Here is a 72089-nt window from a genome sequence, read left to right as displayed (position 1 = left end):
ATGTTTAAGTGATGAGAGTACTTTTTATGTGCAAAAAAACCCAAAAAAAACCAAAAAGAAAAACAATGACTTTATTCAACAATTTAATTTCTTCCCTGTCCCCTATTCGCTGATTGTTGTAGACACAGTGCAACGTTTCCAAGACTGTCAAAAGAGTTCACTGCAGCCACTGATTATATATTGTTCATCCAAAGCATCACTGAAATTGTTAAATTTTCTATTTAAATTAAAAGTTATGTCCTGATCTATAATTCTTTCATACTGTTATATTTTTCAATGATTCAATGACATTATATAGCGGTATGATTAGAGCTGAACTGTGCCGAGATGGACGCGCTCATCATAACTGTTCACTGTTTTCAGTCACATAATGTTTAGGCTATTTAATGTTTCAGACATTTAAATACACATACGTAAATGTAAACAATTTATAATAATAATAAAAAAAACCACAATGTCTATGGAAGATGCAATAATAAATCTTTCAAACTTAATTTGAAGACTTTTTATCCACATCAAATGCACATTGTATAGTTAATCATAAAGTTTACTCTATTCTTCTCACTGTTCACCAGCCACACAACTTCATGTCTTTAAGAAGAAAAATTAATGTTGTAAATCTGACAACATTAGCTCTGACAGCGCATAACCCTTAAACTTAGCGAACAAATGTGATCATTATAAACTTTTTTAAAACACATTTACTTACATATATTTGAGAATCTGAATATCAGATATTTTACGATCTAGTTAAGTTTATGAATACTTTGAACATGTAAAAAAAAATCAAAAATGTTCAATTTTGTGAGGCATCTGAAACCCCAAAGGCAAAGGTAAGTTGAAACTGATTTGGTTCAGTATTTAAAGGCACTATATGTAAGTTTTTGGATTAAAATACCAAAAAACACTAGAACAGTGTTATATATTTTGTTGACTTATGTACTTACATTATCCCAGATGCTTCCATGAATGTTTAAATCCAGAGAAATAAGAAATTTTAACCAGGACAAGGACCATGTCCGTGCATTTCCTATCAACGAAATTGTGATGGAATTTTCAATTAATTAATTATAACTAACATTTCTTTTTCTTGCAGGAATAACATTTATAAGCTTTTGAAACCTAAATGTCCCCAAACCTTGGAGCTAAGTCAGTGTGTGCCTGAATCATGTCCAACTATAAGAAAGGGGGAAATGAAACTAGGCAACTATCTAAATATAATAGCCCCATGACATACTGAGTACCCAACAAACTAATAAACCCATGATTTGGGCAGATCTTGCTTTACCTAATAATAGAAGGGTTTGACATATGAAGAACCAACCATATTGTAGAATACTTTGCCATGTTCCAATCCTATATAAACGTCTCCGGTTACTAACGTAACCTCGGTTCCCTGAGATGAGGGAACAAGACATTGTGTCTTCTGACGCTTTTGGGGTAACACCTTTCACTGAGAAATACTGAATCCTCATTGAACAACGCCGTTATTCTACAACGGCCAATGGCATTCAAGCATGAGCTCGCGACAAACCCTGAGTAATAGTGCTCATGGCATAATAATAATAATAATAATAATAATACATTTTATTTATAATGCGCTTTTCTGGAACCCAAAGCGTTACAAATAAATCAAATACAAAAACTACAATAAATGTAATACAAAGTAAAAACTGTAAATCCTAAAATAATCATTACAGTACAACACAATATAATATTACTGACAGTCCATAAAAGCAATTTTAAAAAGATGAGTCTTTAACAGCTTCTTAAAACTGGCTAGTGTGTGAGCATCTCTAACTGCATCGGGAAGCGCATTCCATAACCTGGGTGCAGCAACAGAGAAAGCTCTCTCCCCCATAGATTTTAATCTAGAGGGAGGCTGCTGAAGAGTAAGAGAGTCAGCAGACCGAAGGGAAAGAGAAGGCGTGTAGCGGGTCACTAGGTCACAAATATAAGAAGGGGCTGTTCCATGTTTGTATGTTAATGTGAGAGTTTTAAAAGCAATACGTGACTGGACTGGAAGCCAATGCAAACTATAAAGCACGCCTGTGATATGCTGACGTGTTGGAGTATATGTGAGAAGACGAGCTGCTGAATTCTGGATATACTGCAGACGTTTGATTGATTTAGCAGGTAAACCAAAGAATAGTGCATTACAGTAGTCAATCCTGGATGTAACAAATGCATGAATAAGCCTTTCAGCGTCAGGTGGAGTGAGGAAAGGCCTAATTCTAGCAATGTTTCTGAGGTGATGGAAAGCAGATTTTGTGATACTCTTAATGTGAGAGTCTAGTGTCAGATGAGTGTCAAAAATCACTCCAAGGTTACGAGCCTGAGCAGATGGAAGTACAACACTGTCATCCATAATCAAGTTAAGATTGCTATCCTTGTGAATAGCCGCTGGTGTGCCAATGAGTAGAACCTCTGTTTTAGAACAATTCAGTTTTAAAAAGTTATGGTGCATCCATGCTTTTATTTCCTGCACACACTCTGAAAGAATTGTTGAGGTGAGAGTAGAATCAGACTTGGAGCTGAGACCTTGGATGAGATGCAAGGTCTCATTCCCTCATCTCAGGGAACCGAGGTTACGTTAGTAACCAGAGACGTTCCCTTTCAATTCCGTCACTTCAACACTGCATCTTCTGACGCTTCTGGGGAACGTATAAAATCTCGCCATGACACATCGAAGGGTTGCTTAGCGTAAACCAAGCTAATGGCCCATATGAAGTGCTTTACAAACAGGAAAACACTGTTTGGTTTAAGTTGCACAAGCAGAACATACAGTATTTTGAACAATAGTCACTTCCCACTAATACAAAAGACCCAAACTGATGGGCCCTACCGGACCTAGTTGAACAGTTGATACTAGTTGATAGGGCTTCAAAACAGGTGCCTCATATTCAGGGAAACAACACGTTTAGCTGAAATAAGTCGTATGGACAGAACCCATGCAATAACAACAGTCGTGATGATATAAGGACTCATGCAGTATCATGCAGTAAGGGCCTAATGTTGGTGCTTTATAAACAGGAAGACACCATGTTAGGTTAGAAACGAGTCGCATATACAAAGCGCATTCCCAGGCGACAATAGTGTAAGCAGCAAGGCCTATCGATTTAGCAGATGATTTAACAGTGCATAATAACTGCGAAGGGAGCGAATCTCCTGCAGCTGCCTCGCTTGGAGTGTAGTTATAACCTGGACTCTGAACGGAGTTGAGAGCACTTTAGGTACAGAACCCTTTTTGATTTGAGTGATTGTATATATCGCTGTGGAAGAGAAAAAAAACAGTGGGCAGGGATGGTTCACTGTTGAAGCAAACAGATCCACTTCCACTGGCCCGAAAATGTTCCAAACCATTTTCACTAGCTGTGTTTCCATTACCCTTCAAATTGCGCAAATTGTAATTGCGTCTTGAAATTATGCTCAATGGAAACACGTGAATTTCGCAAAAACTCCTAAATATTGCAAAAACATTTTTACAATATTTTACAACATGAGGTGGCTTTTCAGGCAATTCGAAAAAGGAATATTTCACAAAATTGCAATGGTTTTTTCACATTTACAGGTCACCTGATGTATAGTCACATCATCATTCTTTAAAGATAGTGTGGTATGTTTGTACAAGAAGACGGGACAGGGTGTGCTTTTCTTCTCTTATTTATGCATCTCTTTCCTCAGCTTCACAGTCAAAGACGCTTAATAGCGCCCCCTACCGTATAACAGCGAAAACATGTTAGGTGAAGAGTAAAGTAGATTTGAAGTAAATTCCTATGTACACTACCAGTGGACTAGCCTACACAAAAATTCAGACAATTAGGAACATCTGTTTTCTTTATAAATCAATATTTTCAAACAATGTTTGTTTATAAGACTGTGTAAAAAAGAAAAGTATATTTAATAGGTTACTCAATCAGAAGATTAAACACAACTACAAGCAATTGAAGCCAAGTATACATGGAATAGCCTACTTAATTATAGTTTTAAGTATCTCGATCAAAAGACTGAGTACAAGTATAGGCCAAATATACATTTCTGTCAGTATAATTTAAGTAGGCTATACTTGAGTGCAATTTTAAGTATATTTCTGAGAAGTACATAAAGTATGCATATATTTCTGAGAAGTATATAAAAAGTAGACTGAAGGTATACTTTCTTATTTTTTAGTTTAAAATAAGTATAGCTACTAATAGCACACTTGAATAAACTTATTTTTCGCAAGGGCATGAACGATTGTCTATATTACGCTATTTTTGTAATAGGTTACCAATTATAGGTTGGGGTTCTTTGAGACCATGTCCCGGGACACATCGATCGCATAATCCGTCCCTATGTATTACATGCAGTGCATTCACTCCTTCCTTTTTTAATACAAATACTGGATCGTTTTCCCAAACTTGCCAGCTTTCGTTTTCGCTTCAAACACCAGTCGATAAGGTTGAAGATTTGCAGCTCAGTTTCACACAGATCACGGTTTTCGGTAGGTACAAGATTAAAAATCAATTCTGTTCTTGTAATCCTGTAATAATGGTGTCAGCACTATTGTAGACAGTACCAGAGTATTATTATCTCGAACTAATATTTTCGAACTGCGCTGTTAATGTAGCCAAATAACAACATAACCTTCACTTCGAACATCAACAAGCATCTGACATCTGCAGTCTAAAGAATATAAAGCGATGCATAATGAGTGAAGACAGAAATCACGACGCTTCAGATTTAAATTAAATGTTGAACGTGTGTTTTTTTTTTTTTTTTTCACAGCTCTGTAGACATTATACGAAACGAAAATGAAAGTAGGCCTAAATGCGATTCACTGTTATTGATATTGACAGAAATATGAGGTATGCAATTTATCATTTTAGTGTTAATTTTAGGGCATCTGTCTGAAGTTCATAACTTTCTCTTTGGCGTTAACTAAGATGTCAATATTTCCTACATTGTCCTGTACGTATTAGCAATATCAGCAAGTTAGTCTTTGAAGCATATTCATTTGTTTACTCGTTTCCTGTTATTTTTTTTTTCTGACTGGAGAATCTCTCACTCTGATGTCATTACAGGAACAGACAGTCGAACTGATGGAGATTTACGAATATGTGAGTCATTTTAGCATTTATTTATGAATCATGTTTCCATGTTTTATGGGGACATTCAATACACATAATGATTTTTATACTGTACTGCACAAACTGTATATTCGATCCCCTAACCCTATCCATCACAGAACACTTTCTGCATTTTTAAATGATAAAAAAACAACATTCAATATGATTTAAAAAATAAAGATAAATGTGTTTATTTGAACCTGGGAAAATTATACAAACTTTACAAATTGGGGTCTAAAAGTTGGAGATTATATTGAAAAATATGATAACCTAAAATGAATGAGAAATACTGCATTTATGCATAATACAAAAGGTCAGATTTCCTTGCTACCACTGATGCTCAAAAGATGCTCCAGAAGATTCTCAAATCATGCTGAATAATGTAGCGAAAATTAACTCAAAGGGGAAATATTAATAATTATTCATAACTCATTATGATTATTAATTATGATTAATTATGAATATGCAAATCCGTTAATCAGATTAACTGGACGTAGCTACATTAAAATTAACATTACAATCAGTTAACCTGTTCGTCCAGTGAACGCTCAGTGTTGATTGTTTATTAATTCTAAGAAATGTCAATTTCCAAGTTATGGAAAAATAATATTTCTTATTGTACTGTACTACTCACGTAGTCCGGATCTATCACTTAAGAGGCAATTCATTAGCAGACGGAGTCAGAACCAAACGTGTATTGTGCACAATCTTTATTAACTAACTCACAAACACATAACTAAACTAACAAACACATAACATAACATACATAAAGGGTCACACACACACACACACACACACACGCAAGTCAGAATGAGTAATGATAGTGTTGAACCGGAAGAGATGCTGTTACTAGAGCTACATGAAATGTCAAAGGCAATCTGGAAAGGAATCATCAGTTTCTTCAGCAATAGCAACGTAAGTCTTACAAATTAATACTAACTCGCTGTTTAGTGTTAAAATGTACGATACTTGCAAGATGCCCTTAGGCTGAGGAGCATCGGCTCTGCCATCTGAGGAGAGATCTTGGGTGATTCAGTCCGAAGTTATTGCCAGTTTTTCCATGTTGGATGAGGAGCACATGGCTCGTTTGTAGGCCGAGGCCTACAGGCCTTGCAGGCCTGGCCTAGGCCGGCCGCAAGGAGATCGATTCGGTCGTTCAGAAGAAAGGAGAAAAAAAAAGGGAGTGGCACTGTTCGCTGGTTTTGAACCTCTGGTCAAAGTCACACCTCTCAGTTGTTGACCAGACCAATGAAGATGTTGTAATTCTGGGTGGCAACACCCCTCCTGTCAGGGCTTTTACAACCCAGAAAGATTAACAAGCTGAGTTCTTGAATCAGAACTATTAAATATTCTTTTAATACCGATGTGTTGCACAGGTATGGATGTACCGCATACACAAACATTTAAATCTTCCCGCTACGAACGTATAGACACTAAACATGGCATGATTGAAGTTACCGTGCAGGTCATAACATTTAACAATCATCAAACATGTAAATACAATGAGTACAATACAACATCAGTAATAATGGATACCATTTCCTGAGAAGGAATCATTTATAGCACAGTCTGTCTATAAATTAATGCCATAGAGTCTGTGTTCTGTGTGGAAAATGCAGGGAAGATGCAGATTTTCTGTGTCTCTACTCTGTTCTCCATGCGGCAACCACATTCCTCAGCGCAATAAACTTGTAACTGAAAACTTCCCGGGGGATGGGGACAGACTCCAGAGTGAGCTTAAAACTATTGGTTAACTAACCAATAATTGTGTCTGATTTGCCTCAGTCATTACAATAACATGGATCAACAATAGTGACTCCATAGTTTGCTTTGTGTTGTTATTTTAGTCACAAATGCTTGACAGCTACTGTTGTCAGGGTTAGTTCACCCAAAAATGAAATTTCTGTCATCAATTACCCTCATGTCGTTCCACACCTGTAAGACCTTCGTTCATCTTCAGAACACAAATTAAGATATTTTTGATAAAATCCGATGGCTCAGTGAGGCCTGCATTGACAGCAAGATAATTAACACTTTCAATGCCCAGAAAGCTACTAAAGACATATTTAAAACAGTTCATGTGATTACAGTGGTTCAACCTTAATGTTATGAAGCAATGAGAATACTTTTTGTGCGCCAAAAAAACTAAATAACGACTTTATTCAACAATATCTAGTGATGGGCGATTTCAAAACACTGCTTCATGAAGCTTCGAAGCTTTACAAATCTTTTGTTTCGAATCAGTGGTTCGGAACATTTATCAAACTGACAAAGCGTCTCAGGTTACGTATGTAACCATGGTTCCCTGAGAACAGGGAACGAGACTCTGCATTGAACAGAACGCATTGGGGAACCATCACGTGACCCAGGTGTCGAAAGCACTATCCAACAACTCCAATTGCTATTGGCCGGCGACAGCCTATGACGTCATACGGCGCGACCCGGATGTATAAAGGGAGCGCCTGGAGAGACAGTCACTATCTTATCGTCTTGAGGGACTGTTCTGAAGGCAGGCAACCTGAAGCATGGCAAAGGAACGCAGAGTCTCGTTCCCTGTTCTCAGGGAACCATGGTTACATACGTAACCTGAGACGTTCCCTTTCGAAAGGGAACTCCACTCTGCGTTGAACAGAACGCATTGGGGAACGATATACCCACGCCGCCATGCTGGAGGGGAGTGCCTGCCAAAAAGTATGGCTGAGGCAAAGGCCTCAAGGCAGTTCTCAAACTGCCCAGCAACTCCCCCTCGGGTCACACCAGGCTGTCAGTGACAGCATTCCCTTTGGCCAACAGCCCAAGCTGACCTTCCCACAGGCTTCTACCTTTCTCTTTTAACAAATAGAGCCTAGAGAAACACTAAGGCGTCTAGAACCCAATTTTCTTGTGAGAAAAGTGGTTCCTTTAAGGGAATGTGGCCAAGGAACCAAAGGGAACCTCGGCCAGTCACTCATGAGGGGAGCGAGGTCACCCTCATTGCCACCAGGGAGGCCGACCTGGTCTTATCAGGGAACAGACTCAGTTCAGGCCAACCCTGTCTCAATACAGAGCCTCTAAAACGCATTCTTCAGGAAGATAGTAGGTAAGAGTGACTGCAGAAAGGCAGACACCAGCTCAGACCCATGCGTAGAGACGGGCATCCTGGAGAGCAGAGCTCAGCTGAGTGCTATGAACCCTCATATCGAGTGGAGGTAATCCGCTCAACCTAGGATCTACCCAGTGCTTAATAAAGGCACTGAGGAGGCTGTGCGCTGAAAGCCCTGAAAAGGGGAGCACAAACCAGCCTGGGGCTGACCCTAAAGACGGAGCCTGATCAAGGCCAAACCATCATAATCAGCTTAGGGAGCTAAGCACTATTACAAACCCCAAAGGAAGCGCAGAGCTCACCTAACAGGTAGACTATACCCAACACAATCCGACGAGCAGTGTACTCAGTAAAAGCACCTTCTACTCTTTAAGCAAGAGGAGTACAACGTACACCAACACGTATTAAGGAAGGCCTGGAAGGCCTATAACCTCAACAAACACGTGGCATCAGCTCGTGGCAGTGTTTTAAGTCCCAAGCCTGGTAAACAACCCACAAAAGAGGGGTTGAATCTACCACTTGGGCCCTGGCCAACAAGGTGTAAAGAAATAGTTCTCAGAGAGAAATACACCTAAACAAACGCCAGTGTATCCAAAAGGTGGCCCGTAGGCTTAGCCTCCCTCAGGACACAAGGCGAAAGTCTCGTGGCCGTTTCCAGGAGCACAAGGTCCAACCTAATCTCTAGGTGGCTCTTAGCTCAACTAGAATCATCGACTCAAAGAAGCAACAATAGGTTAAACCAAACCTCAGTAAGGTTTCACTACTGACATCTCATCCTGAGCCGCACAGAAAACACAAACTGTGCCAACATGTAAACTAAAACGGAGGCCAGAAGAGGCCTACCGATTCAATGACACATGGCTTCAGCTCGTGAGTTTCCAGGGGACCAAGCTACAGGGAACCTGCTCTAACCCACTAGCTATGGGAAGCTAACTACAACCTGTGCTAGGCTACACTTTCCAAACAAAGTACCAAAAGTACCCTAAGTTCTGAGACTAAAAGGGAACCAAAACAATCAACATGGTCTAAGGGAGGCTAATTAAGCCTACCACCTCAAACAAACATGCTGCAGGGCCTGAAGCAGTGTATAAAACAGTATGTGAGCACTGATATCCATGAAACAGCCAATACAACACTATTGCTAACTAGAAAGAGGCTTAACAATCTAGCCTACAATCACCGTATATGCAATATAGCTGATAAACAGATAACTGAAAGGGAGCTGACAGATACACACTTTAAAAAGAAAGTGATCTATCCACCCTGAGTATGCAAACCAACAGGTGAAGCACTCAGTGACAACAAAAAACTCTCCTAGCTGGGGCTTAAAGGGGTCACCAAACACTTAGATAGAGGCCAGGCTTTTCTCAAAAAGGGCCTACTATACAAAAGCAGGTGTCAACCTGTGGCAGCATATTAAGCTCACATACAAATGTAGGGCAAAACGTCTAGAACTTCAAAGGAACTTTGATATGCATGCTTTAAGAAAAGGAGAAAAACGTATCCCAACCACAGATTCTCAAATCTGTTCCAAGCCTAGAGGACGGAGCTAATTGCATCGTCAACTCAAGGAAATCAAGTAGCTCGGAAGAGAACATTTTTCTCACAGCATGAAAGTTCTAGAGAGTGGGGCCTAGCAAACATATATTGCCAACACTATCTGCTCGAAGATAAGGGCCTACCACCTGAGAAAACAGCATCAGGTTTTTTAACAAAACAGTCTACAACCTAGCTGTTAAACTCATGATTGCACCTACATATTATTAGCAAGGGGATAATTTGGGCAAACAGAAACAGGCCACTCCCTCAGGAGGAGGCCAGAACTACAATACATATGGGAACTTAACTTCACATACACCATACACAACCATAGTCCTAGCCCATATCAACTGAAGTGATGAGTGCCAGCTCAAACTATACTGAAGATAGCCGAACGGCTGAACATACAGAGAAAAACTGAACAGCAGCCATTTTGTGGCTTGCTCAGTCAATCTCACACTCCAGTTCTGCCCAAAGAACCCCTAACACATTTACTGTTACACATTCAGGAAATGAAACAGGAATAAAAACAAGGTCAAATTTTAAACCAGACCCTGTCTTACCTTCCCGTGGCTTGCAGACCAAAGAATCCGTCTTCATTCCTTACCAAAGGGGAAGAACGATATCCTTGGTTCCGTAAACCACCGAACCTTTTCACTATCAAGCCAGAAGGCGGGCCTTCAGAAAGAAAATTCATCATCGGCCGGCCACTGGCTTGACTGTTCAAAGGTGTTATCCTGAACGTGCACAGTTAAAAATGTATCCCGGGAGGACAAAGAGAAGGGGCGAAGGAAATTTTAACTAAAAAATTCCCCTCGCCAAGAAAGGGGATCGATCAGCGACGTTGATCGCGCAGGCGATCGATCACCTCTCTCAGATCACCTCTCCTTCTCTTCGCATCCCGTCGCTTTTGCGACTTACTCCGTGGTGGAGGAGGCACTCGAGCGGCGACACTGGATCTCTGACCCTGCCTCTGAGCCTCGGCTCGAGGCGGGCCAGAGCCTCCCGGCTGTCTGGGCCCAGAATCGGACCTGAGCGGAATGCACTTCTTAAATGCTGCTGAGCGTGCCCTCGCTTCCCTGAACTTTCCGACTACCGCCTCAACGGAGCCGGCGAAAAGCTCAGATGGCGAGACCGGGCATCGAGGAGAGAGCCCTTTTCTCTCTCCCCGATGTCCGCCGTGTTCAACCACAGATGCCTCTCCGTGGCCACCATAGCCGCCATCGATCTACCAATCGAGGCGGCCGTCTGCTTGGTGGCCCGGAGAGCGAGATCTGTGGTGTGGCGCAGCTCAGCCACCGCTTCAGGGGACAAACCTTGCCCCTGATCCAGGTCCTTCAGCAGGTCAGCCTGGTATGCTTGTAACACCACCATAGTGTGTAAAGCAGCACCAGCCTGACCTGCAGCAGCATATGCTCTGCCGTTCAGACGAGATGTCATTCTAAGGGGTCTGGACGGCAGAACCGGAGCTGTAAGTGTCGGTGCACTGCCCGTGGCGAGATAGTTCGCGAACGTCTCGTCAATGGGAGGCATCGACACATACCCGTACTGGCCCAATCCCTCCACATCAGCGAAATTCCCCCGCTGATGCAGATGAATCCTGGCCGAATACGGGTTCTTCCATGCCTTCTTAACCTCAGAATGCAGGTCCGGAAGGAATGGAAGGCTCACTGGAATTACGGGGTTGTGATCGGAGAGAAACCGTTCGTCCAGCCTGCCGCGAGCGGGCTCTCTCCTCACGCGCTCCATGGCAGCTGCAGCCTGCCGGCGGCGCGCTCCACAACCTCCAGTAATTGGACATATGCTGGACAGGGGGGCTTGGACAAAACAGAAGCGACCCCAGTCCCTTCTTCCTCTTCCATAGCCACCTCCTGCTCTCGGGGGCTTTCAGCCAGAAGAGCACTCGCTCCTGGATCCGATGATGTCAAAGAAAGGACATCATCGTCATCCAGGAGCTCATCCCCGCCAGCCGCCGCCTGAGGTTGAGAGACCGTAACACCTCACTCAAACTTGGCGGCGAGCTCCACCTGTGAGCCCCATGAATGCAGCCGCCGCTCGGCCTCAGCGCGAGCGGGACCAGATCCACCGGGCACAGGTGTTGACGTCTCTCCCCTCGAGAAGAGAGCCAGGCGGGAACAGAGCGTTTTCATAGGAAAACGTTCACAATTCTCACAGCCAGCGTCCTCAAACGCTGCCCGTGCATGCTCCTCTCCCAAACAGATAACACATAGGGTGTGAGGATCCTCCGGAGTCAAAAACCTCGGGCAAGGATCCGCACACTTCCTAAAACGTTTCACTTTGTCCTCAGACATAGCTAGACAGGAAATACTCACTTGGAGAAAACGACAGTGCAACGACACAAACAGTCCCGAAAGACGAAAAAGATAGTGACTGTCTCTCCAGGCGCTCCCTTTATACATCCGGGTCGCGCCGTATGACGTCATAGGCTGTCGCCGGCCAATAGCAATTGGAGTTGTTGGATAGTGCTTTCGACACCTGGGTCACGTGACGGTTCCCCAATGCGTTCTGTTCAACGCAGAGTGGAGTTCCCTTTCGAAAGGGAATCATGTGATTTGTGGTACTTTGATGTCATACGCTGATCAATCTGTGTAGCGCCGATGCATCTGAAATCACGTGACTTTGGCAGTTTGATACACGCTTGAACCACTGATTCGAAACAAAAGATCGGTAAATCTTCGAAGATTCATGAAGCAGTGTTTTGAAATTGCCCATTACTAGATATTGTTGAATTGTGGAATTGTCATTATTTTGTTTTAAAAAGTATTCTCGTCGCTTCATGATATTAAGGTTGAACCACTGTAGTCACATGAACTGTTGTAAATATGTCTTTAGTACCTTTCTGGACGTTTGAAACTGTTAATTATCTTGCTGTCAATGCAGGCCTCACTGAGCCATAAAATTTTAATCAAAAATATCTTAATTTGTGTTCTCAAGATGAACGAAGGTCTTATGGGTGTGGAACGACATGAGGGGGAGTAATAAATGACTTAATAAATGAATTAACCCTTTAAGACAACATTAAGCACGTCTTTCTTTGTAGATAAAGTATAATACACTAAAATAGAATTATGTTACACTGATAGAAACACTAAACATAATTGATTTCTCCTGACATCTCTACTACAATATAGTGTTTAAAGTGTTAAACTAACAGTTGAAGTTTTTTCTCTTTTATAAAATGTTATTGCTGTCTTTTTATGATTAAAGACAAACCCTGCAGTGTAAAGACGCCCTTTGACTGATGAACACATGACTCTAGATAAATGTCATAAAATAGGTCATTTCACTAAAGCAACAAGCTACAGTGATCATACACGCAGAACAATTAACAAATAATCCTGTGGCTTTATTATTTTTTTCTGGAGCTGTGGAAAATGTACAACAGAAGGGATTTGCAAGCTTATAAAGTTATTACATCAACATTTCAATTACACAATCAGATCATGTAAACATTTTTTCCACCACAAACAAGCTGTCAGGTGTCTGTCCTGTTTATTTTGGTACTCATGTTGAAGAAACTCCTTTATAGATGGTCAAGTACTCCAGCTAAACAAAAAGCTGTTCTTGATTCACAAGATATCATTTTAGCAGGGTGAATTTAACAAAAAATGTCTTATCCAGATATATGGAGTTGAAATATATAAAGGATTGTATGATTTTAAATGGATTACTGAAATAATTTTTTAAACAGTGTTTTAAGATGGTGTCTTTTTCTGAATGTTAGGACTTATATACAGCAGGAGCTGAAGGTCAAGACTCTAGACCAACTCTGGATGACATGATGCATCCAAACTTCACAACGGATCGAACACTCAGATCAGACCTACAGTCAGAAGAGGTATTGACTAAAGAGTAAAACTGAGTGCCATTAACCAACCAGAATAATTCTATATGAATATATGATTAAATGCCAAAGCATAATGTATCAAATAAAAAGTAATTGTTTTATTAGAATATATGTAACCACCTGCTTATCATAAAACCTTTTTACTGATAAATATTATTTTTCAAAAAATATTTTTCACAGTTTTGCTAATAACACCAGTTTGGAGTTCTTATAACTCAGCCGGTCATTCTCTCTTTCAGTTTTTAAGAGCTGATGATGAACAATCATGACTGATTTTTCTTTATTATTGCAGCCATTTGTCAAATTACAAATACAAATTAAATAAACAAATAAACTACTTTAATAATACAAACAATATAAAATATGAAAACATTCAGTACTAATGCTCAGGTGTAGTTTATGGTCAGCACTTGCTGCTCTTCTACATAAAATAGTTTTTTGTAAACATTACTCAGGTCAGTACTGAGTTGTGTGTTTTATTCAGAATCTGCATTTATACCTATTTCCCCATCAACAGGATATCTATACAGCTGGAGATGAAAGTCCACAACCTTCAGCACCACTGGATATCGCCAAATTTATAATCAAAGTGGACTGGAGCGAACCATTTCCAGACAGATGGAAAGCAACATTACAGAAAGCCCTTCAGAGCTGTTTGCTCAGACTGGAAGGAAAACCATCTGTCCACCGCCTTAAACTCATGGATGATCAGTCCTGTGCAGAGGTGCAGATAACTCCATCAACAGGTGATATGATGATAATTCACTTTAATACCTTTTTCAGCTTAAATAGTTTCTGAATGAACCAGCATTTTTTTGCCATAATAATGTACTCTTTTTTTTCTGCAGCTCTAGAAGTGTTAAAAAAGCACACACCCATATCTTTGAAGTTTAAAGATAAGGAAGGTCAATTTAAGGAAGTGGCTGCACGGATTTGTCTGGATGAAGCACTTTCTGTGACTGTTCCAGGAAAGTCCATGCTGAAGGAGAACAGAGCTCCGTCAACAAAGGTATCGTGTTTACTTTGTGTACAATCATCTCATCAGTTATTGATGTCGTTTTTGAGATTTTCATTACTGAGCGAAGAAATATGCATAACATGTATTTAAAAAACAACAACAACAACAACTATTTCTGTTCAGACTCTTAGTAAAGTAGTAGTAGGAATAATACTGATATATGAGAGTCAAGCATAAGTGTAATACAGCTTTGAATTGTTGTTGTTTTTCCTGTTTAATTTGTTTTTTCGGAGCAAAAATTAAATATACACTTTTACCATGATTTACAGAAGACATTCATTAAAATGTAATTCAGTGTAACAGTCTTCTCAGGGATATTTACAACAAAAAATCTATGTATGCCATATTAAAGACAAATAACTTTTACCCCAAATGCTAATGACTTGTAATTTTACATTTTTAATTTCTTTGACCCATGATTATAATTAAATGACACTATAATTTGTAGCAATAATTTGGTATTATAATAATTCAAGTATTGCCATTTCACTGTGTGTATCAAACTCTTAAATCAAATCTCATCATATGTTTTTAGGTGATCGGCTCTGTGCATAATGTTGAGGATGTTGCTGCATCTAATAGAGCTCCAAATAAAGCTGAGACCACTAACACTGATGAAATGACCCCTGAGACTCCAGCTGGATTCACTCTTCCTCTCTATCAGTTCTGGTACATGCATCACACTTACAGAAAGGAGTTAGAACAATTTGAGAAACAGCATGGAGTCTCTATTTGTGCAGAAGTGTCCGTCTCAATCAAACATATCCAGAGATCAAGCCCTGATTCTGTGTCTAAAACCACTGCAGACTTTCAGACTCTAGTTCAGAGATGTACGGGTAGTTTTAGTGATGCTGCCATTAATCACAATGACATGGATTCAGATATTGTGAAGCAGGCCCTTCGTCACATCCAGTCCGAGGAGTCAAAGATGATGTTCACCATGTCTGCCAGTAACTGCCTGTTCTTTGGACCGAAGAAATTTACAGATGCAATTAAAAGAGAGGTAGAAGTAACAAGACTGGAAAGCCAATTCAATAACTCTAGACCAACTCAGAATGACACGAAGCATCAAAACTTCACAATGGATCGGCTATACTTACAGCCAGAAGAGGTACTGACCTTGTCTAAAGAGCAAGCTTGAGTCATATATCTTCTGATGGACATTATCCTGTTAGAATATCAATATTATGAATAACTTTCTAAGTATGTATGATTAAATTTCCAAATGCATAATTTACCAATGCACCAAATGAAAATTGTTTTGTTAGAATGTATGTGTGTGTGTGTGTGTATATATATATATATATATATATATAGTTAAATTAAAATATTATTTTTGAATAGTCTTTATATCTGGTATCTGGTGTTAAATACCAGTTTATGGTTCAGATTATAACTCAGCAGGTGTTTTAATTTACATGGCAGAAACTTAGATGTTTTAATTCTTTTATTTTATTATTGCAGTCATTTGTGAAATCACAATTATTGAATAAACTGCTCTAACATTATAAAGAATATAACATATAAAAACATAATGCTGTGGTGTAGTTCATGGTCTGCAATTGCTACCTTTCCTGCACAAAAAAAAAAAAAATTATAAACATTACTCCGGTATGAGTATAGTTTTTTCAAATGGTAATTCAGAAATGTGAACTATTTTTTCTTTAACAGGTCATCGGTGCAGCCGGTGTTGAAAGTCCACAACCTTCAGCACTACTGGATACTGCTAAATTCATAATCAAAGTGGACAGGAGAGAACCGTTTCCAGACAGATGGAGAGCAACATTACAGAAAGCCCTTCAGGTCTGGTTGTCCAAAATGGAAGGAAAAGCATCTGTCCACAGTCTTGAACTCATGCATGATCAGTCCTGTGCAGAGGTGGAGATAACACCATCAACAGGTGATATGATGATTTATGATAATTCACTTTTAACACCTCAGCTTAAATCTTATCATAGATGTTAGTATGTGAAATAGCTTAAATACATATTGTATTTTGCCATATAAATACACAAGGGCAAGTACCAGTGTTGTAGCAGTGTCTAACAAACATTGCAATACGAGGTAACGTAAGTGAACTGTTACAAATGACATCAGCTGTCAATCAAGTATAATCCAGTCAGTTTCTAAGTGTCAGCAGTATCTACAACTCTCACAAATACACACACATATACAACACAAAATAGCTTATATTTATGGAATTTCTGGATGAGTTTGATCTTTGGAAAGAAAGAAAGAAAAACTTATTGTTGGGTATTGATTGTGAATATGATCAAAAATTCTGGTGATGAATCATTTATTAAACAATTGTAGCCAATCAAGTCACTGCTCTGAGAAGCTTTGTGCCATCCGCCATTTTGTCTGTCAAACTTTAAAGACAGTCAAGCTTTAGCGAACTGTTGGACACATACTAACCTCCTTTTTTCACAATTCCTTTAACAATGGTAAACAGGTGTTGTTATGACACTAGTGATTTGAACAGGTATCCAGAGAGGCTAGTTAATGGAGTTCAGCTAGTAACATTGAAAAATGCAAGCATTATGTCAGACGTGTCGTTCTCAACATCTGACCTTTGTTAATTGAATGTTTACTTCATTAAATAAAAAGACTGTATGAATAAAGTGTGGGCAGTTTTCCTTCATATCTAGTTTAGCTGATAAACATTGACAGAGCATCTGCCGTTGACACTCCCAACATTCTCCAACACTGACAATTACATTTGTTTTTCATTTAAATTTATGTGGTAAATTATAAGTGTTATGTCTTTTTGTTTTAAGACTCTAAATTAAATGTGCTCTTATTCTTCTTATTTTCTGCAGCTCTAGAAGTGTTAAAAAAGCACACACCCATATCTTTGAGGTTTAAAGATAAGCAAGTGACGGCACGGATTTGTCCTTATGAAGCACGTTCTGTGACTGTTCCACGAAAGTCCATGCTGAAGAAGAACAGAGCTCCATCAACAAAGGTATCATGTTTACTTTGTGTACAGTCATCTCATTAGTAATCCGTTTTTTTTGTGGTTTTCATTGCTTAGAGAACAAAGCTTATGTATGACCAGAGAAAACTGCTTCACAATAAACACTAGTAGCAATAAGCAATTATTATAATAATTCTTTTTTTTTTTCCCATTTTACTGTATTAAATCCTTAAATTAAATCCCATTATGTTTTTTTTAGGTGATCGGCTTTGTGTCTGTGACTGCAGCATCAGAAGACCCAAATAATGTTGAGGATGTTGCTGCATCTAATAGAGCTCCAAATGAAGCTGAGGCCACTAACACTGCTGGACTTACACATGAGACACCAGCTGTATTCCCTCTCCCTCTCTCTCTGTCCTGGTACATGCAACACACTTATGGAAAGGAGCTGAAGCAAATTGAGAAACAGTATGGAGTCAAAATTTATGCAGAAGTGTCCATCTCAATCAATCCCACTGAGATCTCAAGGTCTGATTCTGTGTCTAAAGCCTCTGATGCCTTTCAGACTCTTGTTCAGAGATGTACGGATAGTTTTAGTGATGCTGCCATTGATCATAATCACATGGATTCAGATAGTGTGAAGCAGGTCCTTCGTCACATCCAGTCAGAGGAGACAAGGATGATGTTCACCATGTCTGCCAATAACTGCCTGTTCTTTGGACCGAAGAAATTTACAGATTTAATTAAAAGAGGAGTAGAAAAAACAAGACTGCAAAGCCAATTCACTGACAAATCAAGTCAAGTGAATGTAGACAACAACTTTTCTCCACAAATCAGGGCTTCATTGGACATGGACATAAAGGATCTTCCAACTCAACTTGAGATGGACAAGGTTTATTGGGATCTGATGAAACTTTCCTATGAGAATCAATTATCACAGCTTGAAACAAAGTATGGAGTGACATTTAATGCAGAAAAACAGCAGAAAAATGTAACCATTAAAGTTCAAGCTCGATCCAATGGAGTTCAACGTATTAATCTTGAAAGTCATGCCATCAGAGCTTTAACACATCTCTACCAGAAACTCGCATCAGCCGCTGTCACCTGTGAACTCAAAAACCCTAAAGATGCAGCTGTTGTGGCATCAGCAGTAGAGAAACTTCAGCAGGAGCATCATTGTGTTGTTGCAGCAGATGTATTGAGTCGCTGGAGACTCGTTGGACTGCCAGAGCACCTCGGTCCTGCCATTGCTGAAATTGAGAAGATTCTCAAGATGAGTGTGTTTGATGACAAGATGAAGAAATCGATCGGTTACTCAGGGGACATTCCTCACGCAAGAGGAATCAAATGGAATCAGGTGAAATAAAAGATCTCAGGAGGTGAAAAATGAACAACAAAGAAAATCTCAGATCATTTTAGATATGTGCTAAACTTTTAGTCATTGAGTTATTAGTATGATCTATGACTTCTGATCGTTGATTTACATATTTCTGTGAACTGTGTGTTCATTCTTGATTTGAGTTTAGAACAGAGATCTCCACTGTGCCTCATCAAGAATAGATGATATTCCTGTAATGTTAAAAGGCTGAAAAAAACTATGTGATTAATGCAGCACAAATAATCAAGTTATACAGGGTTTTTAAAAAAAATATTTTCTACTCTTCGTTCTTCATGCTCATCGTCGGAAGACACTTAGTTTATGGAAAGGTAACAAAAGTGTTGCATTTATTCTGTTATTCTGTCAACCATTTTTAGCTTTAAAAAATTACAATAAATGTCAAAAATGGAAATGTTCTTGTAACCAAAGGGTTTTTGATGTAATAAATCAATCTGTTAGAGCTTATTTATCTCGGCCATAATTTCCACTCATCTTTAGCACATGCATTGGTTAAATTTATGTACATGTACGTGCCATCGCTGAATTAAGTGTCATTAAAGTCAAGTCACCTTTATTTATATAGCGCTTTTACAATGCAGATTGTGTCAAAGCAGCTTTACAGTGATAACTGGTAAATAATTTTGGCTCCACAGCAGCTCTTAACTCCCTCGGGTCGGCGGTCACGCCGGCGTGATCACCGCGTTTTTTTTCTAACCAGTGTGAAAGAGACTCAAAATACTCAGTCAATGTTGCACATACAATTAAGAGTTATACACCATTTTAATCTGTGGAATATCTTCTTTTATTTGTGTACACTCAGAGTAACAACAAAATGTTGTGCTTTTTGTAAAATAAAGAAAACTAACATGATGCGTGATCTCTCGTCGCCCTCTGAATGAACTCCAATCTGATAGTTCTCAGAAAATGAACTGTAACTTATGAATACTAATCACAAAAAAATTAGACTTATGTCTAAAAAAACGTTGAAATGTCAGGTTTTAAATCATGTAAGTCAAATCGAAAACAAATATTCAGTGTTTATGTAATCTGTATGAAAAGAGAGCCATGTCAGAAGTCCGTGATTCAGCTCATTATCCGCTAATGCGGCCACGCCCACGGAGCCAGTGCTATTCAGACGCAAATTCAGTCAATACATGCATACATCGTCTCAATCGTGTATTTATTGTCTTGAAAAGTGTTTTGAATAGCCATAGTTAGCGATCTCTGGCCTCTGTTAGTTTGGTTAGTTCCTGGATTGCCTATTCTTCTTTAGCATTGGCATTTGTGGACAAAAGGGGCAGAGCGCCCTCCGGCTGCAAGTATGAATTGAAAACACAGTATCCAGCGCTCATAGTAATGACAATAAATCCTGAATAAATATTACTCCTCTGTATAGAAAATTGACATAAACATATGAGAATCCATCAATATTTCTCCAAATGTGCATGCTTTTAAGCTAAAAGCCTATATGAAATGCCATAGAGGTAACATAACTGTTCAGACACTTTGCATCACAGAAATACATTATATTTTAAAGAATATAATAGAATACCATTATTTTAAATTGTAATAATATTTCACAGTATTGCTGTTTTTTCTGTATATTTGATTTACAACATGATGAGATTTGAGACATGATCAACAGAGGGTTTTTTCACAGCCTACCTGTCTGAAAGAGCTCATTATTTATGCAGGTCATTAGAGCTCTTTATGCAATTCTTTTGTCTTCTCAGGTGAGAATCATCCATTATTCATGATTATTCACGCCTCCACGCATACTGTGATTCTTGACCAAAGATGTTTTAGAAAATTTAAATCTCTCTATTGTTTTATATGAACAAGCAGGCAGCATAATTTTTACCTCATTTTGAAGCAAAAACTCTAGTCTACAACCTCAAATACCCAGAAGTCTTGTGAACAAAGATTTAATATATATTTTTTGGCTTTATTTCAGTGACTTAAGTTTTTTGTTTTTTCAATAACCACGCATAAATGTTATTCCTTCAAAAATACAAACATGTACATACATGTTCCTCACATATTATTGTAGCCTAGTTTGTGCTGAATACAGTGTAATGACACTTTTTCCATTAATATGTTTATGAACAACTGAAAAAAGCACAAATGTCAGGGCATGTCAAAACTTCTCCAGGGCCCCAAAAATCCTCAGACCCCTGAGGGTTAAAGAAAATGGTGTCAATGCAGGCAGATCAAAACACTGTTGAATATCAGATGTTAAAGAGTTCACTGTCAAGGCTCAGTTGGAAGAAGGTATCATAATCCTCAGTCACCAGTCCAGTCACCTCAGCACAATCTCCAGTCATCAGTCAAGTCACTTCAGCATCACCAGTCACCTCCACACTACATTTTCCATAATCCCTCCCGGCTCACACCTGCACACGTCACAATCATCATTCTCCCTCATCAGCTCCACTCCATTTAAGCAGTCAAACCCCAGTTCAGTCTGTCTGGTTTTGTCGTTCCATACTTCATCTCAACCTGACTGCTTACCTGTGAAATACTTCCATGTGCATTCGAACTGTCTTGTTCTTCAGTCTTAAGTCCTTCAGCCACTTCCAGTGTTGCCAACTGCTTTCAGTTTAAAGTATCTAAATCTGATCGCTAAATGTCACTCAATGACGTCATACTGCCGATTTCACTGATTTATGTAAATATACTGTATAATGGTAGTGAATGGGGGGCGTGTTCTGAAGCCCAAAAATAAACGCATCCATCCATCATAAAAATAATCCATACGACTCCAGAGGGTTAATAAAGGCATTCTGAAGCGAGGCGGGATGTAGGAGTATCGTAAGCGTAGACGGCTCTCGCGGTTTAAACAAATAGGGCTGTGCAAAAAATTAAAGCTCCTTTTCTCTTATATCGAAATCGACATTTCTCTTTAAAACGTCTCGTTTTACACTTCTAATTTGTGACCGGTGTTTTGTTTTGCTCTATCCTCTGCACTTCTGTGTTGGTCATTGCATCATGCATCGGGTCAGAGGTCACTCTTCTGCCACAAATCGATGCGTATGGCTATTATTACTTTATAAAGCTTTGAATATGCATATTTTTCTTATAAAAAAAAACATTGATTTGTTTCAGAATGTTCAAGTTCGGTTTATTTTGAATGCCTTTATTAACCCTGTGGAGTCCTATGGATTATTTTTATGATGGATGGATGCATTTATTTTGGGCTTCAAAACACGCCCCCGTTCACTACCATTATAAATCTTTGGAGAACAAGGATATTTTTTAATTATATATCTCAGATTGTTTTTATCTGAAAGAAGATAGTCATGTTCACCTAGGATGGCTTGTGGGTAAAATGGTTGAGTAAATCATGGGATAATTTTCATTTTTGGGCGAACTATCCCTTTAAGTTATTGTAATGTGATCTTAATTGTCTACAGCCTGTAAACTTTTGTTTGTTTGTATCTGTTATTGCTGGAGTGTTACATCATGGCTTTATGATAACAGCAGTTTAACAGTCCAAAGATCAATGTTCTCAGCAGCTCTGTTCAGTTCTTCTGTACTCAGGAGTCTGGTGAGCAATAGGAGGTCTGTTTTCAGGGTAAAACCAAAGGAAGGTCCATCACCTCTTTAATACCTTTAGATTTGAAAGCCTCTTTTTCACACAGCAGTATCTTCTCCTGCAGTAAGAGTGCTCTAGGTCAGTTTGTGAAGTGACGTTTGCCACCATGATTAATGTTTTAATCATGCAATTTTACTGTTAAATTAGCTTATTCAGACCCAAACTACTAGTTATACGAAATTAAAATACTGTAGAAAGGAGTTTCTCAAAGGAGTATATTACAGTCCAACAAAATATATTTGACAAACACTGGGCGGATTTTTCTGATATATATTTGTGTGCAAGTCTTGTGTGTCTTATCATGCATTGCATGTAAATAACTCGATTCCAAAGGTTATGAAAAGCAAATGATTCGTTCTCAACAGCACGATTGATTTCACATAATTACTCTGATTCCACTCATATTGCTTTGTTTTGATACATGATTTTAGAGCAGGTTTCAGATCTGTGAAAGAGCACTTAATCTGCAGCATTATCTTCTTCATAATTTCCAAAGATCCTATAGTTATTTCCTCTCCATACAATGGAGATCAGCGTTCTTGACAATGATCGTTTGTGTTCCGCAGATGAAAGACATGCATTCAGGTTTGGAAAAACATGAGGGTGAGAAAATGACTTTTTAGGTGGACTGTCCCTTTAAGTGCTAAATGTCGTCCACATGTCTAACCGATAGGGGGAGCTCATGAACTGAAGAGTTGGTCAGAATGGATCACTATTTTGTATTGGCACTGTAAAATGTATTGTTTAACAACTATAGTGTACGTTAGTTGATAAACACTCATGAATAGCATCAAATCTATCAGCTATTTAAACAACTAATAAAACATTTATCATATTACGAGAACCATACTGTTAATTATGGGTTAGCCATACATAAATTTAGAAGAAAAAGAACCTCTAAATTTAAATTATAAATGCATTATACACTGCCCTCCAAAAGTTTGGAAACACCCTAGAAAAGTGGGTTTTGGACAATATTAGCATGAATCCTTTTTAATTTGTGATAATTTTGCACTGATAAGGGACAACACAAACTACAAAAACATATTTTATTACATAAACAGTTTATACATAGAAAAAACGTATCCAGCATTAGCAGCTAACTGACCTAAACTGGGTTCTGATTGGTTCATTGTATTCTAAACTTAATTGGCAATCAATTGTTGAAGGTGTGCTGACCCAAAAAATTTTTACAAACCTGGGCCAAGTTTAAACCAGTAACCAGCATCACAGCTGGCAAAGGGGCATGTCTGACTTTGACATGTTATATTGCCATTATTATGTAATCAAAATGAAAATTATTATTGCTGGTCTTCAATGATAATGTCAAGTTACTGTAATGTATTTGCACCAAAAAATGATAAGGATTTATACTGATATCGTCCAAAACCACACTTTGCCAGGGGTGTTTCCAAACCTTTGGAGGGCAGTGTATAATAACCTAACATTTTTGATAACATAGTAGGCTAATGAAATGAAATTGAGAGGTCACATGACACTTAAGTAAATATCAAACTTGTACAGTATGTCTGGAGATTTTTTTTATAATTATTATTATTGCAAGAATGCATTCTAACAGAGTTGTAATCCACACATAATTGAGATGTTCTGCTAATTTGGTTTTACCTTCTGGATATTTTCTCAGCTAAAGAGAATGAGGAAGAGAGTTATTGAAACTCAAAAGACTAAAAATAGTCACAAATGATTCTCAGATCCTCACCATCAATCAAGTCTTAACATACAGAATAAATTCCAGGTTATTGTTATTTTTCTTTGGACTGGGTGTTTTTGAAATATCAGCAGCCTTCAAATGATAATAACCTCAATAATATAAGGATAACTTGTGTTAATGGTTCTTATGTTTTGTATATGTTATGTATAAATAAACGCACGGAATGTTTAATATAGGCCATAGATACAATATGCTAGAGATGTAAAAATCGTCTTTTAAACAAACATTGTTGTCATATGCTGCCTCATGTCCTCCAATAACTTTCGCTTTCGTTCTCTGAAGTGGAAAACCAGTCGGTCGGGTTGAGTCGTGCAGTACAGAGGTCGACAGCTCACACTTCACAGCTCTCTTCTCGGTAAGTACAAGATTAAAAGGTAGCTGTGTGCTCTTATTTGCTCTTTAATGTGTCGATGTTACTGTCGAGCGACATACTGTACGTGAAACCCTGAACTGCGCTGTAAATATAAGAACCGTCATTATGAACATCGACAGTCCTGACGTCTTCAGACTAAAGTATAAAAAGCTTAATGTGAGCAGATATGTGTGAAGATGGACATTCATCTTCAAGACCTATCGAATTGTAACGAAATGTCTAAAAGTGTGTGTGTGTGTGTGTGTGTGTGTGTGTGTGTCTGTGTGTATGTGTTCACGAAAAGAAAATGAAACTTGAACTCATTTCTTCAATCGCTTTAGTCTTGAAGACAACATATAAAACTACATATAACGATAGGCTACTGACAAATTGAGCATTCGACAACAATGCGAAGTACAATTTAAAATTGACACTTATACTTTGTTTAAAGGTAGACTATCTGATGTTCGCCATATTTTTTTCCTCTCTCTGTTGTTGGTGTTCACTAAGATTTCAAACTACCGGTCTGTCTTATACATTTGAACTACAATTTGCAAAAGTATTTGGACTATTTACAATTTGTTTGTAAACTAAAAAACAAACACTCATTTTTTTATTATCATATTTATTTGATCAAAGGCAAAGTTTGGTTTCAGTTGCTGTTTGGAGATTCTCTCGCAGTCATGTCACATGGACAGGAGCAGACAGTGGACGAGCCAATGGAAATTGTCGAAAATGTGAGTCATGGTATTTATTTATCAATAATATGTAATTATTTATAACCTATATCAGTATAATAATGCCACCTAATGCTAAGGGGATTTATCCATTTAGAAAGTGGGTTTTCAGTTAAAGTAAATGAGATTATAAAGCTCTAAACTCTAATCTAGTTTTCTTTTCTAGTGGCATAACTTTGTTTTAAAAAGTGGGTGGGACAGGAGTGTATGTGTGTGTGTTTCATCCTTACAACTACTATAATACAATATATTGCTAGTCTCAAGAATATTTAGTAAATATTCACTAATATCAAAGTCCCTTTAAGACGAGTCATTTCAGTCGGTGGCCATCTTTGTAATTCCTCTCGGGCATTCAAGTGCAGCTCCTATCTCTTTAAATGGGGAAACATCACATTCTCCAAAGCTGTTTGCCAAGCTCTCGATTAAATTCCATATTTGAAATCACCAATGAAATCTGACAACAACTGTCTCATAAATTTTGTTTCTAAACTGTTTTTCAGGCTGGATCAAACTAATGCGCATACACAGTCCTAAGTGCGTGTCTCTTGTGTCTCATTTCGGTTTCTATAGGAACCGAAGCTTCTAACGGCCAAAATTAACAGATAACAATATAACCTTATACAATTCGCGCACTACATGGATGAGTATATAGTGCATAGGTACATAGCGTATAAGTGCATAGCATATACGTGCATACTAGTGTATAGTGCATCGTTTGGGACGCAACTAATGACTTTACCAATCGGCGCATGCACATGATTTATAAAGTGAATGAATAAATTAGTAAATCGTGCACACGATTTTTTTTCCCTGCATGTCATGCTGGGGCTCCTTATAAAAATCACTCTCAATATTAAAGAATAGCAGGGTTCACACCAAAACTATAACACAGAGAATCACTTTCAGAATGATTTTATCCAGCTGATGAGCGATAAAAACTCTGACAGCCAATCAGAATCCATCCTGCTATACCGAGCTCAAGCATTTAAAGGGTTAGTTCACCCAAAACTGAAATTTCTGTTGTTAATTACTCACCCTTTGTTCATCTTCTGAACACAAATTAAGATATTTTTGATGAAATCTTAGAGGTATTTTATCTCCCATTATAAAGCAATGAAATTACCACATTCAAGGTCCAGAGAAGTAGTAAAACATGGTTAAAATAGTCATGTGACTGCAGTGGTTCAACCTTCATGATATGAAGCGACAAGAATACTTTTTGTGAGCAAAAACAAAACAAAAATAACAACTTTATTCATCAATTTCCTCTCTTATATTAATATTAGGGGATTCAGCAAGGTTCCTCTCCATCAAGCACTGATGATGATCCAATGTCGGACTGGACTCACATTCAAAATGATCCGGTGTGTACCAGTGACATGTACAACTGCAAAGCACAAATGTTAAAATGAAAAAAATAAAATAAAATAATAATAATAATAAAATTATATATTTAAACTAAATCACAAACTGAGATATTCAAGATATCAGTGGCCTAGTCATTAAACAACCCACCATTAATCCAAAATGGGACATGATCATGAGGTTGACGCTAATCTAGCTTGGAGCTGATTATGTTCTCACTTTTTTTCTATCATTTATTCTTCAAATCATTGAGAAATATTTTTAGTCCACAAGCTCATGATGACATGTTTGGGTTGTAATCTCAATCACACACCTGCAGTTCAAACTGTAGCAGTAACTGGGTTTTTATTTCCCAGGGAATGCAAGAACTGATCAAATGTGTTCTTTTAATGCAGACGTTGCTCTAGATGAGAGTGTCTGTCAAATGCAAAAATCTAAAAGTCAATAATAAAAACTTTGATTCAAACAAAAATAATCAATACAATTTGTTGATTGTATTGAGCCATTTGTTGAAGTATAACTTGAGCAATGTGAATTTTACTAAAAATAGGATTTAAAATATAAATTGCATTTCAATTTTAAAATGTATTATTTAAAATATTTTTTTGAATGGTGTTTTTTTTTCTGAATGTTAGGACTTATATACAAGCACTGGAAATCAAGGCTCACCTTCATTTGAAATGAAGCGTCTAAACTTCACATCACACAGATCAGGCTCACAGCAAAATGAGGTACTGACTAAAGAGAAGATATTGTCCTGTAGATAACGATTCCCATTAAATAGCAAAATATATTCATGACCAGTGTTGGGGGTAATGCATTACAAGTAACTTGAGGTACATAATCAGATTACTGATTTCAAGTAACTAGTAAAGTAAATGCATTACATTTAAATTTATAACAAAATATTTGAGTTACTTTTTAAAGTAAGCAATGCAAGTTACTTTGTTTTCCCATGTACTGACTGACAGCTATGTTGTCTGTCCTCATGTTGAGAGGAATTGGGAGTAAACATGATGGTTATTCTAGACTAATTCTAGACTAAATGTTAGCATACATTTATTTATGTACTTCTCATTCATATATTCTGTTTGAACTGCCTCTACTGTACAGGCATGAATTTGCATTTCCTTCAACCTGAAGCTTATTCATTTCACTTTTGATGTGAAAGGGCTGTTACATTTGCCAAAAATAGAATTTTTTGTTGTTGTTGTTGTTATAAAAACAAACAAACAGGCCATGCCATATGAAAAAAAGTAACGCAAAAGTAACCTAACACATTACTTTCTATAAAAAGTAACTCAGTAACATAATTAGTTACTTTTTTAGAGAGTAACGCAATATTGTAATGCATTACTTTTAAAAGTAACTTTTCCCCACACTGTTCTTGACATATTAAGAATGGTTGTTGATTGTATGTACATAAATTAGGTCTAAATTAGGTCTGTATTTTTTAAAGAACATTGCTGTATTTGCAGTTCACAAGCTCATGATGAGGTTTGAGTCGTAATCTCATTTGTCTCTCTCCACACACCTGTAGTTCAAACAGTAGCAGTCATGGGTTTGATTCCCAGGGAATGCAAAAACTGATAAAATGTGTTCCTTTAATGCAGATGTTTAATTCTTGTTGATTCCAAAGTATCAAAGTATTACTACATAGTCTCACTTGAGCAATGTGAATTTTACTAAAAATAGGATTTAAAATATAAATTTAATAAATACATTTATAAATAAATAATAAATTTGTATAAATTACACTTTGAGTTTAAAATGTATTATTTAAATTATTTTTTGAATGATGTGGTTTTTTCCCTGAATGTTAGGACTTGCATACAGCAGGTGCTGGAGGTCATGACTTTAGACCAGCTCAAAACTTTCCATTGGCTGGAGCACACAGTTCAGGCTCACAGCAAAATGAGGTACTGACTAAAGAACAGAAATTAGCCTGTAGATAATGAGTCCCATTAAATAGCAAAATACATTCATGACATATTAAGAATGGTTGTTGATTGTACGTATACTGTATAAATTAGGTCTAAATTAGGTCAGAGCATTGCTGTATTTGCAGTTCACAAGCTCATGATGAGGTTTGAGTCGTAATCTTATTTGTCTCTCTCCACACACCTGTAGTTCAAACAGTAGCAGTCATGGGTTTGAATCCCAGGGAATGCAAAAACTGATAAAATGTGTTCCTTTAATGCAGATGTTTAATTCTTGTTGATTCCATATCAAAGTACCAAAGTATTACTTGTTGAAACTTGTTGATTCCATAGTCTCATTTGAGCAATGTGAATTTTACTAAAAATAGGATTTAAAATATATATATTACATTTTAAGTTTAAAATGTATTATTTAAATTATTTTTTGAATGATGTGGTTTTTTCCCTGAATGTTAGGACTTGCATACAGCAGGTGCTGGAGGTCATGACTTTAGACCAGCTCAAAACTTTCCATTGGCTGGAGCACACAGTTCAGGCTCACAGCAAAATGAGGTACTGACTAAAGAACAGAAATTGGCCTGTAGATAATGAGTCCCATTAAATAGCAAAATACATTCATGACATATTAAGAATGGTTGTTAGTTTGTGGCAGTCAATAAGAACACATTACTGTGGCTACTATTGACTGTATCGATATGGATAAAAACAGGAAATATTTTTTCTTGATTCATCAGGCCCTACTTGTTCAGCTGATGCAAAACAATCAGCTTTTTAATGATCAGGTGAGTACCAGACACCCAACTGAAATAAATAGTTTAATAAATCACCTCACACATGTTTTAGTAAAATGTATAAGAAAGAAAACGTATTAAATGAAATTTGTATGAAGTCATTCTTAAAAAGATTAACTTCCCTCAGGGAATCAGTGGCCATGTAATCACTGAACAACCCATTGGCTCCAGTGGACAACACCTTTCCACGGTGGGACATGATCACCCGGTAAATACTGGTGTACATTTGCTCATTTAGGACATGGATTGGGCTTAATTAGCCTATGTTTCCACTTTTGTTTTCTATTATTTATGACTCAAATAATATGACTAAATCATATGAAATGGACTGTATTTTAACAGTATTTAAAAAAAAAAAAAGAATAAATATCTATACATCAAAAGTAATTGTAAAATTTCTTTAGGATAAATTATTTTAACCCTCATCTTTATGGGCCAGTTGTTCAAAAGTAATCTGATTGGATTTCGGCTATCGGATTGGATGAAATCTTGAAAATGGGTTGTTCAAAAGGAAAAAAGGATTCTGAAATTAGATTAGATCACAAAATCCAATCTTAGTTTTGATCTGGATGAAATCATCAGTTTGTGTTGTTCAAAACTTTTTGGTATGACTGGGATAATTTGATCCAAAAAATTAGGATTATACTGATCCCATCAGAAGGGTGGATTTCAGGGACAAATGTAATAAAACTTTAAAACTCGTCAAAAATACAACATTTTTATCATGTAATATAAATACACACATTTTATTTATTATGCTCTTGATTAGTTTAACTGTTAAAGTAACAAATTAGAAGTAGACATTAGGCTACATATTTAGTCTTTTGATAACCTACTATAAAGTAAAAATAGAGATTTTGGTGCCATAAAAAAATCCCAAAACAGCTGTAAATATCAGTTTAATTAGGTGCCAAGCACCGAAGGTGCGTAGGCACCTATTGTAATCGTTAGATTTCTTTTTATTTTTGATTCTTCTTCTTCTTCTGCTTCTTCTTCCGCTCTTGAGTCTATGGCAGCCCATAGAACCGTATGGTAAAAAGTTGTGAAATTTGGCACACAGTTAGAGGACAGTCTGACCTTTGTCCATAGCAAATTTGGAATCTCTAACTCAATCCCTCTAGCGCCACCAGCTGTCCAAAGTTGCGCTCATGTTTATGTTAATAACTTTTGAACCGTAAGGGCTAGAAACAAAATTCTTGTTTCCTCTGATTCCTTGGGCCAAGACGATTTCCGCCATTTTCATTTTCTGAAAAACGTACTTTTTCAAACTCCTCCTAGGCCGTTACTCCAATTTTCACGAAAATTGAACCAGATCATCTTGGAATCATCATGGAATTCAAGTCGATTCCTCAAACCGTTTTCGAAAAACACGCAAACGAATTGTACGCAGTGCTTGCGAAAATAGACGTAAGGTTGTATCTCTGCACTGCTTTATCGTATTCAGACCAAACTTCGTACATGTGATCACAAACATGACCTGAGGCAACATGCAGTGTTTCGGTGCAGCGCCACCTACTGGTGCGGAGATATGAAAAATGTCTATTTTTGCTCATAACTTCTGATGGATTTGTCCAAAAATCATAAATCTCGTTGGATTCGGGGCATCATGCCGAGCCAAACGATATCCAATTTTCCCTTATCGGACATTTTGGCCGTCGGCCATTTTGAATTTTGTGCTAAAATGCTGTATTTTACGAATGCATTAGCGTATCATTACGAATCTCAGTATGGGTCTTTGGCACCATGCCTTGACAGTACACAAAAAGTTTCGGCGCAGCGCCACCTTGTGGTCAAAAGTTATAACAAAATTTACAAAATGCTAATAACTTTTGACTATTTTAACCGATTGTAATGAAACTGGACTCAGTTGATTCCTTTGGTCATGCCGAGAACATAGATATCAAATTTGCCATAGTTGGCTGAACTTCCTGTCCGCCATATTGTTTTTCTTTAAAAACTTACTTTTTCGAACTCCTCCTAGACTGTTGCTCCGATTTTCACCAAAATCGAGCCATATCATCTTCAGACCATGCCAACAAAAAGTTACGGATTTTGAGTCGATACATCAAACCTTTTTCATATACCAGAGCAACGAATTTGAGGCATGATGCAAAACACACTTGAAGCTGTATCTCTGCAATGTTTTGACATATTGACACCAAACTTTGCAAGTGTCATTGTCACCTCACTCTGACCATACCACAACAATTTGGACACAGCGCCACCTACCGGTCGAAAGTGATGAACCAGTAAATCCTAATTTTTTATCATTTTTTAGCTCTTTTGCCTAAAATGATCTTAATAGATCTTTAATTGCTCACTGTTGCTGTTGGTCTGATGCTCACAGCCATGTTGGCTGGCTTTTTGTGCCATTTTTGTGCTTGGCCCCGTAATTGCTGCTTGCAGCTATATTTCAAAGTGTTTTTATAATCACTGGCAAATTTAAATGTTTTTTTTTCCCCCTTTCTCATAATACTTCTGTCACCATGTCCCTTCAGGGGCTCTGTAGAGCACTAGTAATCCAGATTTGGTAATCTGAAAAAGTGTCTATCTGGATCAGGGTGATCCAATCCAATTTTACTTTGAAAAACCAGCACAAAAGTAAGATGGATTACCTGGTCCTGGATAGCAAAATAGCAAAACATTGAATTCCCAAATCCAGATCACTCTGATCTAGATTAAATTTTTTAAACAACTGGCCCTTAATTTGAGATTTTGAATGATATATAGGACTGCTGTGTGTCTTTTCTTGTTTGTTTGTCACTGAAAGCATTTAGAATGCTGTGACTGAATCCCATCAGACTTAATTACTGACATTTATTTTATCTGTAATTCCACAAAAATGTTAATTCAGCAGACCCCACCTTCATCAAGCAGTGACGGTCTGTTTCAGGTGAGTAACAGAAATATTCTCAACTGAAATACAGTTTAACACCTCCAACACATATTTCAGTAAAATGTATTGTTTAGTGTAATCCCACATGCTTCGTTTAGCTATATTGGCTGGTGGAAAAAAAGAGTTTGCTTTGAAGTGCAAAATGCACAGCAACTTTTATTTACATTTACATTTACATTTACATTTACATTTATTCATTTGGCAGACGCTTTTATCCAAAGCGACTTACAAGTGAGGAATACAACAAGCGAGTCGTCATGACGAGGCAAATAGACAAGAAGTGCTCATAATACAAGTTATAGGCAGTGCTCAGATTATCCTAAAATACAATAGAGAGGGATTAGAGGAAGTGAAAGGAAAGGAATAAGAAGTTTTTTGTTTTGTTTTTTAAGATGAGGTTAAGTGCTCACGAAAGAGATGGGTTTTTTATACACGTGTTTCTATCTAAAAAAAATACCCAAATCTTTGTTAGTATTGTATGCATTGAATACAGGTCTACATTTTAATCATGTTTGGGAAAAAAATCATATTTGTACTTTATAAAGAACCAACATTGCTGCATAGGCAGTTCACAAGCTCATGACATGTTTGAGACATTATCTCATTCCTGTCTCCACACACCTGTAGTTTTGTTAAAATATTGATTTTTCAATATGTATCGATACTGAAACATATGAAACAGTACCAATCCAAAACACAGTCAGTTATATCTTGAGTTAAAGTAAACATTTGAGAAATAAAACACATGCATGTCAGGCTCTGTCCCAAATAGAACCCTAAACTTCCTCCGGAGTCCACACTTCCGTGCCGCTTTAACTGTCGGTTTGATGAGGGTCCGTGGTTCTACCATTGGAGAAGGCATAACGGCTAACTTGGATCATGCGTTCCTTGATAACCAGTCACAGAACAGCCTTGACATCAATGAATTTCCTTCAGACTTGTCCAACAGTCAACAGTTGCACAATGAACTTTGACTTCTATTATTAAGAAGCATTTTTCTTTTCTTTTTCTTTTCTTTTCTTTTTTTTTCTCGGTGTAAACATTAAAAAAAAATAGATACATCCAAAATTAATGTTTAAAGGGTTAGTTCACCCAAAAATTTCTGTCATTAATTACTCACCCTCATGTCGTTCCACACCTGTAAGACCTTCGTTCATCTTCAGAACACAAATTAAGATATTTTTGATGAAATCCAAGGGTTTCTGAACCACACATAGGCAGCAACATCATTGCACCTTTTGAAGTCCAGAAAGGTAGTTGAAAACATTGTTAAAATAGTTATCGTGACAACAGTGGTTCAACCTTAATGTTATGAAGCGACAAGAGTTGGCATTTGGACGTAAACAAGGAAGCCTGCACTGAGTTCATTACGTCAACTACATATGACAACGGTTTAAATTGTTGAATAAAGTCGTTATTTTTGTTTTGTTTTCGCCCACAAAAAGTATTCCTGTCGCTTCATAACATTAAGGTTGAACCACTGCAAGGCCGTAACCATGTCTTGTACATTAGGGAGACCAAAGGGTTTTTTTTTTTTTTTTTTTTTTTTTTTTTTTTAATTTAAAGAAATTAAAGGATTAAAAGGGCTTTAAGGGAATAAAGAAGAAATAAGAAAGGTAAAAGAAGTTGTAGGTCTAATTATAGCCTATAGTTGTAAAGTAGTCCATTTAAACTCTTTGCAAATAATATTTTATTTAAAAATATGCACACGCTCACTCTTGTTTGAATGTCTAATATGTTAAAAATGTAAAAAAAAGTCTCGTCTCATCACATTCATTTATGAACGACATTTAAATGATAGCATATTTTCATTTCAAAATGGAGACATTCCATTAAAAATTTTCCAATTATTGCATCCCCCTCAGTGCCTATGGTGGTTACGGCCCTGAACCACTTTCGTCACGCTGACTATTTTAACCATGTTTTTACTATCTTTCTGGACCTCAGAATGTGCAGTGACGTTGCTGCCTATGTGTGGCTCAGATACCCTCGGATTTTATCAAAAATATCTTAATTTGTGTTCCGAAGATGAACGAAGGTCTTATGAGTGTGGAACGACATGAGGGTGAGTAATTAATGACAGAATTTTCTTTTTTGGGTAAACTAACCCTTAAGGAGCAAACATGTTTTGTGACTTTTGTAACTTCAGTTGTAAGGATTATTCTGTATATAATTTTTACAATGAAGACTATCCAGTGCTATTTTACATTTGATTACTAATTTCTGTAGTATTTCTGTGCCTGAATACTACTGTTGGACCCACCTGAAAAAACTAAAGCAATCTTTATTTCATTATTCTATTATTTTTTCATCACTGCTTACTTTTTTGTAAATTCAGTTCAAAGTTTGAAATCAAGCTTTCTGGTGCTGTGTACTACTGCACAACAAAATATATGGATGGACAAAAAATCATGCATAATATTAAAAGTATCTATGGCAGTTTTTCTCCACGTAATATAGAAAATTATATGGAATATTGATATTTTTTTAAGGTATCGTATCCACTTTCGAAGTATCGTGACAACACTACACACTTGTAGTTCAAATAGTAGCTGGGTTTGATTTCCAGAAAATGCAAGAGTTGATAAAATGTGTTTCTTTAATGCAGAAGTTGCTCTAGATGAGAGTGTTTGTCAAATGCATAAAATCTAAAGGTCAATAAGAAAAACTTTGAAACAAACAAAATAAACTATTATATGCTGATTCCAAAGTATCACTTGAAATATATGAATTTGACTAAAAATAATTTTTTAAATGGCATTTTAAGTTTAAAATGTATTATTTTTAAATAATTTATTTGAATGGTGTTTTTTTCTGATTGTAAGGACTTACGTACGGCAGGCGCTGGAGATCAAGGTTCTAGAAAAACTGTGGCTGACATTAAACATCAAAACTTCAAAACACACAGATCAGACTCACAACAAAACGAGGTACTGACTAAAGAGAATGAATTGGCTTGTAGATAATAAGTCTTGTGGCACAGAACAAAATAAAAACAAATTACTGTTGCTCTAATTTATTGTCTTGATATTAAAACATGGATCATTCCTCTTTTTCCAACAGAACCTGCTTACATCAAGCGCTGATGGTCAGTTTTCTAATGGTCAGGTGAGTAACAGGAACTTTCTCAATTGAAATATACTGTTTATTTATAGTTTAGTTTAATTTCACATGCTTCTTTTAGTTTCTTTTTTGTTGTTGTTGTTGTTCATACTGTTTTCTATTAGAATTGTACACATTGAATATAAGTCTAAATTTGATCACGTATCTGTATTTTATAAAGAACCAACATTACCTTCACAAGCTCATGATGACATGTTTGGGTCATAATCTCAATCCCTTCTGGGAAGGCAAGAACTGATAAAATGTGTTCCTTTAAAGGCACTATATGTAACATTCACCGCTAGAAGTCGCAAATTCAATTAATGAATCCAAAGAGTGTGGATTCATGGGAGTTGTCGTTTTCACACTTCACCTCGACGGCTTATGGAAAGAAATGCGATGGGACTCGGGCAGAAATGATGTTCATGGATGAGCTAATGTATTCGAGTTTTTTTTAAACGTAACTGTGATATGAAGCAGGGCGGGTCGAGAGCCTTGGATATTTTATGTTGCTGTTTTTATCATGCTAATATGCCGCAGTCGGCAGCTTCGCTCCTTTCGCCTTGGTTTTTTTAATTTACAGTTACAAAAGTTATAAATAAAGTTACGTTTAGCATCCGACTCCTTCTTCCATGAACTTGAACTTTGTTACAATTACATTTGATCCTTTAAATTAATATCATTTTATCTCATTCTAATGAAATACAAATGTCTCATTAAAACATCTACAAATGTATAGAAGTAATCAGAGATCAGGTAAAAATCATAGACACTTGTTCAATGGTTCACCACTGGGGGTGGATGGTGGGTGATCAGTATGAATTTTACTTAAAATAAGATTAAAATGATATAAATTGCATTTTAAATTTAAAATGTATTATTTAACTTATTTTTTGAATAGTGTTTAAAAATTGTTTTTTTTTCTAAATGTTAGGTCTTTACAGCAGGCGCTGGAGTTCAAGACCCTAGTACAACTCAAAGCTTCACATCGGCTGGAGCACACAGTTCAGGCTCATGGCGAAATGAGGTACTGACTAAAGAACAGAAATTGGCCCGTAAAAAACGAGCCCCATTAAATAGCAAAATGCATTCATGACATATTAAAAATGGTTGTTGGTTTGTGGCAGTCAATAAGAACAAATTAGTGGCTATTATTTGATTGTATTGATATTAAAATAGGGAACATTCTTCTTACTTAATCAAGCAGTAATGGTCACTTTCCTTATGACAAGGTAACAGAAACATTCTCAACAGTAATATACAGTTTATCACCTCTAACACATATTTTAGTAAAATGTAGAGTTTATAGTTTAGTGTAATTCCACATGCTTCTTTTTGCTTGGTAGGTGGAAAACAGAGGTAGCCTCTTGTAATAGGCTGGTACAAAACTGTAAATATTGTGCATCCTGTGCATGCCAAAATATGCAGAACCTCAACCGTACTGGCCATACCGGTTCCACAGCCGGTTGTTTGGCTGGACAGCAAGTATTAAGTCAGGATCTTCCTCTTGACAGATGATGCTTCTCTCATCACCAGTTTACAAGTCTGGATAAAATTGATTGACAGTGAGAGCCATGTTGATACACCTGGCAGGTGCTTGTTTATTAAACTATGTAGTAAACTGTGGTGATTGCAGCTCTAAAGTCTATTAATTTTGTTTATAATGTTATCTAATATTGTATGGAATGATAAAATACAGGTCTAAATTTAATCGTGGGAATTATCTGTATTTTATAATGAACCAACATTTCCTCTGAGCCATGCTCACAAGCTCATGACTGTGACACAGAGAAGACGCTGTAGGATCCATGTGCAAATTGGTATAATGTGGCAACACAAAGACAGTCGGAAAACAAGCAAGATGGACAAAACCAAAACAAATGATAGTCCATACAATAGTCCAAACTCAAAGCATCTAAACTAAATGGAAGGGGTCAGGCATCCAATAATTTTAGCTCAAACCCTAATCAAACTCCGCTACCAGCTCCCTGATGTGGCAGGAGGGGGAATAACCAGCACAGTCACAGATATGACAATGACATGTTATTTGGCACAAGGTTTGATTCACAGAAAATGCAAGAACAGATAAGACACTTTGAAGACATCTGCCAAATGTAATAAGCTAATAAATGAATCTCTGAAAAAAGAAGAATCAGTCAGTAAAACTTTTAAGTTGATGCCAAAACAAAACAGCTCCTTTCCATACATACTGATTTGATATATTTTACTTGCTATTTTGAAAAAGCTTATACTATGCTATTTTAAAGGTTCCTAATTTTGTTTAGCAGGTCACCTACAACAGGTTTACATGCATCAAAAACACTTTAATTTTCTTTAATGGATAAGCTTTTTGTGAATCCCATTTAGATCTCATGGAGATTCGAGAAGCAATCGTGAAAATGTTATTCTGCTTTTGTATAGCTGTGGTGATTTTAACCACTGACTCTTCACGTCCTCATTCTTTGGAAGTGTTTAGAAGAGAATTTGCTTATGAAGAGCAAAAAACAGCATCTTCTCGACATGTACACAATACGAACCACCACAGGTACAGTGTTTGAGGGTGGGTCAAGTTGTTTGCGAGCAAATGTGTTACTTTGCGATGATTCCTGACGACTCCTTTAAGCGGTTCAGAGTTGATTCTTTCTTTTGTGAGACAATAAATGTATTTATCGTGCACTTTCGGCTTCACATCTCTGCAGATCGTTTACATTCACAGACAGCTACATTACACATTGCATGAAAGGTACTATTTGAAAAAGCATAATAGGGGCACTTTAAAATATAGAACAAATGTATTATTTAAATTATGTTTAACATGGTGTTTCATGTAGATTTTCTCTGAATTTTAGGACTTGCGTACTGCAGGAGCTGAAGGTCAAGACTCTAGAACAACTCCTCATGGCAGGAAGAATCAAAGCAACACAATGGATCAAACACACAAATCTGACAAATCAGAAGAGGTATTGACTAAAGAGCAGAGTTAAGAGTAGAGTTTCTGTTTTTATTAAATTCTTAAAATTATCATGGTGTCTGATTTAAATTGACTTTATTTCTTTATTATTGCAGCCAGATGTCCAATTGAAAACTACTAAATTAAATGTTCTTATGATAGAAACAATGTAAAATATGAAAACATTATGTTATGTTCTAATGCTATGGTGTAGTTTATGGTCTGCATTTACTATACTTTAACATAAAAAAGTTTATAAACACTACTTGAGTTTCTTTTTCACATAGAAATATGACTCTGCATTCATAACTATTTTCCCTATAACAGGACAATTGTAAAGGTGGTGATAAATCACAACCTTCAGCACCACTGGATACTGCTAAATTTATAATCAAAGTGGACATGACAGCACCTTTTCCTGACAAATGGAGTAAGACATTAGAGAAAGCCCTTCAGAGCTGGTTGCTCAAAAATGAAGGAACAGCATCTGTCCTCAGCCTTGAACTCATGGATGATCAGTCCTGTGCAGAGGTGGAGATAACACCATCAAGAGGTGATATGATGATTTATGATAATTCACTTTAATACCTTTTCAGTTTAAATCTCATTGATCCTAGCATCTGAAATACTAGCAATTACATTCTTAGAAGTAATGAATAATGTATTAAGTAAAATGCTACTTTAAAATTATTAATGATAACAACTGCTAGGGCCCTTTCATACCAAAAGCATGACTATAACAACAACTAGCATCCACACCAATGGATGATAACTAGGGATGTAACGATTCACTCAACTCACGATTTGATACGATTCACAATACTGGTTTCACGATTCAGTTTTCAGTTTTTTTTAAATGAGAAAGTGTCTTTATTATTTCTTAGACAAAATGCTGCATATTTCTTTGTGAAATTGTTATAACAAACTTTATAACAAAAAATTTAAAACAAATCCTGAATAAATAAATAAATAAATAAATACTAATAAAAGAAATCTCTTCATATGAGTACATGAACAAAAGTTTATTTGCTCTATTACAGACTGAACTATCTGTAGCCATTTAAAATTAGAGGCAACCATTGCATTTTAATCACAAACCCAACAAAGATGATACATGTACATACAGGCAGCATGAGTTTTTGATTTAAATTAGATTGTATAAAAACACAATGTTCAGAGTGGCGCTTATGGAACAGCAGCATGGTTACCGCTAACAAAGCAGCGCTGAGTGCTAAAACTACTTTAAAATGTTTTGTACAGAAGTAAGATGAAAAGAAAATACCATCTAAACTTTTCTGAACACAGTCAGTTCCCCTCAGCTATACATTAATATGAACCCCGCCCCCAAATGTATTGCAATTCATTTATAATCTCAACTGACTTGAATTGTCATGTTTTAATTGATTTTCAATCGGTTCCGGATGCATTGTTACATCCCTAATGATAACATTATATTTATTCAAAGCATGCGCTTCAGTTACATTCTGTAAACACAACTTATTTAAAGTCAGATAGATTGTTATTTGTTGTCAATGTTTGTATCAATCATTAGCTAACAGGACAGACTGACAGACCGACGAATAGGAATCTCACTAGAGAGGCCAATCTGCTTTGAGTGTAACTAAACGAGCAAATGCACATTGGCATGCAATCATATGCATCAGCTGCTCACCTTGCAGAGCCGGTATTGAGCAGCAGGTGCGTTGCATCTTCAGCTTTTCGCTTCGGAGCCGAACGGTGTATGTCTGTTTCTCTGCAAGCAAGTGTCTGTGACGAGTCAGCTCTTCAGGACGAACTTCTTTTTCATCAAGTGCGGGCGCACAGCACAGCAGCGGGGTTGAGTCCTCTCTTTTCTTTCTTTTGTGTTTGTTTTTGCCTTTTGAGCAAAAAGCTGTTTTTTCAGCTTTTCTGGCTGGGGTGCCACGTACAACGGGCATGCAGTATCAGGGGTATGGACGCGCCCCCAACTGCATTGGCACATCAACTGCCTCGAGTTGCTTGCAGTTTGCCTTGTCCTGAGCCACCTGAAAGGGCCGATACAGGGCAAGCATGTGCTGGTCCGCATGGACAACACTGCGACCATTGCGTACATCAACCGTCAAGGTGGTCTACGCTCCCGTCTCATGTTGCAACTTTGAGCCCTTTCAGTCAGCAGACTTAAAGATTCTGTCTATGAAGACTTTGCTGCTGGTTGCATTGGCCTCTATCAAGAGGGTAGGGGACCTGCAGGCATTTTCGGTGCCTAAAGTTCGGGCAGGGCGACAGCCACGTGGTACTGAGACCCTGGCCTGGCTATGTGCCCAAGGTTCCTACCACTCCCTTCAGGGACCAGGTAGTGAGTCTGCAAATGCTGCCCCCGGAAGAGGCAGACCCAGCCCTGGCTTTGCTCTGTCCGGTTCGCGCTTTGCGACATATGTAGTACAGCTCTATGTGGTTAGTCCATATGTACTTCTCCACATAACTCCTTCGGGGTAGGATGTGGCTTCCACAGCGTTCCTTTCCAGTTTATCCCTTTACAGCAGTGATCGACACTCTCTGTGTTAGCCCTGTTCCACCGTCCTTAGGCAAGGGGGTACAGGAGGCTTGCAACAGCGTGCTGGAAGGGGGCAGCTCCTGTGGCACTTTGGTAGGGATTTCTATTCGTCGGTCTGTCCGATGTACATTGAATGTGACCGACTGAATGGGAATGTCTCGGTTACAAAGGTAACCCTCATTCCCTGAAGGAGGGAACGGAGACGTACGTCCTGTCGCCACAGTCGCTGTACCCCGCTGATGCTGCTGCCTAACCTGTTTGGCTCCTCAATGAAAAACTGAAGATGCAACACACCTGCTGATCATTAAATACCTGTGCTGCGAGGTGAGAAGCTGATGCATATGATTGCATGTCAATGTGCATTGGCTCGTTTAGTTACACTAGAAGCAGATTGGTTTCTCTAGCGAGATTCTTATTTGTTGGTCTGTCCGACGTATGTCTCCATTCCCTCCTTCAGGGAACGAGGGTTACCTTTGTAACTGAGACATTTCTTACTGCTGATATGCTTCTGATTGATTTGAATTATTGGACTTTTATATTTAAAATTAATTACATTTGGATTCATCCCACATAGCAGATATACAGTCCCCTCCAAAAGTATTGGAACAGTGAGGACTATTCCTTTATTTTTTCTGTAGACTGAAAACATTTGGGTTTGACATCAAACAATTTATATGAGACAAAAGATCAACATTTCAGCTTTTATTTCCAGGTATTTACATCTGGATCTGATACACAACTTAGAAGATATAACCTTTTGTTTGAACCCACCCATTTCTCATGTGACCAAAAGTATTGGAACATGTGACTGACAGGTGTGTTTTGTTGCCCTGGTGTGTCCTATTACATTGATTATTCAAACAATAAATAGCACTAAATGTCTGCACTCAGTTTCAGATTTGGGTTTTGCCTGTGCAGACTGCATTTATAGTTAGACGTGTAACCAACATGAAAACCAGAGAGCTGTCTATGGGTGAAAAACAAGCAATTGTGAAGCTGAGAGAAGATGGAAAATCAATCAGAGCCATTGCACAAACATTGACCATAGCAAGTACAACCATTTGGAATGTCCTGAAGAAGAAAGAAACCACTGGTGTACTAAGTAACAGACCTCGAATGGGTAGACCAAGAAAAACATCAGCTGTTGACGACAGAAACATTGTGAGAGCTGTAAAGAAAGACCCTAAAACAACTGTTAGTGACATCAGCAACAACCTCAAGAGGGCAGGAGTGAAGGTATCACAGTCTACTGTCTGCAGAAGACTTCATGAACAAAAGTACAGAGGCTACACCAGAAGATGCAAACCTCTCATTAGCAAGAAGAATAAGAAGGCCAGGCTGGAATTTGCCAAAAACTACAGAGACAAGCCTCAAACATTCTGGGGCAAAGTTTTATGGACTGATGAGACAAAGATTAACCTCTACCAAAGTGATGGAAAGGCTAAAGTTTGGAGAAAAAAAAGGATCTGCTCATGACCCCAAACATACAAGCTCATCTGTGAAACACGGTGGAGGTAATGTCATGGCTTGGGCTTGCATGGCTTCTTCTGGGACGGGCTTATTGATCTTCATTGATGATGTAACACATGATGGCAGCAGCAAAATGAACTCTGAAGTGTACAGAAACATTTTGTCTGCCAATTTACAGAAAAATGCAACCAAACTGATTGGGAGATCCTTCATCATGCAGCAAGATAATGACCCAAAACACAGTGCCAAAGCAACAAAGGAGTTCATCAGGGGCAAAAAGTGGAAGGTTTTAGACTGGCCAAGTCAATCTCCAGACTTAAACCCTATAGAGCATGCATTTTACCTGCTAAAAAAGAGACTGAAGGGAGTAACCCCCCAAAACAAACAACAACTGAAAGAGGCTGCAGTGGAAGCCTGGAAAAGCATTACAAAAGAAGAATGCAAAAGTTTGGTGATGTCAATGGGTCATAGGCTTGATGCAGTTATTGCAAGCAAAGGATTTTCAACTAAATATGAAGTCTTATTCACTTTAATCTATTTTAAGTTAATCTGTTCCAATACTTTTGGTCACATGAGAAATGGGTGGGTTCAAACAAAAGGTTATATCTTCTAAGTTGTGTATCAGATCCAGATGTAAATACCTGGAAATAAAAGCTGAAATGTTGATCTTTTGTCTCATATAAATTGTTTGATGTCAAACCCAAATGTTTTCAGTCTACAGAAAAAATAAAGGAATAGTCCTCACTGTTCCAATACTTTTGGAGGGGACTGTATGTATGTTAAGTTTTTTTTGAAGTAGCATTTCATTATTACTTACTGTTTTTAAGTCTCTACATTAAATATACTTTTTTTTTCTCTGTAGCTCTAGAAGCTTTAAAAAAGCCTAATGGTATACCTTTGAACATTAAACATAATAATAAGGAAGTGACTGCATGGATTTGCTTGGATAAAACACCTTCTAAGACTGGACAACAAAACCCCTCCATGCCGGACAGGAACCAAATTTTGTCACCAAAGGTATCATGCCTACTTAATCTAGAATTTTGGCAAAGGACACTAAACTTTTTGTCACTTTCTGTCTATGTGCTAGAGGACTCTTATTTTGATGCTATTTTCATTTTTCCGATGGCTGTGTCCGAAATTGCATACTCTTTTAGTAGGTACTTATTTTGCATAAGTAATTACTTTGTGACCACTAAAAAAGTACATTCTATAATCTGGACATACTATATTCACCATGTTGTCATTATCATGTGACCTACCAGTGTCAGTTTCACTGCCATTCACAGATCCTCTCCCGTGGCCTCATGGGATAGTAAAGTGTCCATCACATGCAATTCAGAAAGTAGTAGGTCATCCGGGTACTTTTTGCCTACTCTTATATGAATACTGTGAATTCAGACATACTTCTTTTGTCAAGTACTGTTTTTCGGCTACTATATAATATACAATTTCGAATGCAGCCTCTGTTTATAATTATGTTCTCATTGGTTTCTATCACCTGTGTCTAGTAGGGTTGCTCATTTCCTTTGTGTATTTAGAGCCCTCATTTTCAGTTGATCTTAGTCAGTATTGCCAACTTAGCAACTTTTTTCAAAAAAGCAATTAGCGTGAGCCCCTTTTTAGTCCCTATGTCAATGCCAATGGTTACTTTGCGGGCCATAGCCAGTCTGTTTTTGAATTTGACCCTTTCAGCTAGGTACATTTGGTCCACTAGATTTGTAATTTTGGACTTTTTTGGCACAGTCAGTCTTTTATCTATTTTCTCCATCATGTTGATGAATTCCTCATCTTCTACTGTCCGTGGAGGGTGGGCTGTCCGAGCTACCCATTTAGCTATAGCCTCCTCTTTAATGCGTTGTTCCTGGGAGTCTGGCTTGTACTTGATGTGAGAAAAGAATGCACCTGACATAGATGGCCTCTCCTCTTTCCTGGCTGGTTGCTTGACCACATCTGGAAGCTATTGTAAGAATGAATACAACGAGGCCTCATTAAATGCAATAATATCAGGAACACACGTGTTATAGTGGAAATAAATAACTTAATGAAAAGCCTAAGATCAAAACTGTAGGTGTGTATATATATATATATATGTATATATACAGTGATGGGAATAACGGCGTTATAAATAAACGGCATTACTAACGCCGTTACTTTTTTCAGTAACGAGTAATCAAACGAATTACTTTTTCTCCCGTTACAACGCCGTTACCGTTACTGACAAAAAAAATGCCGCGTTACTATAATTGAGCTCACTGATGCGGTTTTCATCCGAGTAAGCTCTCTCTCAGCCATAGGACCTGCAAAGTTTTTTTCTCTGGTGTGTGCTGCGGTTAGTCATACACAAATATAATTTTAAACTGATAATAATGTATGATGCGCTGTGTGTGTGTCTGTCAGAGCATGCGCGCGAAGCGCGAGCTCAAACCAGAATACCTTATCAATATCTTGATCGAAAATATGTGAAACGAGTTTTTTTCTAGTCGACTAGTAGTTGTTCATTTAAGCCATTAGTTGACTAATCACATTTATATTAATTTAATTTCTTAAATACTGGAGAGAATAAACCATAATAAGGAGCGTTTACATAATATAGGCTATATAGCACTCAATGGCACGCATAATTGCCATAAAGAACCGGCAAAAGTAATGATTATGAGTGTGACAAAAACAGCAAGGAGACATTTTAATTGTTTATTAATAAAGTAATGTTTTCTGAATCAGTGTCGGCTGCAAAGATGAAGTTGACATTGCTGATTCTCATTGCTGATCATCTGCTCATATGGACGCGCCTAGAGAGATAACCCACATTTCATTCGGATTAGGCTACATAATCAGAGTAGCCTCTTTCTTTTCGTTTTTAATTACTTCATTTTCGTTAAAGTAGATATTTCAAGCATTCTATAGATATATTTCTCATGTCTGCGAGACAAGCAGCCTCTGAGTTTCGGTTAATTTAGCCTGTAAGACACGCTCCAGTTCACGCGCCAGTGATCGCGCCTGCGCCTCCATGTCATGATTTTATTGTCTGCTATATTTGCTTGTTATATATTAAATCCAAGCAATTGGTTGATGAAACATTGATTAAAATTAAGATACAATTTTTACAAAACGAAATTCACTTTAAAGAAAGGCTTTCTACAAAGCAAAACTTAATGAAGTGTTTAAAATCATGTCTGACCCACTCCATGTCTCCCGATATATTTACGCATCTTATGATGCATCTTACTCATGCTGTTCACTTTTCATAATCGAATAAATGGATTTAAATCATAACATAGGACTATTTAAACATAAATATGAAACTACGTTTTCTTTAATGGCTACAACACGTAGTACAGTACAGAGAAATTTCATGTCGTGAGCAAGAGCGGATCATGAGTCAGGAGTCGCATCAAGAATAATTTATTCTTAGACTTATATGTAATATTGGGGGCATTCAATTTATTTGGCATATTTTTATTTTATTTATTTTTTTAAAGTAACGCAATAGTTACTTTCCCTGGTAATTAGTTACTTTTATAATGATGTAACTCAGTTACTAACTCCGTTACTATTTGTGAGAAGTAACTAGTAACTATAACTAATTACTTTTTTAAAGTAACGTGCCCAACACTGTATATATATATATATATATATATATATATATATATAAAAAGTAAATTACCAACTTAATGCAAGTTATACATGGTATTGCACACACCATTATTGATGGTATTTGGAGCAATATTACATGTAATTGTTAAACTTGATTCCCTTACATATACATTTGCTTTTAAGCCTAATTATTAATTTTGATTATGATGTGATTGTGACAGGGGTGTTCAGGTTGGGGGTGCTGAGTTTTTTCTGTCACCACTTTTGAATAAGTAACAATATCAAGGCTATAAAACTTGTCAAAACTCAGAGAATCACAAAAGTATCAGTGAGAAGTTGAGAACACTCGTTTAAACGGTGCATACACTCGAACTTGACTGCATATCACATTTTTTTACTTTATTGATACTGCTTTTAATCGTAATGCAAAGACCGGTCATCGGGACATAAGCTGTCATGTACAATAAAAGAGCCTGTGTTAAATATAATTTAACACAAAAAGCCTGCCTAGACGGTGGACTTGCGCTCAGGATTTTTTTTTTTTTTTGAGCAGCGTGTGGACGAATTCTTTCTACACTATTTTATTTCTTGATAACAGACCGCTGCTAACTATAACACACCATTGCCATGAAAAACAGAGCGTTGCCATGGACACACAGGATTCTAACCGTAGAGACGGAGCGCACTATTTTCTTTAGCGGAAGCAATACAATCGTTTTAAAAATCAATAACAACCGCCTCGCTCTACATTATCCCTTACATAATTTAACATAAAAATAAAACTTTTTAAATAGCCAACTCAGAGTGTTTATTACAAATAAATGTTAATGAACAAACATGCATTTACAGCACCCCCACTTTCCGCGCCCGTGATGTGAAGACCCACATATGCATGTGGCAAAATAAGTAAGTTAACATAAAATATATATAAACTGCTTAATGTGCCAAAACACCATAGCTAACTGGTTGATTTACAGCGTAGATGCCTAAAATCAGCATTAGCTTATGAGACGTTAATTTTGGTTAACTTACCTGAATGTGTGGGTGGTTAGCCTTTAGATGTCGTTTAAGGTTGTTGGTGTTTTTCCCCGAAATTCTTTGTCCGCAGTGTTTCCCGTCAGTTATGATGACACATTCTGACTTTTTGTCAGTATCATTGTACTTAAAATGTGACCAAATATCGAGCCTCTTCCTTCGACCTAGCATGTCGTCGTCACTCGTCACTCGTGTTCGCTTTGGGTGTTGTGTGTTCAGCAGTTTCGTGCTGCAGCCACAGGCGTATGAGACCTGTAACTTGAGCAACAGCGCGAAGCCGCGAACTTGTTCTGAATATTTTAAAGGCGTAACAGCTGATGAAAAAACAGAGACGATTGTAGACGAAAATGAAGAGAGATTTTATCTTAGTTTTTATTTTATACAAAACATTTTCGTCTCGTCTTTTTTCGTCAACAATAATGCATGTTAATTTAGTCTTAGTCAGCGTTTTTGGACAGTGGTGCAGTCTTGTCATCGTCTCGTCTTAGTCATGAAAAAAAAGGTCGTTGACGAACATATTTTAAATTAACTCTAGGCTGAAGAAAGAAGGACATGAACATCTTGAATGACATGGGGGTGAGTAAATTATCAGGAAAATTTTATTTGAAAGTGAACTAATCCTTTAACGAGTCATGGGTGTGTTTTGGGCATAACGTGCAATAAACCAATCAGAGTCTCATCTCCCATTCCCTTTAAGGTGGTGTATGCTGATTTTACATTATTATTACATTACATTATTATCACACTATTCCTGCTCTGACCAAAGTACGCATGTGATCGAGTGTGCACGGATGCCGTATTTTGTTCACACAGCTTCATGAATGAACTCCGTGACATGATTCTGAAGTTTTCTCTTCAACAAATCGCTAAACTTAACACAACTCGTTGCGCAGTCTCTGCTCCGTATCCTCATCCAGACGGCAAGAAGAACGCGACGGCAGCGTAGGCAAACCCGGCATTGCGATGTTCATCACAGCGCTAAATAATATCCAGTAGCCTACGTCCATAAAAATGTATTTTGAATTTGATGTGAGTAGATTAAAACAATGGCCAGTAACATGCATACTTTATCTGAGTGTGGTATAACCATACTTATTAGCAAATAATCAGAGTACTGAAAAGTGCATGTAAACTGGAGTGAAGAGTTCTGCTTGTGTCATGTAAACATCTTACTGCGATTAAGGCCTTACTCTGATCATGAGAAATAATCGCATTATTGGTGCACATGTAAACATAGTCTCTGACAGAAGAACTGAGTCTAACGTAGTGCTTCTCAAACCTGTAATGGATGGGGACCCCCACCACTGCACATTTTGGATGTCTCCCTCATCTAACACACCTGAATCAACTCATCATCTCATTAGTAGAGCTTGAAAGACTCGAATTGGGTGTTTTCAGTGAGGGAGACATACAAAATATGTAGTGGTGGGGTTTGAACACCTCTTCAACTTGCCCTCGTTCCATGAAAACCTGATGTCACAGTTCTAAAAGTTCCGCCACAAAAACATCCAAAGAACAATCCCCATGATTCAAGGACTGGAGTTGGAGGGAGACTACTGCTAAATCAATTTTTCAGGGGTCAGTTCTTCTGTCAGCCAATCACAGATATATCCGATTAGCGTGTGAAAACAAAGGCCAATCAGATTTGTTTACAAATCCACTCAACAGCACTCAAAGCGTCACAATTTTTTAATTTCAGTACCGAAGTCGGTACTTTTGACAACACTACTCTGACCTGCGAGTTTGTATCATGTGAAGACGTGTGCCAATAAAACTTAGGTAAGTCAGGCCATCACCTCTTTCCTGAATTAAAAGAATGCACATATTTTGCAGTAAAGTGGAGTAGATTGTATATATATTTTTTTCTTTCTGTATTATTATTTGTTATATGTGGAATACAATGGTCAACGATTCAAAAACATGTTGTAAATAGACATCAATGACCCTCTTCACAAAACGCTTACAGATGCTTGATTTCAAACACTTTCAAATTCAAACACTTCTGTGTGCTTTCAAATATGCTCCCATGCATTGATCATTGTAGCCAATCACAGGCAAAAAAATGTTGAGCATGTGAATTTTGCATTTACAGTCTCCGGCATTCGCACGCATATGTATAGAAGTCATTGGAACAAAAAGTGTAGTGTGACCACCCCTTTAGCTGAAAAACAAAGTTTTCCAAAAAAACGTTTTATTTGATCGCAAATTGGAACACACTGATTTCACTTTGTTTTTGACTCACTAAAAAGAGCTGATTCATAAAAAAATATTGTTCCTAAAGACTATACTGGTGTACTGCATGTACGTGCAGCCCACAAGAAAAACATTTACTGCCTACATGTATTTTTTATGGGGTTGCAATGCTTTTCTGTCACCCCAATAAATCTGCCCCTGCATGGAACTTGTTTATGAGATGTAACAATAATTTGGCATTTTAATTCAGTTATTTTAAATATCACTGTGGGTAGATTAAATAAAATCCCTTTACATGTTTTTAGGTGACCAGCCCTGTGCCTGTGATGTCTGCAGCATTAAAAGACTCAAACAATGTTAACGACGTTGTTCCAGCTAACAGTGGACTCAATGTCCCTCTCTATCAGTTCTGGTACATGCATCACGCTTACAGAAAGGAGTTGGAGCAAATTGAGAAACGGCATGGAGTCTCTATTTTTGCAGAAGTGTCCGTCTCAATCAATCCCACCAAGAGTCCAAGCCCTGATTCTGTGTCTAAAGCCACTGATGAAGTTCAGACACTTGTTCAGAGATCTGTGGATAGTTTTAGTGATGCTGCCATTAATCATAATCACTTGGATTCAGATATTGTGAAGGAGGCCCTTCGTCACATCCAGTCAGAGGAGGAAAAGATGATGTTCACCATGTCTGCCAGTAACTGCCTGTTCTTTGGACCGAAGAAATTTACAGATGTAATTAAGAAAGAGGTAGAAAGAGGTAGCCAATTCAATTACAAGTCAAGTCAAATGGATGTAGACAACAACTTTTCTCCACAAATCAGGTCTTCATTGGACATGGACATAAAGGAGCTTCCAACTCAACTTGAGATGGACAAGATTTATTGGGATCTGATGAAACTTTCCTATGAGAATCAATTATCACAGCTTGAAACAAAGTATGGAGTGACATTTAATGAAGAAAAACAGCAGAAAAATGTAACCATTAAAGTTCAAGCTCGATCCAATGGAGTTCAACGTATTAATCTTGAAAGTCATGCCATCAGAGCATTAACACAACTCTACCAGAAACTCGCATCAGCCGCTGTCACCTGTGAACTCAAAAACCTTAAAGACAAAACTCTTGTGGCATCAACAGTAGAGAAGCTTCAGCAGCAGCATCAATGTGTTGTTGCAGCAGATGTATTGAGTCCCTGGAGACTCGTTGGACTGCCAGAGCACCTCGGTCCTGCCATTGCTGAAATTGAGAAGATTCTCAAGATGAGTGTGTTTGATGACAAGATGAAGAAATCGATTGGTTACTCAGGGGACATTCCTCACGCTAGAGGAATCAAATGGAATCAGACGCCTAATTATGGATCAGGAGCAGTAGGAGGATCAGTACGGGATGAGGGAGAGAATTTTAGAAGACAAAGTGAAGAAACTGGATTCAATGAAGATTCAAAACACAGTTCTGGACATGAGAGTAAAGATGCTCATGCTGAAGAGGAGAAATGTGCTATTTGTATGGACATCTTCACCGACAAGAAAAAACTGAAATGCGGGCATGAATTCTGTCGGGATTGTATAAGCGCATCGGAGAAGAGTCTGGGATCCATCTGTCCTGTGTGTAAGGAAGTGTATGGGACACTGGAGGGAAACCAACCGGATGGAACAATGAAGGTAACAAAGAGCAGATCGAATCTCCCTGGATATCCACATTGTGGCTCTATTGAAATCAACTACTACATACATGATGGTTTTCAAACGGTAAGAACATGTAAAACTGAATTGTGACTGACTTGTCTAAAATCAAAATCAAAGCACTTTGCAAAAGGTCTACAGACTTCCTCTAGGCTGAAAGATCAGGGGCCGTGTTCACAAAACATTTTATCTTTCCACTACGAGTTCTCCTAAATGGTAGTAAAAGTTCTTAGTTAAGAGTTTTCTCTTAAAAACTATTCACAAAGCTGCTGAGACCAACTTTTACTAATGAATAGAGAGAAGTCTTAAGCTAAGAGTAAGGGCGGGGTTGACCTCATTGCTATGGACTATGCACACAGTGATTGGCTGATGGGGAGGAGTCTCTGTCAGTGATTTAATAATAGAAATATTGTAGAATGAGGTATCATGTTGCCATATTCAAATGGCGTACATTGTCTTTGGGCGGATTGGCAGCAACGGTCATAAGGATCCTTTGTGATTTGGTCTTAGTGACTTAGGAGTCCTCTTGACGACTCCTAACGTTTCACAGATTTAGGAGCTAGTTTTTACACTAAAATGCTGTGTGAAATACTCTTAGAGCAAAAATGTAGGAGTCCTAAAATTAGGACTGACACACCCATTATTTTTAAGAGTTTCTCCTAAATCGGCAAGTTAGGAGCTACTTTTATACTTAATATGTTTTGTGAATACGGACCCTGGGCTTTATAACACCAGCTGTTCTGTGCACTGTTTTGCAGTTTAACTCCAACCCTAATTAAACACACCTGAACCAGATAATCAAGGTCTTCAGGATTACTAGAAACGTATGCCTTGTCCAAATACTCACACTTGCGGTCTTGGCCACTTGAGAGCTTGTGAACGCAACAGGAAGTAAGTGCGCAAGACTGTCCCATGTAAAAAGTGCAGTGCCCTAAATGCACACTAAACCCACACTACCTTGAATACCACTTCGGAGCGCTATTCGAGGCTAAGCGTATCCCATCATGCATTATGTCTGGGAACACACATGCCCCGAAATCGTGAGATGTCAAGGAAAACATCCGACTGTAAGTTAAATTAATTATATATTACATATAATTTGGTAGTAAAATATAGTGTTGCACATTTAATTGATGCAAAGATGAGTGGGCTATGTGTATTTTGTACAACATTTGCAACCGCTTTTTATCACTTAAAGAAGCACCACAATTTTAAAATAGTGTCTTATGTTAGTTACATAGCGACCACTGAACAGACGTTTAGAAGTGTATTTTAAAATGCAAAGTACTGAAAATAATAATAATAAAAAAAAGTTGACTGTAAGTGTGTCCCATCGGGTAATCAAAAGTTCTACACACACTTGCAGTCTTCACGCCCACTTGATCAATTGAGCCAAATACAGGAAATATGTCATGTAAGTAGACAAGTGGTCAAGTGCAAAGACAGCAAGTGTGGGTAATTGGACAAGGCTTTACAAGTGTGTTAGAGTGGGTTGGAGCTAAACTCTGCAGGACAGCGGCCCTCCAGGAGCAGGATTGATGTTGAGGAAGCACATGAACTGCAGAAAAACAATTAAAACACACAATAAAAAATATAAATAGCTTCACACTTCTCATTAGCTTATTTATAAACCAGAATCCTCCCTGATATGTGACCTCCTTGTAGATCCTTTTCTATTTGTATATAGTTTTGTTTAACATTCTGGCATAGTAATAAGTCTTTTTAAAATCATTTTAAGGAGAAGCATCCAAACCCAGGGAAACGTTTTCTTGGGACACATCGTCAAGCGTACTTGCCTGACAATTATGAAGGAAATGAAGTGCTCTCACTGCTGCACAGGGCTTTTCAACAGAAACTGATCTTTACTGTCGGGAAATCTACAACTACCGGCATGGATAATGTGGTCACCTGGAATGATATTCATCATAAGACCAGTAGATCTGGTGGACCTCAAAGGTATGAGTTCATGTAAACTCTGCTTTCAGTTGTCCATCATGTTCTGCAAAACCACTAATCAAACATTACACATTTATTTGAGTTTCATGTAATAACAGCAGTGTATTTGAACTTGAATGTATTTCTATTATTTTTTTTCTGTCCACAGTTACGGCTATCCAGACCCTGACTACCTGAAGAGAGTGAAAGATGAGTTAAAGGCCAAAGGCATTGAATAAGCATTTGATTTGTATGTTCCTGAATGCATATCTAAGCCTGATATTTACAAATAAATCATTTTATGATCATTCAATTTTATTATACACATATTTTATAAATAATGCTTACATTCACAAGTATTCAGACCCTTGAGAAGTTTACTAAAACAATCTATATATTGAACTTTTTGTGTGAAACTCTATTCTTCAACCAATAGGTGAATATCCCACCCAACCATATACTACCCAGCAGCCCAGTCAAGGTCCTGATCAGAGTCCTGTTGACAATCTGTGCTGCTGTTTTAAAAGTGTAGTCGATTACAACCAACCTGAAAGTCCTGGAACAAATCTGTTGAGATATATAAATTACTCCCAGTCATTTTGCAATGCTGACAGATACTTGCCCAAACATCTTAAAGTTGTTATTACAGCAAAGAAAGGGCTAGAAATAATATTAATATAAAGGGTTTAAATACTTATGCAAGTAGAATATTTCTGTTTTTCATTTTCTTTTGAATATCTACTCAGAAACACCTAATATTAGCTTTACTTGGAGCAGATGAATATGCAATAAAAATTATTGGTAAAATGTGTATGTCAGTGTATAATAAAATAACATTTTCAGTGGGTCTAAGTGCTTTTCCCATGCACTTTATACATGTATGTATGCTTTTAATTATTTTAAGGTGATGGGCTTTCATGATGTTTAATTGTAATAAATGTTTTAGCCTCGAGTTTTCTTATGATTTTCATGCTGAACAGTCAAGTGAGCGTATAAAGTACAATTGAAGGCACTTGTGTTTTTGTCATGATCATGTGTAGTGCTTTTTTAAACATGGGACTATTGAAAAACTTATATTAATGTGATTACAATTAGTAAATTATAAATAAATTATAAATAGTACAAATCAGTGAAGATATGATTAATGGGAATACGATGGTTCAGCTTGATGTTTCACCTTGTCTTTTGTAAGCTGCCTCTGAAATGTCATATTGCTTTTCCTTTTAAAATGTTTGCTTTTTCCCAGTAAATCTCTCAATATTTTAGCTCTTGATTTCAGAAAGAAAAAGACAATCTCAGATCACATTCTAATGATGCATCTTGATTTTTGTTCAGTCGTGATGAAAATGTCAACTTTTATAGAACAAATTATTTCTAGTTCTAAGTTTTGGAATTTTTTTTTAAGACATATTGTAAACATATTGTCACAAATAAAAAAAAAAATCATAATTTTCATATAAGTTCACAAGTTTTTGTTACAGTGTGTTTCTCTTCTAGGTTTGAAAATTAAAGGGGTGGTTGATTATGATTTGACTCTTTTTACTTTAGTTAGTGTGTAATGTTGCTGTTTGATCATAAACAACATCTGCAAAGTTACGACGCTCAAAGTTCAATGCAAAGAGAGATATTTTCTTTTAAAGAATTCACTGTTTAAGGACTACAACAAACAGCTGGTAGGGACTACAATGAGCTTCTTCCCAGGTTAGTCAACTCCACAGCAACTACATAAATTTATCCACTAACCATTCAGAAACGTCCAGTTTCATTCTAAAAGTTGTAACTTCTTCCTGAGTCTCTCCATCAGTGTCGACTCCGGTTTGAACAATGTAAGGCTGAACACCGTTACTGACAATCCTCATTTTGGCTGCGTGAGATTCTCCAGCTTTGTTGTTGTTGAGCTGTTAAAGCTCCGCCCTCTTCTACTTGCTCCAAAAAGTTGAGATAACTTTTTATTTTGTTAACTCAAATTTACAGTTACCAGACACTTTTATTCAATGTGACTTGCAAGTGAGGAAAACAAGTGATACATTTTAAAGAGGCAATAAACATGAGAAGTGCTACAGTAGTAAAACAAAGTTTCAGCCTTCGCTCAGAATATGCTTAGGATTAAAAAATAGCAAGAGCATAGACAAAGTAATATAGTGTAGTATATAGTGAAATATATATAGTGCTATAAAATATAGTAATATAGTGCTCTGCGTAAATGAGTACACCCCCTTTGAAAATTAACATTTTAAACAATATCTCAATGAACTTAACTGTAAAATAAATAAATAAATATATTTACAGTTAAGTGGTCACAGAAATGATGACATTTCAACAGCATCTTGAAAACTGTCAGGAAGCAGCTATCCGGAAAGGGTTGGGAAGATACCAGCAAGGAACAGTGAACATAAACGTTTTTGAGAGTTTTGTGATGGTACCGCTAGGTGCCGCTCACTTACCGACCGCAGGCTCCTGGATGTACACTCATAAGAGAGAGCAGAGGTAGGATGGTGCAGAGCCTGTGGCCAGTGCCGGTTCTCCCTTTAGGCAAAGTATGCAAGTTGCGTAGGGGCCCTTTTGCTCTCAAGAATGACTTAGGGATGTGGTTTAGTTTTGTTTTTGATTTTGACTTCCAACGATTATGAGACATTATGCCGCTTTTCATTCCTTTCCTTTAAAGCAGTGTGCTGTCACCATATGTAACATGATCCAAATCAGTCAAATCGTGTAACGTCACTTCACAAGTTCACACTTACAATTAAGTCAGATAAGTAAATTGTATGTGTATTTGGTGTGCTGTCTGGGGAGAGGGCTCTGAGCTCGGTATTTGGACCGAACCCGGACTTTTTAACAAATACAATCAATAATGTCTTAAGTGAACATAAACAGCTGGGAAAGTAATTAAATGCTTGTCAGAAGCTTTAACATTGCTAGGTTGAGTTGCAAGTGATGATCTTTCATCCATGAGATGTCCGGAGATGTCCGACAGACAATCGAAGATCTGTGGGATCATGGGATCGCCTGGTTGAAATGAAAATACAAATTTCTTTAATACAAATTACAGATGTCTTTATATAACAGGTCAGTGTATAATACAGTCATAGTACCCACATCTAGCATGTCTCTTTATATTTATTTTTATCTCCATATATCAGATATGAAACCACTCTCCAAAGTCCTGCCCCAGGACCTGGTGCAAAAGTTCAAATGCATTCTGTAGAATCGTAAGATCATGCATGATTATTCAGAATGAGAATCAGAAAGAGCTATATTGCCAGGTATGTTGTTTACACATACTAGGAATTTGTTTTAGTGACAGAAAGCTCCACAGTGCAACAGCGACAAGACAAGACACATAATAAAAAGAATAAAATAATAATATACAAATTTTCAAGATAGACAAAGTGCAAAAAAAGCAAAAAACAATATATATTATAGACAATTGTATGTACAGTTATGTGTGCAAATTGAGATATAAATAAGTGTTTTAAGTAAATAATGTGTAATAGTGTTGTGTGTTCCGTGTTTGTCAAGTGTTCATGAGATGGATTGCTTGAGGTAAGAAACTGTTCCTGTGTCTGGTCGTTCTGGTGCTCAGGAGCTCTGTAGCGTCGACCAGATGGCAACAGTTCAAAGAGGGAGTGTGCTGGATGTGAGGGGTCCAGAGTGATCTTCTTTGCCCTTTTTCTCACTCTGGATAAGTACAGTTCTTGGAGAGTGGGGAGGGTTGTACCAATGATTCGCTCAGCAGACTGGACTAACCTCTGTAGTCTTCTGAGGTCAGATTTGGTAGCTGAGCTGAACCAGACGGTAAGTGAAGTGCAGAGGATGGATTCGATGATGGCAGAGTAGAACTGTTTCAGCAGCTCCTGTGGCAGGTTGAACTTCCTCAGCTGGCGAAGGAAGTACAACCTCTGCTGGGCCTTTTTCACAATGGACTCAATGTGGTTGTCCCACTTCAGGTCCTGGGAGATGGATGGTGCCCAGGAACCTGAATGACTCCACTGCTGCCACAGTGCTGTTCATGATGGTGAGTGGGGGAGAGCAGGGGGGTTTCTCCTGAAGTCCACGGTCATCTCCACTGTCTTGAGCGTGTTGAGCTCCAGGTTGTTAAGACTGCACCAGACAGCCAGCTGTTCAACCTCCAGTCTGTAAGCAGACTCGTCACCGTCCTGGATGAGGCCGATCAGTGTGGTGTCATCCGCAAACTTCTGGAGCTTGACAGAGGGGTCTTTAGAGGTGCAGTCGTTGGTGTAGAGAGAGAAGAGCAGTGGGGAGAGGACACAGCCCTGAGGGGCGCCGGTGCTGATGGTGAGGGTGCTGGATGAGAATTTTCCCAGCCTCACTAGCTGCTGCCTGTCTGTCAGGAAGCTGGTGATCCACTGACAGACAGAGGTGGGCACGGAGAGCTGAGTTAGTTTGGGCTGGAGGAGTGATGGGATGATGGTGTTAAAAGCAGAGCTGAAGTCCACAAACAGGATCTGGTCTGTCCAGATGCTGGAGAACATAATGCAGTCCCATATTGACTGCATCATCCACAGACCTGTTTGCTCAGTAAACAAACTGCATGGGGTCCAGTAAGGGTCCAGTGATGTCCTTCAGATAAGCCAGAACCAGTCTTTCAAATGAATTCATGGCCACAGACGTTAGAGCCACAGGTCTGTAGTCATTTAGTCCAGTAATTTTGGGTTTCTTTTGGACGGGGATGATGGTGGAGCGTTTGAAGGGGACTTTGCACAGCTCCAGTGATCTGTTGAAGATCTGTGTGAAGATGGGGGCCAGCTGATCAGCGCAGGTTTTCAGACAGGCTGGTGAAACGCTGTCTGGGCCTGGTGCCTTTCTTCTCTTGTTCTTTCTGAAGACCTGGCGCACGTCATCTTCACTGAACTGAAGTGGAGGAGTGGGGGAGAGGGGGGTTGTTGGAGGTGTGAATGGTGTTTTTTCAAACCTGCAATAAAACTCATTCAGATCGTCTGCCAGTCGTTGATTCTCCACAGAGCTGGGGGATGGTGTCTTGTAGTTGGTGATGTCTTTCAGACCTTTCCACACTGAAGCTGTTTATTGGCTACATAGTCGAATTTTCCAAGCCAACTTGCAGAGTGTGGTTGTAGCAGCTAGGAGGCTGCTCAGGTAGCAGCGGCAGAAGAATTTGTCCGGTTAAGAGTTGTTCTACCATTGAAATAATTTTAGAGACATTATTTTGAGGTTGAAAAACTACATAGTGTTGCTTTCACTAGTTTTCACCTTGTCACGGTTCGCAGATGCATTGTTTCCTTTCTGTCGCGTGTTCTGTGTTGTGACAGCAGTGGGCGTGTATGTGTGTGTGTGTGTGTGTGTCCAGGCCACGTGGCTCATCAGTGGAACCAGCTGCAAGTCATCACCTCACCAGCTGCTGCTCATTCTCTTACCCCTTATAAGCTCACCTCATTCTCTTCTTCCCCGTCAGATCGTTGTTTGGTGTACTGTGCTGTGTTGTTCCGTCCTGTTCCTGCCCGGAGTTCTAGTCGTGTCTTCACCTGTTCCAGTTCGGTGTTCTTCGTGTTCTCGTTCTATGTCTGGACCTTGGATTACTTCACCAGCACTTCTCATCACAGCCACGAATCACCAGCCGACCATCTCAATCCCTGCGTCACCAGAGGCCCGCCTATTAAGTGACTGTGTGCAATTCTGTCTTCCACTTAATAAACCAGTTAACTCGCATTTGCTTCCTGTGATCAATCATGACAGAACGATCTGACCAAGGGATGGAAGCAGCGAGTAACCCGCAGACAGCGTTGGAGGAGTTTATTAACCGCAGTATTCGCAGAATGGATTCCCAGGAGCAGAATTTGAACGAGACCGGGCGGGCGGTTCAAGCTTTGGTGACGCAGGTGTCCGAGCTCACCCAGCAGTTCCAGCTTCTTCGGAGTCCCGCTGCGCCGCCCACACCGGCCGTCCTTCCCCGACATCTGAGAACTCCACCAGTCCCGAACCTCGTCTTCCGGTGCCAGAATCCTACTCAGGTGAACCGAACTTTTGCAGAGCTTTTCTAACTCGATGTGCTATGCATTTTGCATTACAGCCTCGAACTTTCAACTCGGAGCAAAGCAAGGTGGCGTTCGTGCTCACCCTACTCACCGGGAAGGCTTCTCTGTGGGGGACGGCGGTGTGGGAGAACCAAGATCCATGCTGCGCCTCGTTCCAGGCACTCTCCGCAGAGATGAAGCGTGTTTTCGACCGGTCGGTCGCTGGGAGAGAAGCCGCCAGGTTACTGGCGGAACTACGTCAAGGAGAGAAGTCGGTGTCTGATTTTTCCATCGAATTTCGCACGTTAGCGGCTGAGTGTCACTGGAACGAGGAGGCGCAGTGGGACATGTTCCTGCATGGGCTGGCGGACCGTGTCCAGAAGGAGATCTACGCGCTGGATCTTCCGACTACACTCAATGGACTCATTGATCTAGCGCTAAGAGTTGATGCTCGACTGACCAGGGTCGAGCGGAGGATTCCTATCCACAGATCGCTTGGCGGAATGGAAGGTCCGCGATCCAGCGGCGGGGACACGGTCAGCCCGATTCAAGATCACGAGCCCATGCAGGTGGGTCGAGCTCGGCTTTCCCGGGAGGAGAGGGAAAGGCGGAGGTCCCAGGGACTTTGTTTATATTGTGGCGGAGCTGGCCATTTCGCGTACAACTGCCCGTTAAAAGGACAAGCCCGACAGTAAGAATGGGGCTACTGTCGGGTGGGACCTCCGCCGAGAAGACCTCATCTACATCTACGCTCCTCCCGGTGAGATTGAGATGGTCGAATCACACGCACGACTGCAAAGCACTGTTGGATTCCGGGGCTGAAGGTAACTTTCTGGACAGATCTTTTGCCATTAAACTCCACATTCCATTCAACCCTCTTACCAACAGAATTGCGGTGCACGCCCTCAACGGACAGAGTCTACCCACCATCTCATACAGCACCGAGAACATCACGCTCATCACCTCCGGAAACCACACCGAACTCACATCGTTCCTGATTTTTGATTCCCCCCTCACACCCATCGTTCTAGGTCACCCCTGGCTCACCAAACACAACCCCCGAGTAGACTGGACCCAGAATTCCATTGTGGCCTGGAGCAAGGAATGTCATGAGTCTTGTCTTGTCTCTGCATGTTCGTCTGTCTCTGGTTCTGTTTTGCAGGAGGAAGCAGTGGATCTGTCTACCGTGCCCACGGAGTACCATGACCTGAAGGAGGTGTTCAGTAAGTCTAGGGCTGCTTCTCTCCCTCCGCATCGTCCCTATGACTGTGCCATAGATTTATTGCCAGGTAAATCTCCGCCTAAAGGCAAGTTATATTCACTTTCGGTTCCAGAAAGGGAGGCTATGGAGAAATATATTTCTGATTCACTGGCAACGGGGTTCATCCGCCCTTCCTCTTCTCCAGCGGGGGCGGGATTCTTTTTTGTGGGTAAGAAGGATGGATCTCTGCGACCTTGTATTGATTACCGGGGGCTGAACAACATAACGGTAAAGAATACCTATCCTTTGCCGTTAATGTCTTCAGCCTTCGAGAGGTTGCAGGGAGCGTCTATTTTCACAAAATTGGATTTAAGGAATGCTTATCATTTGGTCCGCATCAGGGAGGGGGATGAATGGAAGACCGCTTTTAACACCCCTAGGGGGCACTTTGAATATTTGGTTATGCCGTTCGGGCTTTCCAACTCCCCCGCGGTCTTCCAGGCACTCGTCAACGACGTGCTGCGAGATATGGTCGATCAATTCATATATGTCTACCTGGACGACATATTGATCTTTTCCTCATCTCTCCAGGAGCACGTGCAGCATGTTCGACGAGTGCTTCACAGGTTGCTAGTTTGTGCCGTTGGTGAATGGGCTTTTTGTCAAGGCGGAGAAATGCGTTTTTCATGCACAGTCTGTTCCTTTCCTAGGGTACATCGTGTCGACTGAGGGAGTACGCATGGATCCGGAGAAGGTTAAGGCGTTTGAGTGTAGTGTGTGGTGGATTGGCCAAGTCCAGATTCCCGTGAGGGAGCGCACCAAGGCCAAGGCCGAAGGCCCTACAAAAAGTGTGGCTTTCTACCAAGAATATTCCTCTCCGTTTCTGGCTCCCAAATTTATTGGTTCGCCAATTTCTACCGGCGTACAGGAGGATTCATCCCGCCTTCCATGTCTCTAAAATTAAACCCGTGTTTCATTCCAACATTAATCCGCCAGCCCCGGTTCCCCCACCGCCGCGACTCGTAGACGGGGAACCATCCTATTCGGTCAACCGTATTCTGGACTCTAGGCGGAGGGGACGCGGATTTCAGTACTTGGTGGACTGGGAAGGTTACGGTCCGGAGGAGAGGAGTTGGGTACCTGCCAGAGACATTCTGGATCACACCCTTATCGATGATTACAATCGACAGGTAAGGGAGTCGGGAACGCCAGGAGGCGTTCCTAGGAGGAGGGGTACTGTCACGGTTCGCAGATGCATTGTTTCCTTTCTGTCGCGTGTTCTGTGTTGTGACAGCAGTGGGCGTGTATGTGTGTGTGTGTGTGTGTGTCCAGGCCACGTGGCTCATCAGTGGAACCAGCTGCAAGTCATCACCTCACCAGCTGCTGCTCATTCTCTTACCCCTTATAAGCTCACCTCATTCTCTTCTTCCCCGTCAGATCGTTGTTTGGTGTACTGTGCTGTGTTGTTCCGTCCTGTTCCTGCCCGGAGTTCTAGTCGTGTCTTCACCTGTTCCAGTTCGGTGTTCTTCGTGTTCTCGTTCTATGTCTGGACCTTGGATTACTTCACCAGCACTTCTCATCACAGCCACGAATCACCAGCCGACCATCTCAATCCCTGCGTCACCAGAGGCCCGCCTATTAAGTGACTGTGTGCAATTCTGTCTTCCACTTAATAAACCAGTTAACTCGCATTTGCTTCCTGTGATCAATCATGACACACCTGGGTGATCAGACAATATTAAGATATACTGATAAAATCTCTCAAAGTGTTGTTCAAAGTGTATGTTGGAATTGGTTCGCCACTTTTTGGTTAATAAAGGGTGAACTCTTGCTCTCTGTCTTCCTCCTCTCTCTGTCTCATATCACACAGTCACCATTTACTTTTGCTATAGGAGAGAGAAACAAGTGTTCTTTTCTAATTCTAGTTTCTCTTTGTCAATGAATATGGTTTCTTTTCATCTGTGCATTTGGCTCACAACTCAGCCATGAGAGTTATTCTGTTAACACACACACAAGTCACCTAGGGCCTTATTTATAAAATGTTGTGCAGAACACCATCCTAAATTTGAACTTATGATAATTTCTTCTGATGTGTGTTCATGTAATTCATAGAATGAACATACACACAGAAAATGAGCATACGCATCTCTTTCAGATGTGAAATCTATAAATCGCAAATGATCTTGAACTTGCACACAGCTGAATTGGTTTCAGTTCTCAGATGGATCAAATCTGTGCATACGCACGCTTTATAAATGAAGCCCCTAGTCACTGTTTATTTCTTCTTGTGGGCAGAAAAAAACAGGTACTTCTTATTTTCTCATTTACAGCTGTGCTTCTCTTTTTAGATCACAGCGTCTGCAATTTGGATGGTACAAACAGTCGGCAAAGCCAATTTTTGGGCATGTTTTTTGGTGATTTTTCTGATTTCTATGCCTCAGAATCCCTAAACCTTTAGAACCCTAAAATATGTTGTTTTTGTGTATTTTTTTTTTTTTTTTTTTAACTGTAAAATTCTAATAGAATGTGCTATCTTCAAGTGCAAGATGTGTTTTTTTTTTCAGAACACAAATGACTTTCTAGAAATTACAGTTATTAACCATTAATGTGTGTGGTGAGTTTGTAAATAAAATTTAAATAGCCACACATATACACATGCACACACCACATGCGAAAGCCGAAAGCGTCCCTCTCAGCCTCCTCCCAATACTCATCAAAAATCATCCCAATCACCTTTTGTGCTGTGTAGTGATTTGCTATGTTTTTGTTCATTTATTTTGTTATTTTATTCAATCCAAAACTCTCTAACCTGCCTCGCTCCATATCTCTCTGTTCCAATCCTTCCTTCCCGCTCTCCCGGAAAGCTGCCTTCATTTGCTAATGGAAAGCAAGAATTTACCGTAATACCAAAAAGCTCATATTGTCTGTGACTAGTAATTTGAAATATTTTGATAGTGCAAACTGTTGAAGAGTTACGGTAACTTAAATACAGCATGGTTTGATGTGCCGACAATGACACAGCTGGTTTAATTGGGTTAAAGCAGTCAAAAAAATATTTATGTTCAACACTTAGTTGTATACACAACACAACACAGCCAGTGCAATTATTACTTTTGACAAATGGTTAATACAACACACTTAACACCCAACACTAAGACAATAAATATCACACACTTTTTCAACATTTAAACAAACACTAGACAAACTCTGGCCCATAAGACTAACAGTTCAACTTCTCCGCTCATGAGCACCTGCCAATACAGACCTTCCGTGCGTGGGACATGCCGTGAAACCACCCTGATCACCTTATCACCTATCAATCGGTTTCTCACTTCTGTGGCTGCGCCCACACTGGAAGTGGTATCCGCAGTTTTTTTCAACACCTCTCTGCTGGTGTTTTCACGCTTATGAACACTCAGCCTAGCTTCTATGAAAGGATACACAAATACAACATGGTCTTAACCCTCCTTTCAAGCTATTTTTGATGTATAACAAAATGAAAAGCTCAGATACCATAAACTCTGCCAAAACTCAAACTGTATTATACATTAAGTGGAAGAAAACACTAAGAACAAACATACTATGTACAAAAGATTTTTTTAATGTGTGAATTGTCTGTAGAAGTCCAGTGTAATGTGAGTGTTTGTGTGTGTTGAATCAGCCATACTGGTTGAAACGATTGAGTCCGGGAGCTTGATGTGAAGCAGCATTGTCATGTGATGCAATTCCAAAGGAAATTAATCCAAAAGGTAAGATAATTCCATAATGAAATGAAACATAGCCACAGCCTCAAACAGCCTGAGAGTTCTGTGCAATCGATCACCAATCCAGTTGAGTCCATCCTCTCATTGATGTCGGCCTCGGACCGCTCCAGGCTGGCTCGCCAATTTTATCCCATGGAAAAAAGCCATCTCTTTCTTGCAAATGAAGCTCAAGAGGCAAGTTCCAGAAGCAAAATAAGACTTTATTGAGCAACAAGGCCAAGATGCCTGCAGGACATCTGAACCTGTCTCTGGCCAGGGAATTATACTTATACAGCTAAACTGTTTAGGGTCTTATAGGTCAGATGCAACACTTTGCAATTGATACGGAATAGGTAACAAGTGTATAGATGATAAAATTGGTGTTATATAATCATATTTTCTTGACCTAGTAAGAACTCTAACAGCTGCATTTTGGACTAACTGTAGCTTGTTTATTGAGAAAGCAGGACAACCAACTAAAGAAAATAACATGATGCGGCCCCTCAAAATAAAGAAAACTAACATGATGCGGATCTTTTGTGTCCCTCTGAATGAAGTCCAATCTGATAGTTCTCAGAAAATTAACTGTAACTTAGTGCATTACAGTAAACTTGTCTAGAGGTCATGAATGCATAAACTAACTTTTCTGCAATAGATAGCATGTTTTGTAGCTTAGTGATGTTTCTGAGGTGAAAGAAAGCTGAAGTGTGTTTACAGGCTATTTGTTTATTTAAGCCGCTCAGTTTGAGTTTGTTCTCTGTCTGGTTTTGTTTGGTTAATGTGGTTGTGTTTCTTTACTTTTCTCTCTTGGATTTATTGTTAACACTCTGGAGTTGGGAAACGTGCCGGCACATTTTGCCAGGATTTTTTTTCACATTGCAGCAAAACAGACTTAAAATACTCTGTAATTTTTTGTCATAGAGACATAAGTAATATATCAATTGAAACTATAGAATGTCTACTTTTATTTGTGTACACTCAGATAAAAAAACAAAATGTTGTGCTTTTTGCAAAATAAAGAAAACTAACATGATGCCGTGATCTTTTGTGTCCCTCTGAATGAAGTCCAATCTGATAGTTCTCAGAAAATTAACTGTAACTTAGTGAATACTAATCACACAAAAATGAGACTTATGTCTAAAGAAACATTGAAATGTCAGGTTTTAAATAGTGTAAGTCAAATCAAATTGAAAACAAATATTCTCTGTTTATGTAATCTGTATAAAAAGGGAGCCATGTCAGAAGTCCGTGGTTCAGCTCATTATCCGCTAATGCGGCCACACTGACGGAGCGAATGCTATTCAGAAGCAAATTCTGAGTCAATACATGTATACATCGTCGCAATCGTGTATTTATTATCTTCAAAAGTGTCTATCTGCATGTTATAGCCATGGTTAGCGATCTCTGGAAGCCTCTGTTAGTTCCTGGAATGTCACATGGTATGTCTGTTCTTCATTAGGAGTCATTTGTGAACTAAATATGCACAGAGCGCCCTCCAGCTGCAAGTATGAATTGAAAACACAGTATCCAGCGCTCATAGTGATGACAAATATAGAATATAGAATAAATATTACTCCTCTGTATAGAAAATTGACTTAAACATATGAGAATCCATCAATATTTCTTCAAATGTTCATGCTTTTAAGCTAAAAACCTATTTGAAATGCCATAGAGGTAACATGAATGTTCAGACGCTTTGCATCACAGAAATACGTTATATTTTAAAGTATATTAAAATAGAAAACCATTATTTTAAATCGTAATAATATTTCACAGTATTGCTGTTTTTTCTGTATGTTTGATATACACCATGATGAGCTTGATGCTTCTTAAAAACATTATAATACTAATGCGTCCAATCTTTTGACTGATACTGTACTTTAAACTATAATAGACCTATACAAATATTTCTTTACATGATGTAAATAATACATGCATGCATGAGATCACAAAAATCATGTTTTTTTTTTGTCAAGAGTGAAGACTATATTTACGTTAATACTTTTTATCAGCATGTTCACAGAGGGTTTTTTCACATAGCCTACCTGACTGATAGGGCTCATTATGCAGGTCATTATGCAGGTCTTTGACTTCTCAGGTGTGAATCACAGCATTATTCATGATGATTCATGCCTTCACACATACTGTGTGTCTTGACCAAAAGCATCTTAAAAAAATGTAAATCAATATATTGTTTTATATGAACGAGTCGGCAGGATAATCTTTAATTAATTTTGAAGCAAAAGCTCTAGTCTACAACCTCCAATACCCAGAAGTTTGTGAACACAGACTTAATATTAGTTTTGTGGCCTTATTTCAGTGACTTAAGTTTTTTGTTTTTTCAATAACCACGCATAAACATTATTCCTTAAAAAATACAAACATGTACATACATGTTCCTCACATATTATGGTAGCCTAGTATGTGCTGAATACAGTGTGATGACACTTTTTCCATTAATATGTTTATGAACAACTGAAAAAAGCACAAATGTCAGGGAATGTCAAATCTTCTCCAGGGTCCCAAAACAGCCTGTTTATTCTTTTGAAATTCCTCCATCATGTGCTCTTACAGCCAGAGCATGACACTTTTGAAAAAACAGGTTCTGGTATTCAATATTCAATGTTGATTTTTAATTTACAACAAAACCCTGGCATGGTTAAAGGTTTGGTGTCATGCCAACAAAATCCATTCTAACTATATAATCATCTTTCTTTAAAGTTGGTAATTGACAGCTAAGGTTGGGGTTTCAGAGATCTCTAGTGTTTATTTCAATCATAATGCAACGTCTACCCAACAATGGAGTTAGATGTAAAAAGATTAGGTTTTGATATCAAGTCATTATTAGTTTTTGACGTCTGTCCAATGTTGGAGCTCGATATCAAACAAATGTCTGCATTAGACATCAACCCAACTTTCATTTTCAACCAAAACTGATGTCTTGTGCATGCTGGGATGGTGTGCACTGAACAGAGTGCTTTGAATTTCCATGACTTAATGAGTTACAACATGTTCGTTTTTTGGGTTAGTTCAATAATTCTTTTTCAGAATTCTCTTCTTTTTTTTAAATACATGATTTCAAAAATAATGAAATAAAGTTATTTTTAAGTAACCCAAGTCAGTGACCTCAAAGTGATTTTATATGTCTCAAATTCATTTCTTCATTCTTTTTGCATCATATTACTGAAAAATTTCAGTGCTACATTGACAGCTGCAGCTAATAACTGCTACATGATCCAAGTGCACTGCAGCTTGCAGGGACAATATATTATAAATACACAAAAATATTTTTGCTTCTTGTAGAATTGAATGATTTCTTTCAGTGAACTTCTTTTCTTAATATTTTTTTCATCCTGATCTTAATGATTCATGCTGAAGAGCCTCTGTCATGATGGAGTTTTTGTGGTTTTCATTGTGCAGAAGAGTGAAGCTTGTGGTTTTGTGGATGGTTTTACTAACGTCATGATGGTTCACAAAATGAGTAACAGTTCTGCTGAAACCTGAACAATGGCAAGTCTCTTCTCAAAGGGTTAGTTCACCCAAAAATAAAGATTCTGTCATTAATTCCTCACTCTCATGTCGTTCCACACCCATAAGACCTTTGTTCATCTTCAGAACACAAATTAAGATATTTTTGATGAAATCTGATGGCTCAGTGAGGTCTGCATTGACAGCAAGATAATTAACACATTCAATGCCCAGAAAACTACTAAAGACATATTTAAAACAGTCATGTGACTACAGTGGTTCAACCTTTTGTGCCTTCTTGTTCAAGTGGTTCATACTTTTTGTGCACCAAAAAACAAAATAACGACTTTATTCAACAATATCTAGTGATGGGCGATTTCAAAACACTGCTTCATGAAGCTTCGACGCTTTACGAATCTTTTGTTTTGAATCAGTGGTTCGGAGCATGTGTCAAACTGCCAAAGTCACGCCCCCCCCCAGTGGTGAACCATTGAAATTTTGAAACACTTATAATGTAACAAAGCCTCGTTTACTGAAATCACATGACTTTGGAGCTCTGAATCCCTGATTCGAAAAAGATTTGTAAATCACTAGATATTGTTGAATAAAGTCATTTTGTTTCTTGGTGCACAAAAAGTATTCTTGACACTTCATAACATTAAGGTTGAACCATAGGCGCCGATCCCATGGGTGCTCGGGGGCTGGAGCACCCACGGAAATGGTCGAGCACCCACGGAAAAATACGAGATATTTTCCATGGATTTTAACAAGTAAAAAAAATCGATTGCAGCTATCAGAAACGATCCTTATATTAGTTTATTTAAGGCCGTTTCTATGACGTTATTTTAATGGCAAAAGTCGAGAGCGCTTTGAGAGCGCATCCAGTGTTGAGCGAGCACAAATCTCTCAACTACCAGTCGGATTTCCTTCACTTCGCGCTCGCTCAGAATCAGAACTCAAACTGTCCTTTCCCTGTCCCTAAAATGGTCTTCTTTCCTGGATTTAAAGTTGCCAGAAGCTTTTAACCACCTGACGTTCATGACTGACTGACAAAATAACAGTGTAGGCTACCTTTAGGTAACGCTATCTTCAGATTTCAGCGAGAGCACGACAAACGAATGTGCTTGTTTTTGGTCCAATTCAAATGAAAATCCAGTTGACGTTCATTTGAGTTAGCCTAAATAATAAGTGATGAAGGGGGGGGTTACTGGGCACCCACCGGCAGAAACATAAATGGGCTATGGGTTGACTGTAGTCAATGAACTGTTTTAAATATGTCTTTAGTGCTTTCTGGGCCTCACTGAGCCATCTGATTTTATGAAAAATATCTTAATTTGTGTTCTAAAGATGAACGAAGCTGTGAAACGACATTAATACAGTGGCGGAGCCAGGATTTTTTCAGAGGGGTGGCCAGGCAGGGGCCAGCAACCAGTCTGGGGTGGCACAGAAATCGTCATTATTTCAAAATAAAAATTTGTTTGACTATAAAGTACAGAACTGTGCCTACAACACAACTGAATAGAGTTCATTTGTACTTAATTAATTGAGATGAGTGAATTTGACCTTTTTTTTTTTTTTTTTTTTTGCATTCCTCACTTGCAGGCATATTAATAAAGTGGCTCACACTATAGCTAAATTTCAACTTGTTAAGTCAGCTTGTTCTGGTTCTCAAAACACCCAATAACTTGTTCTCCGTTGTTGCATCTCCATGGATGAGACATCTACATACTGTACTTCAAAGATTATTCTGTTTCAAAAATTAACCAAAAACGTAAACACTAAATTTTAAACTTTCTATATTGTCAAAATAAATAATTGCAACAGTTCTATCATACCTAAATAAACTCAGTACAAAGAAAAAATGTGTTCTCTTTTGAATTCCCATTTGCTGATGCGGAAGCAGAAGTCAACAGCACATAAATGCCAGAATGTAAAATTAATTATTTTATGCATTTTAATGTGATAACTTTTGTTTGTACTTTATAAATTATTGCAAAATTAGCATCTTCTAATACAAATGCACAGGTCTCACATTTATTTATGCATTAAAAAAATTACATATCAGTTTGTGCCTTATATTGTGATCTGACATAGCAGAATATTTTAGTCCAGAGACATGTGATGCATAAATCTCAAATAGGCCTACAATTATGCATGCACAGTTTTAATGCAGCTTTAATCGCCTTTTTGGTTATTTCATGACTTAATAGATGACAAATTACGAAGTTGCATGCTTGTTATAGTGAGTAATATACAGCGCGCCGTACTTGTGCGTGATTGAAAAATGCGCGTCTTGCAACCCACCAGTTGAGAAACATTTACGTAAGCTATATACAGTGAGTACGGAAAGTATTCAGACCCTCTTAAATTTTTCACTCTTTGTTATATTGCAGCCATTTGCTAAAATCATTTAAGTTCATTTTTTTCTTCATTAATGTACACACAGCACCCCATATTGACAGAAAAACACAGAATTGTTGACATTTTTGCAGATTTATTAAAAGAAAAACTGAAATATCACATGGTCCTAAGTATTCAGACCCTTTGCTGTGACACTCATATATTTAACTCAGGTGCTGTCCATTTCTTCTGATCATCCTTGAGATGGTTCTACACCTTCATTTGAGTCCAGCTGTGTTTGATTATACTGATTGGACTTGATTAGGAAAGCCACACACCTGTCTATATAAGACCTTACAGCTCACAGTGCATGTCAGAGCAAATGAGAATCATGAGGTCAAAGGAACTGCCTGAAGAGCTCAGAGACAGAATTGTGGCAAGGCACAGATCTGGCCAAGGTTACAGAAACATTTCTGCTGCACTTAAGGTTCCTAAGAGCACAGTGGCCTCCATAATCCTTAAATAGAAGACGTTTGGGACGACCAGAACCCTTCCAAGAGCAGGCCGTCCGGCCAAACTGATCACTGCAGCCCTCCACCAGTCGGGGCTTTATGCCAGAGTGGCCCGACAGAAGTCTTTCCTCAGTGCAAGACACATGAAAGCCCGCATGGAGTTTGCTAAAAAACACCTGAAGGACTCCAAGATGGTGAGAAATAAGATTCTCCTGTCTGATGAGACAAAGATAGAACTTTTTGGCCTTAATTCTAAGCGGTATGTGTGGAGAAAACCAGGCACTGCTCATCACCTGTCCAATACAGTCCCAACAGTGAAGCATGGTGGTGGCAGCATCATGCTGTGGGGGTGTTTTTCAGCTGCAGGGACAGGACGACTGGCTGCAATTGAGGGAAAGATGAATGCGGCCAAGTACAGGGATATCCTGGACGAAAACCTTCTCCAGAGTGCTCAGGACCTCAGACAGGGCCGAAGGTTTACCTTCCAACAAAAAATGGCTGTCCACCAACGTTTACCATCCAACCTGACAGAACTGGAGAGGATCTGGAAGCAGGAATGGCAGAGGATCCACAAATCCAGCTGTGAAAAACTTGTTGCATCTTTCCCAAAAAGACTCATGGCTGTATTAGATCAAAAGGGTGCTTCTACTAAATACTGAGCAAAGGGTCTGAATACTTAGGACCATGTGATATTTCAGTTTTTCTTTTTTAATAAATCTGCAAAAATGTCAACAATTCTGTGTTTTTCTGTCAATATGGGGTGCTGTGTGTACATTAATGAGGGAAAAAAAAGAACTTAAATGATTTTAGCAAATGGCTGCAATAACAAAGAGTGAAAAATTTAAGGGGGTCTGAATACTTTCCGTACCCACTGTATAATGTCCGTCATTCACTGTTGTTCTGCTGAAGCTCATTCGGCACTTGTATCATTTCCGCGAGCATTTGACTTGCGAAGGCAAAGTTGGAGTGCACGTCTGAAAAGTCTCCCGTTTTTTTGTGGTCTTAAAAAGATGGTTCTGTGTTTAAATAAACGCAATTCTTGTCAACAAAAAAGTAGACAGAAACTGTGGTTGTGAGCCAGGGCCATCCCTGGCTCACCCCCTGGCTTTGCCCCTAAATTAATGACAGCATTTTAATTTTTGGGTAAACTAACCCTTTAAGTGTTCATCCCATTAGATGAAGTCAAATTTGATTAATTTGAGCTTAATTGATTTGATTTGAGTAGTAAATAATTGAGAAGATTTATTTGTGTATCACAAATTTTGTTTGAGCTGACTCTCTTTAATTGATCATAAAGTAGCAGAAAGTTTTGGAAATGCTTCTTGAAAATAAGCCAAACTGAAAAAGTACTGTTTTTTACTGTATCTTTTTTACTGTTTTTCCCATACTTTAGTATGTGGAACAAATATCACTTTTAACTAGTTGCTGATTAGCTTGCATATTAGCTGTTTATTAGAACTTATAAAGTACAAACTGATGCCTTATTCTGCATGACCTTATTCTTCATCCCTTAAAGGTGATACAGAGGATCTTTTCGTCGACTGAGAAACCAAAGACTGTTAGTGAGTTTTTGAAATGAGCGCATGCGTAAGAACAACCCCCCTCCTTCACAGCTCATTTCGAGGGAACGCCTCCCAAAACTCGTGCACGAGTATTGGAAAATGAGTGTTTACCACCGGCATTCGCTGTGTCGTGTTAGTGGATTCATTATATCGGACTCACCGCAGGTAACTCATAATCTGCAGTTGTTACTCCTGACTCCTGACAAAAACATTGCATGCGGCGCCTGTGGAGTGTGGAAAATTAATATGTGTTCCCCAAATTAAAGTGTAAACCATCATCTACCTACGATCTGAGGAGATCAGGTTGGAAAAAATTGGTCTTAGATATCATCTTAGACAGACAGGAATGTGTCTGGTGAGAAACCACACATTGACCAGATCTTCTCAGGTAATAAACATGTGACCTATTTACATGACCTTGATGCATCATATAAAGGCATGTTCCTCATCTCTTAGTTTGA

General features: G+C 38.4%; 2 protein-coding genes and 1 pseudogene across 10 annotated transcripts; 2 read left to right on the top strand and 1 right to left on the bottom strand.

Annotated features, from left to right (window-relative positions):
- Positions 1-1184, bottom strand: part of LOC125269550 — a 4134-nt pseudogene extending 2950 nt beyond the window's left edge.
- Positions 1185-4288: 3104 nt separating this feature from the next.
- On the top strand, positions 4289-19375 carry LOC125269547. Of its 3 annotated transcripts, XM_048192440.1 has the most exons (10): positions 4289-4483; positions 4768-4847; positions 5064-5099; positions 13475-13588; positions 14115-14343; positions 14446-14606; positions 15151-15726; positions 16287-16515; positions 17435-17580; positions 17792-19375. In XM_048192440.1, exons 3-10 carry the CDS (start codon positions 5082-5084, stop codon positions 18896-18898), a joined length of 2580 nt encoding a protein of 859 aa, XP_048048397.1. In that variant the 5' UTR covers positions 4289-4483; positions 4768-4847; positions 5064-5081; the 3' UTR covers positions 18899-19375. The 3 variants fall into 3 exon arrangements, with proteins under 3 accessions (XP_048048397.1, XP_048048396.1, XP_048048395.1); XM_048192439.1 differs by lacking the exon at positions 4768-4847; XM_048192438.1 differs by lacking the exon at positions 4768-4847 and having other exon boundaries at positions 5038-5099.
- Positions 19376-24457: 5082 nt separating this feature from the next.
- On the top strand, positions 24458-54267 carry LOC125269546 (E3 ubiquitin-protein ligase DTX3L-like). Of its 7 annotated transcripts, XM_048192433.1 has the most exons (19): positions 24458-24592; positions 25229-25326; positions 26613-26690; positions 27327-27422; positions 28515-28610; positions 29088-29183; positions 29366-29413; positions 29550-29630; positions 32277-32315; positions 35144-35248; positions 35382-35426; positions 36355-36447; positions 38270-38380; positions 38698-38923; positions 43236-43390; positions 49504-50943; positions 52616-52833; positions 52982-53062; positions 53249-54267. In XM_048192433.1, the coding sequence occupies exons 2-18, from the start codon at positions 25273-25275 to the stop codon at positions 53049-53051; spliced, it is 3051 nt and encodes a 1016-aa protein (XP_048048390.1). In that variant the 5' UTR covers positions 24458-24592; positions 25229-25272; the 3' UTR covers positions 53052-53062; positions 53249-54267. The 7 variants fall into 7 exon arrangements, with proteins under 7 accessions (XP_048048390.1, XP_048048391.1, XP_048048388.1 ...); XM_048192434.1 differs by having other exon boundaries at positions 32280-32315; positions 52982-54267; XM_048192431.1 differs by having other exon boundaries at positions 52982-54267.
- The last annotated feature ends 17822 nt before the right edge of the window (positions 54268-72089 follow it).

The sequence above is a fragment of the Megalobrama amblycephala genome, linkage group LG6 (genome assembly GCF_018812025.1).
Source record: "Megalobrama amblycephala isolate DHTTF-2021 linkage group LG6, ASM1881202v1, whole genome shotgun sequence".
NCBI lineage: Eukaryota > Metazoa > Chordata > Actinopteri > Cypriniformes > Xenocyprididae > Megalobrama > Megalobrama amblycephala.
The sequence above is the reverse complement of the archived record's forward strand: the minus strand, read 5'-3'. Positions and strand labels throughout refer to the sequence as shown.

Bases quoted from the DNA above. Each gene is read 5' to 3' on its own strand.
- LOC125269546 (XM_048192433.1), top strand. From the start codon at position 25,273: ATGTCACATGGACAGGAGCAGACAGTGGACGAGCCAATGGAAATTGTC. The intron at 29,414-29,549 runs GTGAGTACCAGA...AACTTCCCTCAG, and splicing joins ATCAGCTTTTTAATGATCAG to GGAATCAGTGGCCATGTAAT. The intron at 32,316-35,143 runs GTGAGTAACAGA...TCTGATTGTAAG, and splicing joins GCAGTGACGGTCTGTTTCAG to GACTTACGTACGGCAGGCGC.
- LOC125269547 (XM_048192438.1), top strand. From the start codon at position 5,052: ATGTCATTACAGGAACAGACAGTCGAACTGATGGAGATTTACGAATAT. The intron at 15,727-16,286 runs GTACTGACCTTG...TTTCTTTAACAG, and splicing joins TATACTTACAGCCAGAAGAG to GTCATCGGTGCAGCCGGTGT. The intron at 17,581-17,791 runs GTATCATGTTTA...TGTTTTTTTTAG, and splicing joins ACAGAGCTCCATCAACAAAG to GTGATCGGCTTTGTGTCTGT.